Source organism: Platalea leucorodia, assembly GCF_965183815.1.
Source record: "Platalea leucorodia genome assembly, chromosome: 9".
Lineage (NCBI taxonomy): Eukaryota > Metazoa > Chordata > Aves > Pelecaniformes > Threskiornithidae > Platalea > Platalea leucorodia.
The window spans coordinates 38,195,611-38,267,377 of NC_138831.1; the positions used below are offsets into that span (position 1 = coordinate 38,195,611).

Consider the following 71,767-nt stretch of genomic DNA (forward strand, 5'->3'; position numbering starts at 1 on the left):
TTGTTCCCCTCTAAATTAGTTTCCATTCATTCTTACATACAGACCACTGCAATGTACATCTTAGGTATATTAGACCATTTATACATGGCTGGACTGTTACAAAACTTACATACTTTCCTGAAACTATAATTTGAAAGTTTAGCCTTCATCAATTTAACTCTTTTTAAAATACAGGAGGTTGCTACAGGATTAAATGTCTTTACTGTAGGTACTGCAAGAGTTTTATCTGCATCCTATGTTCTCCCACTAGGCTGATCTAAATGTAGTTAGTCCCAACATAAGAATGTGTCCCAGTCATTTTCAGAAGACTGATTTAAGAATCCAAATATATTTAGGCCAAAATGTGCAGTTCTATGAAACCCTGAGCTTTCTACATCAGCCTAAGGCTATGTTCAATAAAGCAGTGGTGTAAGTTCCAAGAAGAAAAGAGGAACACCATCTACATCCCAAGGCAATTCACAGAACTGTTGGGAAGAATAACAGACAAACATTTTTAGTCAGTAAGCTAACACTCCACTATTTCTGTCCTTGTTATTTAAGCCTCTTGTTTCATCATCAGACATGAATGCTTCTCAAAATGACAGTAAGTATTTTGCATTTTTTTCTAAAGGAAGAATATTCTCATATCCTCTCCTAATCTCCAGAAAAACCTGTACTGAGAGAAACAACACGGAAAATTCAATCCAAAAGACAAATTACTGATCTGACATATAGTGTAGCAAGGTGGGTACGGAAAAGGGGTAATAACTCAAGTTGTGTTAATGTTAATATAAAATGAGGTATCCTCTGAGAAAAATGCAAAATACCTATCTTTACTTAAAGGATACCTTTCAGAATCTAAATTAACAGCTTCCCTTAAACCAACACAGATTAGCTTGCTTACAAGAAAGGAGAAACCCCCTAACATTATCAGGTGTGAATTTGGAAATGCGCTAGCTGCCCAGGGTCAATTTTAAATTGCACAACTGTGATTTTGGCATTTGAGCTTTTTCCAGTTACTTTTGAGAGGGAAAAACAAGAAAAGAAAAAAAAAACCAAACAAAGCATGTTTTAGCCACAACACTTTGGCTTGATCCTTCCTTATCTTCTCTCTCCCTTCGCAAACATAGCATAGTCCAAGTAGCAGTTTATTTTAAGCTGAAAGCTAAGACTAGGAGATAGCAAGCTCACGCAGTTTAGAGACAGTTACCTTATTCTATACTAGTAAGCAAACCTCAAAGCCGCAGGCAGTAAATACGATCAGAACCAACACTGGACCAAGAGCTATAGCAGGATTCTAGAGCTCAAAATTACACACACACACACACCCCCCCCGAAGCACATGAACACTAAATACCAGTGTACTGAACACCTGAAGGGAAGGGCTGGTACTGCTGTTACCAAAACCCTAATATTTATTCCCTTTACATATTGACAATGAGAGTGCTCCTTCAGTATCCAAACATGGATTTATCATAAGATCAATAATGAGTCCTACTGTAAGAGCCTGTCCTGTACAGAATGTTTACCATACATCTTTACACTCAATGAAGAAAAATCTCAGAAAACTGCTAAATTACCAGGCTAAGATTAGCACCTCACTTCCACAGTAATATTCTGAAATGAGGAATCTTGCAAAGAACAGGAAAAGCATGAAATAATGCAAAACAAGATATAATCTGATTCAGTGATAGGATATAAAGAAGAGGGTATGTTAGTTAACACTTCCACTGTTTTATAAAATTTTATTTATCTTTAATTTACAATAAATAAATAATACAACATGGATACGATTCCATGACTAACAATAACTGCATGAATGCTACTGCTTCCCAGAAAATTTCAACATAACCCAGAGACATGAAGTTACGTTTGTTGGTAAACTGGATCTACCACCTCCCATTTCTTCAAGACTAAGCCTTAATGAAAAAAAAAAAAAAAACCAACCCAGACCAAAACAAAAACCACTTTCTGAAGTTAAGCTTCCACTTGAACAACTGATTTCTTCCAAATATCAGCCCAGTAAACTAAGATTCATTGGCTTTTGAGGCATAAAAATACCCTTTAAAAACAGCCACCAAAAACTTCAAGAAACCAAAAGTCTTGTCAAAGGATATTTCTCCTTTTTTTTTTTTTAAATAAAAAGGCTTCATGTCAGAGAATCATTTCAGCATAGGTTTGCTTAATTTTATGTTATTTTCTCAACTACTTAGCTTATATAATTCCTCAGAATGCCCAGGAGTTCTAAAGCAATTAAAGATACAAGCTAGTAATCAATACAGTTTGCAGCTTTTCTGCAAGTCTTTCATGTCCAGACAAGTATTAAGAAAACCCAGCTCAAGTCCAAGGGCATCGCTAGGCAACAGTTGGTGTTAGTCACATTGCTCTCCAAGAAGCACTTCCAAGTCAAGCCACAGGCAAGTTCCTGAGCGTTAGAATAGCCTACCTAAGTTTCTCAAGTGTAAGACATTATACCTCTTATAGCAAAAATTAGAACATTTATCAGAAACAAATCATCTTCTCAATCATTCCCATGTAACAATCTCTATACATTCACCAACACCCAGACCACCTGGTTAGCAGTCTCATGCTGCTAAACAAAAGCACTCTACTCGAATGAGCTGACACCAAGGACCCCCGTGCCTACTGGCTGAGAAATAAATACCCGTGACTTCATAGGAAAGTCACCATCTCATGTTTAACACGTTCCTCAGGCTGCAGCTTCCTATCAGAGCTGAGCTGAAACTTGCTGCCATATACAGGATCTGTTCTGCTCCACCTCTGCTTCCCCTTGCAGCACCTCAAGGCACAGCTGACTTTTCCATGTGCCACTTTGGGCAGCTACACCAGTAGAAAACTATTCACTTCTTTCTGTGTGGTCCGGGTAAGTGTTCAAAAGCAAGCCAAGTCAATGTTTACCTCTGCCAAAGAGATCCCCCTTCCCTGATGTCCCCCAGGTCATGGCCACACCAACTTATTGAGCTGGCTCTGATGCTCCCATGGCCAATAAGGCAGCTCTCCAGGCACGCCTGGCAGAAAACACAAGAACTCAGCAGAAAAGAAATTTCCTGACCGTTTAGCAAGCTGACTCACTGAGCTGGGCTAGTTTAGCAAACCTGCTGCTAGGAAGAGCAAAGGACTGCATGAGCAGCTGCTTCTTTCAACGGGCACTCCTTGATCCATCAGGTGTGCTGCAACATGACATCCAGGCCAAGCTGCATGGCTAGGAGGGAGAAAAATGGCTGGTGGAAAATGCTACCAGGGACTAGAAAGAAAACTCCAGATCAGCAACTGGAAACCAGAATACAGTTGAAAGATATACTTGAAACAACAAAACTATATAGCCAAGGACAGCTTTCAGTGACTGTTTGAAGAGAATTTATCCTACATTCTGCCACTAGCCAGAAAATCTAGTACTCACACAGCTTAATATCAGCTCTTCAAAGAAATTTTTCTTTGTTGGAAGTTGTTCAAATCATGCCCTTTCTGGAAGAAGTACTCTGAGCAATCAGTACAAGAGTAAACACGGTTCAATCTACATTCTCTTTCCTTTGGCTTAATAGTTTTAATTTGGGTAAAAAGAAACAATTGCAAGTAATTCGCACATACTTGGAGGCTGGGAAAAGGGATAGCAAAAACTGGCTTTGAGTTAAATAAAACTATACATTCGACTCACAACTAAAAAAATATTGTGGATAAGGCTAAGTTCATTCAAGTGACTTTAATTACAAGATGATCGTTAAACCAATTTAAGCTGAGAAAACACTTTCTAAAATGCCACATTTAAATAAGACTTTAAAAGAGCAATTTACAAAGTAAGACAGTGTAAAAAATTACTTCTTTTCATCTTTGTAATCCACAAAAAGCCTCATTTTTGGAAGCTAAAATGGACCACTTAGTAAAGGCTTAAGTCAGCATCAAACCTATGAAAGTGATTAAAACATTTTCACTCTTAGGAGTGTAGTAAAAATAAAAATAGCCAACACTTTAATTAAACTGACATAAAGGCAAACACATCACCAGTGAAATGCTGGTGTGTTTCCATATGCTAGATTTGTTGTTTAAGAGGTAATCTGGCAGGCTTTGACATGAAAGTAGAGCACGTTACATCCACACAGAATGAGTCCCTTCCTATACAGCTGGCTTCTTCCTGAGGTTACAAATGGAAGCCAGGTAACCTCATGTAAGGAACCAGTCTCCCAGCAGAGGGCTAAACTAAGAGGATTACAGGGTCAAAATTCCAGCCGATGGAGAAAGGTTTTATCTGCACATTAAAGAGGCACAGGAACTCTTAGATAACAATTTAATTATAGAAAAACAGAACAGTTTCTCAGGCACTCAGACTTCCGAGTTGAAATTTTTCACTTTGTTTTCATACTTGCAAATGTCCACACTGCAGTCAGCTGCTCAGCAGAATATATTAACACACGCAGAGCTCCGTGCTACTGCAGCTAGAACGCTTCCCGTACCTTCCAGGCAGGAGAAATGGAGGTAGCGTATTTTGACAAACTACCAGCCTAATTAAAGATGACAAAAGCAGGATGTCCAGGTTGAAAGCTGTATCTCAAAGAACAAGGGAATGTCACGAGAGCAAAATGCTCACTACGAGGCACTTGCACCCTTCTACTGTTTCATAAAAAAGCAGAATTCAGCTGGGCAGGAGAGAGATGGGTAACAGGCCTTCTTACATAACTATCAGCTACTTTATTTCATCTCACGTAACACAAATCCACATAATAAACTTCTCACAGCATCAGTCAATGGTTTTGTTTAAAGAAGCATTAAGCTAGTTCTGTTTTCTTTCTATTACCTTTTTCAAGTCGCATCTGAACTCTGTAGGACCGTATGAAAAGTCAGTTAAAAAAGCAACACAGAAAACATCTGAACGCTTTCTCACCACCGAGAGAAACTACATATGGGATATTTCATCTTGGAAAGAAAGTGTGGAAAAGTTCAGATATGTCTTCTAGCCTTTCCCCACTTTACAACTGGTGTTGCATCATCAAATAAGGTGTTCAGAAATAGTGTAAAAGCAGCAATGATTCTGTCCAGAACATTCTCCTCCAGCGACTTCCCAGCTAAACAAACCTATTTATAAAACCAACGAGGAACAATAGGAAATAGCACCATAAGGATTATATGAGATTATGAGACACTATTGTTAGGATATATTTTTACATTGTGGTTCATTTCACCTTTTAAAGGAAACTTTCATCTCTGCTGGCAGAAATGTCTTACTTTTGTTTCAATAAGTGCTTTTACTCTGACATTTACATCACTAGCATGTGCCAATTATTAGTATCACTGTTGTTATTATTATTAACGTTCACGCAAGATGCAGATTTTCATTCTGGGCTTCAGTGCATGAAAAATAAATGTCTTATGTGATCAGTTAACTATTCTAACTGCAGGAACTTCACAGTTTACTCAAACATGATAAGAAATATTTTCAGTCATCAAAATATACCAGCATAGTAATTTACTGTCAACAGGAAATAAGTAATATCTAGGAAAAAAAACAGAATTGTACTGTACCACTCGTATGTTCTTCCAGCCCTTCCACACAAACGGTAAGCTATGTCACCATACCTTTGTCAGGAAAACTTATCATTTAAGTATTCTATAAAGATTAGAATGGTTTCTCCTAATGAACTCAGTAAAAATCACTGATTAATTCACTTGGATAACCAGTTACTACAATTCTCAAAACTGAAATGTACTGTGCAAGATAAAAACTGGCACTGTGATGATCCCTGGTGCAACAGTTGCTGCAATAATCTTAAAAATAATCTTAAAAAATAAAAGGAAGTCAAAAAACTTTATTCACACCAGAAACACAGACTTCAATGGAATTTTCCTTTATCAAAATAACCCCATTATGGTTACTTACATCTTTGCTGTAAGAGAACTGTACAATGTATATATAAATATATATATATAAAAAAAAAATCAACTTTTGTGCTTCCTTAATATTAATCGTCATCTTCTTCCTCTTCATCGCTGATCACATATTTTTTATGCTTCTTACTTGCTTTGTCATCATCCTCTGCTTTTCTCTTTCCAGAGGGTTCACCTTCCTAAAGGCAAAAAAGGACAAAACCAAATCAAAACATACTTCAAGCTAAAATAAAAAACTCGGAAGAACAACAAAAAGACCTTGAAGTATTTCTCGTAAGAAAAGCAAAATTATTAATTCTAGTTTTTCCACTTTGTGCTACTGTGATGCAGGACTTCTTATGTATCAGTACTTTAAATTCAGTCAACATTGCTACCAGTCTCAAGCCCCAACCTGAGAGGGTCCGTAATGCCGCTGCAACTCCGTTCTCCTCAGTGGACATGCAACTGTATCTGCTTCAAACTGAACTATGGCATGAAGGTAATTTATGTCATAATCTGGATTTATGGCATGTACAATATCATTCTCGGCAAGTCTTACGAGCATGGTTAATTCTTAGAATTTGCAGTGAATTTTTCAACATGCAGAAGCTTTCCCTTCAGACAACCTGTGTAGCTTTGCTAAGTCTTCAGACTATTGACATTTGTACGCCCTAAATTAGAGCTACTGAAGCAAAGAAGAAATTCAGTAAGTGGGTAGGCGTTTTGTCTGTTAATTTAAAAAAAAAATTTAAATTGCTGTCTGCCATAAAGGAAAAAGACTGATGAGAAACCGCTACTACTGAGAATCAACACCACAGTTTACAGTCCAAGAAATGTAATAGTTTAGGAGGCTTCAAAGAGCTGGTCAAAGGAACTCAAATCATTGAGTTAATTACCTGTTTGCAAGCAATACCATAATGACTTTTATAGGCTGGATGCCAAATTTTTAGCACCTAAATATAGAGTCAACAGGTTGATTTTTATTCCATGTGCATTTACGCCATTTCAGTTTAAATCATCCTTCTAAACAACATTTTAAATCAGAATGCTATGAAAATGTTTAATCAAACTACAAGCCACTAGCTGTTAATGCAAAACTCATCAATTTTGACATGAAAAACAAGTGGTAACTCAATTATTGTTTAAAAAGATGAGTATCTTTAAAAATACCCTCAGGTCTAAGTACCTCATCCCTTTTTCTTTTTTTTTTTGTTTTTGTTTTTTGGGGGTGCTTTTTTTTTTAAAGCAACACATATTACTTGGATTTTAAGCAGCAGCAAAGCTTGAGTTTCAGAACTTTAACGAATCATTAGAGTTTCAAAACTAATGATAATTTTTTATTCAAAGCATTTTATCCTATATTAACATATTAAGTTAGTACAGTAAGAATCTCAGTTAGGAAGGCATTTTAAGCATGGAAAACAGAAGTTAGTAGGGGTGGGAATCTCAATGATAGCTTCTTGCTCAGAACAAGTATTCTCTTGTAATCTAGCTAGGCTATTGTTAAATGATTCATGCTCCTGTTTAGCAGAATATCATCACTAACTACAGTAACAGTAAAACTACTTGCCATGTGGTGATAAAGTGTATTAATAGTAGATTGACGTTTTCAGTAATGGTAACAAATTGTTATCAGGACAAAGATTTGCGCTGTGTTGTTGCATGACAACACATAAAAGCAAGTCTGTGTACAAGGAAGTCCGTGCTTCACGTATGCGGATACATACTACAGATACCATACTTCCTATATGGTGACTGAAAGTAAGTAGTTATGCATCACTGTTTTTTTGTTGTGGTTTTTTTTTTTTTTTTTTTTTGTAATACTGTAGCACCCCTCCGTGGCCCTGATGGGAATATTACCTTTAAGTCATGTAATTTTAAAATGGAGGCTATCGTTCCTCAAGCAGCAGAGAAATGCTGCTGACTAGATGTTTTCTTCTGAGAGACTGGAATTGCAAAGTCCTGACATTGCTATATCATAAACTAACAACTAGTAGTGTCTTATAAATGATTCAATTTCTACTAACAAATACTAACAGAGCTCCCAAAATTACAGTTTTGTCTACATGCCTCACTGCGGCTGTCTCCAGGATTACTGTCATACTTTCTGAAATATTAAATTTTCCTCAGTGTATGATAAAAAGCCAGAATCTATGTCTGGAAAAGAAAAACTAATTTTTACTTCTGCTTCATAGTACAATGCCTATTTGTGCAAATACTCAGCTGACAGTATAAGAGGAGTAGTGTCACAGCAGCAAGAACATGCATTCAGACTGTGGCAAACATCCAACGGGCTGGGAAATAAGACATGCCTCCTGAGAAGTTTACAGGAAGCACAGTATAGAAATGCAAATGAGAGCAAACTTACTCCTTCAAAAATTAAGATTTCTGACATTATAGAGGTATGTGCAATACTGAAAACTATGTCATATATCCATCATTTAAACACAAGTTTGGAATTTCAGCAGCTGTGATTACGGAAGTCTGGCATGCATTCATTCACTAGGAGGACACATAGCAAGCTACGCTGCAAAATTACTCTTTTCAGAAGAAAAGGGTGTTTTATTATGGAAGCCTGTAAAACTCAAGAATAAGGTTCTAGCCACTTCTGCAGCTATTAGAGTAGCACACTAGATATGACTGTAGGAAAGCAACTGAAAGAAATCTTAGGGTAATAGTTAAAATAATTTAAACATTGAAATTAATCTCTTAAAGGAAATAGCAATATAAAGCATTAAAAAAATATTCCATAAGCTTACACTGACCTACTCAAACTTCCTTTTTTTAAATTTCTGCATGATATTCTATGCTTAAACATTTAAATAAAATGTAATTTACAGTAAAACAGGAAAGGAACATTAATCAAACTAGCATGCCACTGTAAAAACATCTCTCATAACCTACAAGGTAGTAATAAGAGCCTAAGTTAGTTTATATTTATTATTCTGCCACGTAAGTGGAGGTGACTATCAGCAGAGCTCAGGTGTGTCCGAACTACCACTCCTAAGTCATGCTTGGCTTGAGAGAAATGCAAGCACAGCTGCAACTCAGGGCTGTACTATATTGATCAACAGCGAGAGTACAGTAATACAGAACTGGTGGTGTCTATAGGAAAGCAAACTAAAGGGCTACTAAAACCAAGTAGGCCAAACACCTGACTCAGCGCAATTCCCTCTTCAACAGGGCAGTGGGAAGCCAGGGAGCCAGCATCAATTGCCCTTTGTCAGGAATTCCAAAATTCCCTCTTCTTTCAGCTTCCCAAGGTACACAGTAAATGTCCTACGGCTCTTTGCCACAGAAGCATTTTACAATGAGGAGTAAGGGTCAGGAAAACAGACTACACAGGTATAGCTGATATAGGACGGCATCCATATACTTCCTGGTTCCACTTCTACCACTGGCTGAAAATAGTTAAGTTTTAATCTCAGAAATGGTATCTGTCAATTTTGAAAAGTGTTACACTGCAGTGCTGTATCAGAAGCAGTGACATTACTTGAAATGAATTAAACCTGAAGATGTGATATACACAAAGATTCATTTGCTTATACCCAGCAGTGATAAATTACAAACCAATAAAAATTTTAGAAGAGGAAACAGCACTACTGCTGTAGCTACCAGTTAACTTGATCATGGCCCAATGTTTAGGATGATACTTGGGTAATGGATAACATCTGTTTAGCAACGGACTTTAACTCTTTTTAACTCATTTTTTTAACTCTTCTACTTAAAAAGAGCAGAAATACTATTGTGAAAATGCTTCAGCTACTTCCATAATAAACAGGAGAGGACCATGTAGCTTAGGAGACAACACTACACTAAGATTCCAATATCAAGTCTTCTTACTCCTTGCATAATTTCGGTAAAGTCATTTTACATAACTCCGCATAAATTTTTCCATCTTTAAATCAGCAATAACAATAGTGACCTCCTTTGGGAATCACTCAGGTCTATGAACTAATGCAGTGTATAAGAAATTGATGATTAATTACCATGGAAAGCATACCAAGTCAAATAACAAATTCATCACAGCATGAATGAAACTACAAAAGTTTCTGCTTTAAAAATTAGATTTAGTGCAAGAAATGTTCCTGACTGAAAAGGAGTAGCTTAAGAACAAAATCCTTTTCTTACCTCATCACTAGTAAGTTTCTTTGCCTTGAGTAGCCTTTGTGTTTTATCTTCATCTGAGCCTTCATCACTGTCAGAAGAGTAGATTCTAGCACGTTCCTCTATAGAGAAAAATGAAAAGACAAATATTTATCTTCACCTGAAATCAGTGAAGAAGAGAGAATATTAAAAATAATTCTCTTACATTTAGTTCCACAAAAAGCTGGCAGAATCTAACCCCAGAGTACACAAAATAAGCTTATACGAGCTGAATTCTTATCTCCTCACGTATCAAATGAACTGGCAAAATACAATCTTACCAGGACTCTCCTGTGAAATTAATCCATGTAAATCACACAGGCCCTACTTACATGCTGGTAAGGTTTATTATTACCTCTGATGCCACCTTTGTATCTGTTTTTGATAGCTGCCAGACTGATTGCATCATCTCCCTCATCCTCTTCATCATAGCGATCAGGTTCTAAATAATTGGCACTCAGACCACGCTGATGCTGCTTCTCTCGCATTCTTCGCTGCTGAGATTCTCTACGAATGGAAGCTCTTAATCTCTCCTCTTCTTTCTGTCCAAAGAAAGAAGCAATATATAAAGACTGAGGGAAAAAAAAAAAATACTGAAGAGCAGCTTGTATTCTACTGTAGCTTTTGAAATAATTTCACAGCAGTGTAAAGATTGTACATATTCTGACTTTTTTGTAATCTGCAAGGTTAAGCAGACTGCACTCATGGCTAACAACTCGTCTGTAATTCCAAAATACACTCGGCTTTTCATAAAGTCATAAAATGTTCAGAAATGTTCAGCTCTGTTACAGTTGTGATTTTTTTTAGATTAAATCATCAGGTAAGAGAGTTCCATGCCACAATACCTTAATCATTTCTGTGCGCTGAGACTCTGGATCGCGACCTGCCATTGGCAAAATACGGATTTTCTGAGTCTTTGAACATCTGTCTGCCAGAGACAGAGTCATCTTCCTGTGAGTGGCACTGTCCGTAGAATGTGGCCTGTTAAAAAATGGCTATGGGTTAAATACTTCTTAAAGGAATGTATCCATCTTTAAAGGACAACGGTAAGGCCAGCATACTTAAGATTTCAAAGATTCATCTGCACAAAAGTAAAAACATCATCCTTTTTTTTTTTTATTTATTTATGTGCATCGTAACAGCTACTGGAGATGTCAATTCCTCTCTCAGCAAACCATCTGTATCTATTACCAGTCTAAATAATCATCCTCACGTTTCACGTCAATATCCCTAGACATAATCATCATCTTGGTAGCAACTGTGCATCAGAAGAAAGGTTCATTTCAGGGAATATTAATATTCTTTCTGATTCAGATGACAACTTGCACTTAAAAAAGCAAATAAAAAAAATATATACATATATAAAAACCCACATGTAGCCTACATATTGCAGTGAATAGCATATTAACCTTTCAAACTGGGACACCTAATTTAGGAAAAATCTTATTGAAACACTGACTTTGGAAAATAGCACGTTCTTATTAAACAGTTAAGCTCTGAAGGTTTACAAACTGGTATCTCTAATTTTTATATACTAGTTACAACGCTTAATTGCAAAAGTAGTATCAATGTTTGATATAGAACAGCAAGTTTACCTGAAGGTTAACTTGGTCTTGAAAACAGCCTGTCCTTGTAGACCTGTCCCTTGTCTGATAAACAAATGGTTGTGATCTCCCTGTAGTGGCGCCTTGTACACATCAAAGACCTCATTGCCCAAGTGGAGAGACATGCTTAAAAGAGATTCATGTATCAGTTACTTGACAAAGCCTCTACGGTCTATTTTTTGCCTCTTCTATAAAAAATGAGAAAGGCTTCATGTTTCCTTTTTATAGATAGCCAATAATTATATTTCAATCCAAACTACACAGAGCATAAAATTTTCAAAGCACTGAGACTAAAATAATTACTGCTGTGCAGAACTGACATCAAAGTTTGCTGACCTTCCAACTTTGCATGCCATGGCATTTTGCTGTACGAGTAACCGTATTCCTTCAACAGCAAAAAGTCCAAACTAACCTTCCATCTGACCATTTGACTATCCGTGCATTACTTTCTCTGATCTCATTCCCTTCCTCATCTCGTCGCATCCGCCATCGTATTGTGTTTTCTACCTGTGGGGAAAAAACAAAACGCTTTTTCTAACTCATAGTAAGGAATACTGTGGTAAAATATACTCTATATAGGTCAAGAATTACAGTTAGAAAGGTTAGATAATTTGCTGCATGATGCAAAGAAATGAAAATGAAAGGTATCACTTTTATAGGCGAAATGTAGCTGTCAAGCTTTTTTTTTAATTTATTACTAAAATGGATCAACTTTTCTCAGTGCTGAACTGCTCCACGCTTTCATAATCTGAACCATAACTCAAAACACCACTCTGAAATACCTGAAACAGACTTGGAAAAAGTGTGGCTAGATGAGTGTAAAAAAGAAAAGGAAAATTAACATTATACCTTGAGTTTTAACCTAGTTCTACCCTCTTCATCAAGCATCTCCTCATCTTCAAATTCATCTTCATAATACTGAGGATCAAAAGGTCTGCAATAAATTATATAATACAGTCTTTATTCTTCTAAAAATTAATCCAGATTATTCTACAGTTGTGCAAAATAACAGGTGCTTGAAAGGTTTAAATTATACACTGCACACAACAGTAGGTACCGCAGCTGTGAGACAGCCATTTCTGCAGTAATGTAATTTACCGCATTGATTCTACACCACAGGAGGCCTACCCAAGTGTCCTCACTACCATCAATTACAGCCACTTTAACATTCAGACCTTCTAAATGGCTCTAGCTAAAGAAAGCAAATCTGCCTCAGAAAATACTGTTTCCTTAGTATCAGGATGATGAGGTCAGGGTTAAGTCTGGAACAAAATATATACAATATTATACAGAGAAAATAAAAAGAAAAAATATCATCTTATAAACGTGGTGAATTAGGGATTTTATAAGAGCACAATCTTTGTCATTTTTCTATTTAAATCTCAAAACCAACCAAAGGGAAGGGAAGATGAGATTGTTTTTCCTCTCTTCCATCAAAAAACCTCATGACTGGGGTGGGAGTGAGTGGGGGAAGGCATTTCCCTAGCCACCTTCCTAATAGTTTCCAGGCTGCTGCAAGGGAAAGAAGTGATAAACAGTGTCTGCCACTGTACAATTACATTTTCAGTCCTGTCTGACCCCAAAGATCCTCAGAACTTCTCTTGCTGATTACAGCCACTAACCGGATTCTTAACAGTTCTCTCCCGAAACAGTCTATAGCATGAAAGCCAGCAAGAATGATTTAGCTGATGTATAACAGAAACAATGCTACACTGCCACCTAACAAGACACTTATTAAAACAATGCAATAAAGTTGCTTAACAAAACACTTGAAAAGACAGATTTAACAGCAATTTACTACAAGTACTGAAGGTGGGCTTTAGGGCCAAACCTAGGATCACAAACAACTCTAATAATTTATTTTGTTTCTCCTTATGAATTCCAGAAAATTTCTTCAGCTTAAGTTAGGTAAATATGAAAATGAGTAATCAGCCTCTCCATAGTTAAACAGTACATTTAGCATACATAAATAAAAAAGGGCTTATTCTAAAACCAAAATGATGTTTTTATCACTCCAAAGTGCATAAAGATCCTGTACATTTGGCTTTCACATCTCTGAGAGCCTGAACCTGTGTTTAACATTCCAGTGATAGCATGTGCTTTCAATTAGATAATATTTGCATTTTTTAAAGACAAAAAGTTATTCAATCAAGCTGAAACCCCAGCTCCTAAGAAAATCACTCAGCACTTGATTAGATAACAACAATAGATATTACCATTGACTGATCACAACTAAAAGTGTGCAACTTAATGTCAACCATTTTAAGTATGGCCAACATATTTAATTGTATTACTAAAACAAAAGCAATACAGGGAAACACTGAAAAGCCTTATCAATCATGTATTTAATGTGCAATTACCTGGGCTCCACGCTAAGGAAGTTGGGCAGCTTCACAAAATACAAATCGTTACCCAAGTCTGTGTTTACTTTTGGTATTTCTACCTCTATTCTAGTCTCTGGAATGGGCTCTTCTTCCTGCTGTTCTTGACTCAGTCCGTTCTCATCCTAATGACAAAAAGGCGAATAGGAGCATAAGTGAAAAAAAGTCTATCTGGCTACTGTTGCTCTAATAAGCTCTTACCTTTTGCTTGAAGAAAAGTCATCCATATGCACAGAGCGAGATCAGGAAGCTTTCGGTAAAAGAGCTTGCACATTTTCAGTGAAAGCAATCCAATTCAGAATTTTCATATACCACTTAAAGTCATTTCAAATACCAGTGCAAACTCAAGAGACCAAAGACAGTAAGGAAATAGCAAAGGAGCTGACATACAGTTTTCAGCTAAGCACTGGAGAGTAAATGGGGGACAATTTTTCCCATATAAAAAAATATTTTTACGTAATTATCATCAAGACCCCAAATGAAATATTTGTCAAATAGCTGTACTAAGGTACCAAAGACAGCTATGACTTTGTATTTTACTTGATGACAATTAAAACTACTCTGTATATTTCTTCCAAGTGCAAAAAGTGGAGCAGGGATGGGGGAAGGGAGATAAATGAATCTGTCGGATATTGCTATGTAAAAAAACTTTAATAATTCTTTTAGCTAGGGTAAAATTATCTGTAATGCTTACTTAATGCCGTTAGTCTTTTTTTTCCACTAAAATATTATCAAACTCAATCAGTGTTCCACATTTCAGAGTGGAATGACACGTTAACTATTTCAAAAGTCAAGTCTACTCACAATGGGCTGTCCTGGTGTTGGTGGCTTGTCTTCTCCATCACTCCCTGAGGAAATGTCATCTGCACCTCCAAAGAGATCCATGACATCTGCATGCTCTTGAGCATAAAAAATACTATTTTAAAATACATATTACATATTACATGCACACACACCCCTACATGCAAGCACACACACAGAAAAAAAAAAGATTAACACATCCTTCACTGTTATTACCACTTGAAATCACCTACAAAGGTTAAAAACTGCCAATGTTTATGAAGCACACATTATTCTCTTAACCTGAAAAACAGTTTTCCCTTGTATTTTTAAGCTAAGGATTCAAGGTATGTTTTCCTGGAAAGGCTCTATCAAATAAGAGAATCTAGTTGAAAAATGGCAACAGAAGAATCAAGAGTATAAGATCATCCCTCACTCAAGTAAACAACTTAAATATATGTAAACAGCAACTTCATTATGCATTTTGGAGGTTTTACTTCTCTGAAGAATCAACACCTCTTTCTCAGCCTGCTGAACATCACAAAAACCAGTATAGCTTTTCTGGGCTGCTCTGATTAGAGGCACCATTTCTTAACATCTTTCAGTAAAAATGTGCGAACCAACATTCGCAAAAGAAAAGCACTGTCTCTCATGGAAGAAACTGGAAAACCGATACAGCTAACTAGGGATAATCAGCAGAAATACAGCGTGTACTTCCCCACACAGAATTCTTGCTGTGCTGTTTTATTTCCATGGCACTACAGGTACACCATACAGCAAGCGCTATCAATTTTATCAACTTCTGCAGGAGACGAACGGCGCACTTAAGATGAGGATTAAATGAACCAAAACCCCAGAAAACAACGCCACCGTTTACCTTTCTGTCCTTCTGTATCACTGTCCACTTCTGAATCTGATGCAATTGGTTTCTTTCGCTTCATTCGCAGAACTTCATCTTCGCTATCGCTTCCCCTTGCAGACTCTACTACGGAGCATAATTATTCTCAGCAAATTAAAAATTTTGTTCTGCATATTTTAAAATTCCTTTGTATTAATAAGTTGATTCAGATGAAAAGGAATTTAAAAGTGCTGCATAAAAAAACATTACAAAGATAACTATAGTTGAAAGCTATGTGATTAATGACTTTACACTGAAGTCTGAATCTTTTCAGGCCAATATAAATGAAACAATAAAGAGAGATCAAACCAGAAGCAAATCATTACCACTGTATTCAGTCCTACCAGATTTATGCTCTTGGTCCTCCTCATCGGAGTGCTGGGCTCTTTCGTCATCGTCAGAGTTCTGCATCTTCTCCTCGTCAGAATGCTGGGCCCTTTCATCATCATCCGAGTTCTGCATCTTCTCCTCATCTGAGACCTGCGGCCTTTCCTCATCATCGGAGTTCTGCATTTTCTCCTCATCTGAGTTCTGGAGTCTTTCCTCATCATCTGACATCTGTGGCCTTTCATCTTCATCAGAATTCTGCACTTTCTCCTCATCGTCAGAGTTCTGCTGTCTCTCCTCATCATCAGAGTTCTGCTGCCTCTCCTCATCGTCTGACTGATCGCTTTTGTCCTCCTTGCCCCACTTCTCATCCTCTGAATGTGCTTTTTCAGAACCATCTCCCTCTGAATGATGACTGCCTTCATCTGACCCATGCCCGCGATCATCCTCCTCATCATCATGAGCAGCTTCTGAAACACTGTGCTGGTCCACGTCCGACTGATCATTATCTTCATGCTCAGAATGTCCTGAAGCCTCAGAGCGATTGTAGGATCGTTCAGAGTGGTTGTCACTCCCTGTGTGATGGGATGCCCCTTCATCCTCACTATCATCTCCAAATAACTCCTTATTACTAGGTTTTACTGCCTCCCTGTCATCATCCTGGTCACTGTCACTTCCAGAAGCATTACTACCAGAACCAGCGTTCTCCTGATCAGAATCAGATTCAGATCCAGAATCGGAATCTGCAAAACAAACATCACCCTTTCAAGAGTTCAAATGTCCCTACAAAGATGCACATAAGATGATGGACATTGTTTAAAAAAAAAAAAAAAAAAAAAAAAACCACACAAAAAACCCCCAAAACTCAGAGAGACAACTTGCACAGCCAATGAAAGACACAATGAAAAATAATGGATGCCACACAAAGTTTCAAACCACAAGCTATTGTCTAGGATTCTAAAGTTGTAGAAACAATAACCAATTATACGAAAGTAAAGAAAATAAAATTTGAAACAGTGAGGGCTTAAAATAAGTAAATACTTACATATGGCTTATGCAATCCTACAAATCTAAAACTGTCATCATTTCCTTAACCCAAGTTAGCTGTCTTATGCACCCTGACATGTTTGTTACAATGGAGCTACTCTTGAATGCTGAGGTTGTTGAAGGCAGTTTCAAGCAGGAAAAAAAAGGAACATCTGCTTTGAAAAATAATTTACAGAAATCGAGACAAGCATTTTAAAAATAGACAAATTACTTAAACCAGGACGTGTTCCAACATTTTTCTTTAGGTGCTTACAACAGCTAAAACTTTTCCAGATAACAAGGGGCAAATGGGAAACACACCTTGTTTCCACTGTGTCAAATCCAAACAGCTCTAAGCAAGCACACGATTAAGCGTTACCAAATTCAGAAGTGCGCTTTGCTTTTGTTTCCGACCACGAGTTTTCCACGGCTGCCCTGATGGAAAACGGCCACTACAAACCGCTTTCGCACGCGGCCCCAGCCGCGAGACCGGGGCCCTTCCGTCAGGGCAGGCGGAGGGGCACGCACGGGCCCCTGCCGCGCCGGGCCCGCCTCGCGGCAGCGAGGCTCTCCGAGGCAGAGCACAGCCACGCGAAGGCGGCCGCCTTTGCCTTCTGGCCAGAGAAGCGGGTGTGCAAAGGAGGCCCGGGGCAACGCCCGCCGCCTGAGCGATGCCGCCGGGAGGAGGCAGGCTAACGCCGGAGCCTCGGGGCCAGCACCACCCGCCCGCTGGCTCCATCCCCCGCAGGCCTGCGCCCTCCTCCCCGCGGCTGAGGGCTGCGGGAGGGGACGAGGCCCGGGAGGGCGGCGCGGCCGGCGCCAGGCCCGCCTGCGGGGCGGGAAGGGGGAGCGCGGCGCCCCGCACCTTTCTGCTCGGCCTCCGAGTCGGCGTCGCTGCCGAAGAGGTCCTCCATGTCGGCCATGGCGACGGCCGCGCGCCCACGGCCACACCGCCGGCGCCGCTCAGTGACGTCACTACGGAGCGCCGCACGCCGCCGGCTAAGCCCGGGCGGGAGGAGGGGGAGGAGGAGGGGGAAGAGGCTGCTCTTAAAGGGGCCGCGCCCCACGGCGGTAGCCGAGGCCAGCGGGCTCCGCTGCCGGCGGTGGCAGCCAGCCGGGCGGTGGCTGCGACACGCCCCCCCCCCCCGAGGAACCGGGCACGGTTTATCACCGCAGAGAGCGGCGTTGTGAGAAATAAGTGACGGAGTCCCGGGTGCGGGGTCTGTCAGGGCCCGGGGCGGGCTGGAGCGGGGCCGGCGGCGCGCGGCCTGCAGGCGCTGGCCCCCCCGCTGGCCGGCCACCCGCGGCACCGCGCCGTGCGTCGCTCCCGTTCAGCTCCTCTGCTAGCGCTTGCGGAGCACAGGTCGGCCCGCTCCGCTGGCGTCTCGTTCAAATCCAAGTTCTCCATCGGTTCCGTGCTCACAGACCGCGCTGTTATTAGGCCGGGCTCCTGCCTCTTCGCCACCCACGCTGACGGGGGGATGAGCTCGGCCCACCCGCGTTTCTGCAGGTGAGACACGGCAGGCTCAGCGGAGGCAGGCAGGAGACTCCTCTCCACCGAGTCCAAGAAAGGGATCGTAACGTGTTTGTCTTTACCTCTGCACCTTCCCATGTGGCTGAAATAATGCTGCACAAAGCAGCCCGGCCTCCCACCCGCCCCTGCTTTACGTGCTGGGGCGGATTGAACAGGCGTGGCAATACGCGCCCTCTGCTTTCATGGGCTCTTACACATCCTTCTGCTGCCTGCTGTGTGAAAGTCGAGTTCCACAGCAGCAGCCCTTTACTTCCAGAAGTGCCGTTTGGTCACTCACCGTCCTACTGGAAGAGTAATGGTTTCCCATAAACGCATGGCTCAACTTCAGGCAAGTCAGCATACTATTTAAAAAAACAAACAAGCCAACCAAACGAACCAACCCACGCCCAAAACCACAACAGGAATACAGTACTTTAATCATCAAAAACTTTTACTGGTTTACAACCTGACAGCATATAGTGCTGATACGCTAAAACACTCAATTCATGTTTCCTCAATGGAAATTTAAATTGAACACTTGCTCGTTTGTCGCATACAAACAGTATTACTCAGGCTGTAGAGAGAATGAGGCTATTTCTTTAAAATACAACAGTAAATAGATAATTGCTTTGGAATATAGGCTATGTTTCCATGCTTAGCTTGGAACCAACAGAATCAACATATGCGGTCATTTGACTTCTGCATTAAGCCTGAAAAATAATCAAGAAGAAAAAAGTATCACCTTTTTTGGAGAAAAGACCTTGTGTTTACGGTAGCTGGCTATCAAAGTAATACCACTTTTGCACTCAAAAATAATGAAGTCATACACAAGATCTCACTACACTTGATAGCATTACATCAGAGTGTTCACTTTGCTTGTTGAGACTGTTTATGATTCCTGGCTACAGACTGAATTCCTTCATTTATTCCAAGAACGATACACATTGTAGGCACAAAAGTGATTGCTGTAACTGTTCCATGCACCACTCCAAATCTCTTGCAACAGTTTGGAGGGCCAAACCCTTTTGGTTGAAAAAAAAAAACACAAACCCTAGTTTTCTATGCCCAGCCTGTCAGATACCTGTCCTGACAGTGCCAACAAGCAGTCAAGTCCTTAGCTGCTGTCTACAGAGCTAAACCAATTAGTAAGGTCCACTACTACCATCTGTGACAGGACACCTGAGAGTTGCAACTTAAGAGGCCCTGCCTTTGATTGGAATATAAATCATTAAGCAGCTAAACTTGATTTAATAAAGTAAGGAAGGGATTTGGGCTATTATTTCCATAATCCACCCTTTCATTTTTCTCCTTCATCTTCAAGTAGGAGATAACTGCCTAATCTTGTTAGATAATGATAAAACAAATCATCATAGAATCACAATACGTGAACAGATTCCATGAACATGCAGCCCTTCAACAAATGAAGGAAGACATTACAGCCTGTTTTTTTGACACAAAATTATTACGGTGCCTAGCAAATAAAAAGTAAAGTACAGCTTTAGGCAACTCAGCACATGACATGCTTTGGCCATGTTTATACAGCATTGTCCATAAAAAGACACTTAACTCATGACTATGCATACTATGTAAGAACTTCAATTTCAAAACCTAAAAAGTTCTTGAAAATTTACAAAAGCCAAAACCAAAAGAAGCCCTTTTTATTACTAGTCAGATCGCTTGTAGTTGTTTCGAAGTTACAGTATGTATAGTCTTTGGTTTTAACAGAATTAATTCCATCTTGCTTTTCAGAGCACACATTTATTTGTAATTATAATAAAAGGCTGATTTTGAAATAGGAAAAAAATGTTCTTCCACAAGTATAAACCAGTTATATACATCCTCATTGAAGGCACTATAGTTTAAAATTCTCTGTACAGTTGCAGTAAAATTCAAAGTCACCTCCGGAATAAAGTCTGTCTTTAAAGATCCAAAACAAGATTTGCAGCAAATTACAACATGGGCAGAGTGTCAGAGAGTTGCTCTGTTAAATTTTTATAGTATATACAACCTGATGCAAAAATCTCAGTCCAATATGTTTTCTATACCTAAAATGCTCACCATATTATGATCCTTTGATGAAAACAGTTGTCAGTTGAATTCTCTGTTGCTATAAATATAGCTGAGCAGTCCTTTAGAACATTTTTCTGAGTTTATGATCTCATGACAACATTGAGCAAACTAGTACAGTACAGTCCAAACAGACCTACACCAAAAAGCCTCTGGATTTTCATATTATTTTAAAGAAGTCTACTGTGATTATGTACAGAAGTTGAAGTGATTCTTGTTGCCTTATTAGTTTGCTTATAGAACTTTAAATACTTTAATGATCATTATACCATACAGATTTGACACTGCATATTGGTTAATTTCTGCATGTCTTATGTAGTGTTTCAACACCAAGACATAAGTAGAATAGAAAAATCCTTTCTTAAAAGTGTTACTTCATTGTTTTATTAAGAAGTGATAGATTTATATGAATTACTAATAGCTTAATACAACAGCTTGAAAAAAAGGATTTTTCCATTTGCCAACAACTTAGGACAGTGGTTCTACAGTTAAGGCTGCTTTTCCGGTACAGAATTATGCAGAATTTAACAAATGCATGTCCACTACTTCTAGAGAAATCAATACTTATGAATGTAAATAAGGATTTTTAAACAAAGAATATAAACTAAATAATGCTGATGAACACATGAAATTGATCTAAACACATATCCAGTTTAGATACAGAGCAAGATACAGTTACGGGACCTTTTGAAAAAGACTTCAAGGATTTAGGTGCAATAGAAAAAACGTCATTTTGCAAAGCTCATACTTTTTTTTTTTTTTTTGCAAGGCTTCCACTTTCTTATTAGTCCCTCAAATCTCTTGGGAGAAGTCCTTAGCCAATTTATTTGTGTTTGATTTAATGGGATGTCTTTAAACTTAATCACAGTATCAAGAACTAATAAAAAAATAAAAAAGTAGAATTACAAATAAGATAGCTGTGAAAGATTTCTCTTCAGTGCATATGAACAAGGCTGAACAGCTCTACACAATGAGTCCAACTGTTGTGTGAAGAATCCTTTATCACTAACACATTGTTTTCAAGAATATACGCACCCCTCCACGTAAATAAGCACCCCCACATTTTCTAACAAACATTTCAATTGGGTCATTATCTGCCCCATGATCTTGAATGTCCCATTCTTTGACTACAGACAATTATACCATTGATTTGCAATTACATTTGTAGTAGAAAGCACAGCCAAAGTCTTGAAATACAAAAAGATTCTTAAAAAAAAAAAATCAAAAACTATGATACAGAGACTGGTGCAGTTACTGTGTCTCAATCTGAAAAACATGATGCATACCAGCAGATTATTAATATAGCTTTGCTTTAAAAGGAATAGGGTTTCCAGTCTTTTCCCTTCTAACCCAGGTAAATGTAGTCCAAGATTGCCAAAGCCCACGGTGATGCATGTGCCTTGACGACCCTTGAAATTGCCGCACAGTTTTCACAAGATCTGCTAGTTGTCTCCTTCAACCCTTCTCTTGCGCACTGTAACAAGAAAGAAAGAAAGAAAGAAAAGTTTTTACTATTTTATCGTTGTAGCTACTTTTCGTATTTCTACAACATCAACGGTTACTTTGCCGCATAAAGTTTCACATAGTACAACTTAAGGTAACTAACACTTAGTATTATCCATCATTTTAAGCTTATGCTTTAGCAGTGCTTATTGCATTATTCATGAACAGCTTCAAATACTTGTGAGGAGAGACTTGTGGGAAACATTAATCATTTTATGTTTGGTAAGCAGATTTAGCCAGTACTCCTTTTTTACATTGCAGTTTTCTAGTGGTGGAGAATTAAGTTTACATGGCTTCAAAAGAAACAGTATGGAAGTTTCACAGTATATCTAATATGATTTATCCACTTTGCAAAAAAAGATGTGACATTCAATAGCCTAAAATATTCCACTTGTTAATAAAAAAAATATTCAGTTGTCAGAAAATGCAAGAGCAACAAAAATTTGTGAATAAAATCACTAAAAGCTCACATGCTGTTTAGACTTAGAATATGCAAGATTGACTGAGTGACTGGAGTTTTGCTCAATATTTGTAGTATTTTTAATTTATATTTTCTTTTTCCCCTATCAATTTGTGTTTTCCTTTTCTGTGCAGACATAACAAATGAGGCTAAGGGTCTTAGAAATTATGTAGGGCACCTCCATTTTGTTTAAAAAAGTGGAGCAAGCACATCTATATAAGGAGGAAGTGATTCTGTTCTCAAATCCACTCACTGGAAATTATGTAGTTTTGCAATTTGAGTTGATTTTCTTTACCTTCAGATCAAAATAACAAAGGGAAAGCTGTTTTGTTTCCTGTCCCTCTTCCCGTCTCAAGAAATGCTTTAGATACAGTCTAAAGAAAGAATCAGAATAGGATCACACTAGAATGTTACTCTTCACAAAGCCAATCTGTTGCTCAGTTTGAGAGTAACTCATAGACTTATCTCTGTTTGAATCCAAGCAGTTTTCATCAGGGACAGAAGTAATGCATACCTGCTTTCATCAAATTGCAAGAACAGATGGAAGTTTTCAACCTTAGACTTCTCCAAGCATGCAGTTAAAAGCAACATGTACACAGTTTCAGACAAAGAAAAGGGAAGTAGTACAACACAGTGTAAACAAGGGAGAAAGAAGATGTAGACTATTTTTTTAGAAGAAACGTACAAAGACAGAAATGAGAGACTTCGAACACCTCAGTTTTCAGTGCTCAATACCCAACTGGGTATTCAGAGTAACCTGTCTCTGTAGCTTCAGGGCTGGAGAGATGAAAAGGTATTTGCAGAAACTTTTACTCGCATACTCCAGACTAAGAAAGCAAAGAAAAAAAGGCAAGATATCAATAGAAACATAGATTTCCAACAGTCAAACACTAAAATGAGAACTGGTGAAAAGAGAAACCTTAAAAGAAAGTAAAGAGACACCTGAAGCATTATGACGAAAAAATAAGAATAACTGATTTAGAATCTATTTTGAGAAACAGTTATGCAGTGTCTGAGTGCCTTTCTTCTGTCTGTGCTCTATTCTGTTACTCCTCCTCCATCTCTTTCAGAGATGTTCTCCTCCACTTTAAACTTTACTCAGAGGGGAAGCAGATCTTTAAACCAAATTCCAATTCCCTATGTCATTCCCTCTAATGTATTCCTGAGCTACTACTACTAAACTGCCTCGCCTGTTTTCACAGTGATGAGATGTGTAATCCTTACCACAAAGCATCTAAAGCCGAGAAAGTTAATTAAATGGAGTTTTAAAATGTAGTTCTATTTAAATAGATGGACCACATTATCTTGTTGAGAGCTTCAAGTATTTGACATTATTATACAAACAATTTCCACTCACATGCTCATTATTAGCCAATTTTCTGCTGGTCCATTTAGTTAGGATTCTAACAGATGAGCTCCAACAAAACTTACTGCAGCAAAAAAAAGATGCCACTGCTACCACCTGCCTTTAAGAGAGGCAGGGAAGGTACCTGTGCATGAACAGAACCATAAGGGAAGAGATGACCCAGTCCCAGCCTCTGCACATGACAGCACGTTCGGTTTCCTTGCTCAAGCGACCCATATGAGACTGGGTGTACTGGCACTGAAGAAGGCATCCTGCACTATTAATTTCAAGTATTGCTTTTAAAGAAACGATTAATCTTATCCGAATAAAACTGATAAAAACTATTATTTTCCCTCCCTTTGCCACAAGTCATGCGGAATTTGCATGTTCTTGTTCTAGACTATGCTAAAAATCCTCAACTCATACACCAAAATAAAAGGAGAACATCAAGCAGCAATGGAAGAGTAGGAGTAAAGCACAGGCGAAATCTGAAACTGATCTACTCATATTTTGCTATCCTCATCATGTCAACAGAAAAGCAGAAAACACAGACACCTTTAAAACCTGTGCCACACACACACACATTCATTTAATAGTCACTCTCTACTGACAGGTCTTACCCAAATCATTATTTTTTGTGATAGCTGCTGCTGCCCTGGCTCGAGGTCCCTGTTGTGTGAAATGGTATCCAAATTTGAGGATCTTGGTGTTTTCTTCAAGCATCTTGGCAATTTCTACTTCTGCAACTGTGCCCAGCTGCTGCCTCTGTTAAAATAAAAGGTACACAAAGACAACAGAGCTTATGCGTATTCACCCTAAAAGAGATCAGAATACTTTCATCATATTAGTCAATAACACTTAGCTTCATTTTCATTAATCTAAAAGGCGGGAGGTCATAAAATACGTTTGTACACTTTAAAGCACAAGCAAGCACAGAAGTGACTAGGAATCAGCTTCAACTGGATGCTTCTGAGACTCTTAAGGACAATCATTCAAGGGGTTAATATTTAAAAGTAAAATATTTTGGAAAGTTTATCACAAGCTACCTTCTAAAAATACTCAGTCAACTAGGATAGATTGATTTTAATTATGATATCACCACCACCTCACTTACCTGATTATCAATTTTGATCTCTGTCAATGTTTCATTGTCTTTCAGTGCATCGACCAGTGCCAAAATTCCAACTCCAGTGATGAAGTTTGATTCTATGTTTAAACTTCTTAATTTTGTGTTTACTCTCAGCATATCTGCAAGAGCCTTTGAATGCAAGAAAGCATCATTAAAGTTTTAAATTTTGCTGCAGTACATCATAGGACACAGCGATAACCATTTCCACTAACTAGTTCAGTAGGAGCAACAAGTTCACAGATGCATGGTGTAACTTTGCAAGTTTTCACTTACTATTTGAGACTGAAGTGAGTCTTCAACGAGGCATTATCTACATTCCCTTTTTTAATAGTATTTAGTCAAGAAAGGGCCTGTCTTTCTCTTGTTACAAACTAAAAAGCTACACGGAATATAAATTGTCTGAAATTAGCATATTGGACCAATTCCATTTTGTAAGCCCTCACAGCATACGAGTAATGCAAGCTACTAAGTAAAGGCCAAAGAAAGGGCATTAGTCAACTGAAAGGAGAATTAGATATGGTTAATTTGTAAACAAGGGATCTGACTTTCAAAATGCTTGTGTCTACAGATTTGGTAGGAAGAGGTAAAATTCAAAGCTCTAAGCACAGTACCAGCATGTAGCTAAAAGCACTCTTACGGAAATGGCATATACCTGATCTTATTTCTGAGAAGAGAAGAAAACAAGAATAGGTAACTGCTGGGGTTTACTGTCATAAAAATCATAACCTTTACTTTTTTTGTTTCAAGTCACAATGCAAAAAAACCCAACAAAACCACACCTGAGAAAACAAGCCTTTATAGATTTTTTTTATTACAAATGTTTCAGTTCTGCTGAAAAGGAACTTGTTAATTGACCCAAAACAAAGCTTTCAAATGTTCATTTGTTCATTAATGGAGTTTTTCAAACTATTTTTCTTTCTAATTTGAAATTAAAACAAATGCAAAGGATTGCCTGCCAAAACAGTTATTGCTGTTTTCTAACCTCTTTATTTGCAAATAAATAAGATACTGCTTTTGATTCAACATAGGAAAAACAGGACCGGATGATAAATACTTCAGTATCAGTTGTGTCAAACTAGATACCTTGACTAATATTATGCTTTATATGCCAATGCTTTAAGCTAAGCTTTGGTAGCAGGGAGATCAGAGAAACAGGTATTTTACAACTTTCTTCAACTAAAACTCTAGTTAGTTGAAAAAGATTATGAGCTTTTTCAGTCCTCAGATGTGCTTCTTTTAAAGTTAATTTTGAATATACTATTGGCTTGTGGAATGAATATCAGGAACTAAAGAATTTGGAAAGAAAGAAAAATAGGAAGGAGGTTAGGAAAATGAAAAATTGGGGGAAGGGATTGGAAAAAAAGAATTCTTACTCATCTCATACATCTGATGCATTGCTGCATATTAGTCAACTAGTAATCATTTACCAACTTCAATACAACAAAGGTTTGTTAAAGAAAACATACTTCACAGTGTAACAGAATTTAATCATTTTCATTCTTAAATATTTAAACAGGATTCAGTTCAATCCCTTACCATTGCCTTTCCATCCTAACTTCCCTTGTACCCCACTTCAGCACATTAGCAAGAGTACTTACAACAGCAACGGGATCATTGCTTCGGGTGGCTGCAAGGCTAAAATTCTTCACATGCGTGTTGGTTTCTAAGGCTTTTGCAAATTCTTTCAGCGTTGGAATTGGTATGTTCTTGAATTAAAAATAGCATTTCACTCTCTTGAGATACACAAGTTTATCCCCTCCCCCCCAACTTCTTCCATTATCTTATTCTCTTTACAGCAAAATGTACTATAATATTAACTATCACTGGTCTCCAGCAGTCTGAAAGTAAAGGCCTACATGTGTAGCAAAGCAATATGTAAGATGCAATGGCTATTAGAGTCACCAATTCTATAAAGCAAAGTCATCTTTACTACATTGATGCCACTGCCACAATAGAAGTGTTAAAAAATATTTAGCTGACTTGGAACTGTTACTGAGCAAAATTTACATGAACTGAACATTCTGCTAACTATCAGCATCAAATTAATCTCTCACAAATATAAAAAGATTTAGAGCTTTAAACTGGTGAGACCATTAGCATTTCATTCTCTGTGTTCTATTAAGAATAGAATTTGCCAATTTATAGTTTGACAATTTTTACCATGTAGTAGCAGCAAAGCTTAAAAGGAATAATTTTAGGTAATTAATTAGGGTAGCAAATTTCTTAGTCTATTATACCAGAAATTTTGTTCTGTTGCCTTTTTAGGCATTTATTTTGGCTAGCATTTCTCTATCGTACAATATTCTTATACCATGTATTTTATTTTCTTCCTTTAGTAAGGGCAACAAATAGCCTAGGCTGCTAGCAAGGCTGTAGCTAGCAGCCTGTCACTGCTGTCTGCACTGTAAGTCAGAAGTGCTATAGTTCCGTTTTCTTTCATGCAAATATACAAAAGTTTTAATCATGTTTAAAAACACAACTGTTGCACTTATGAGCAGAAGCTGCCCTAATTGCCGACAGCTCTTCTCTACAAGACTCAGAAGGATGTCAGGTACAAATATCACTTTGTTTGCAATAGCAGTAAGTGAGAGCACACTGCTTCATCAAGGACAAAGGATTCAAAGCAGGAGTTAACTCCATGATGGGGATCTGCTGGAACTGCCACCAACTTGGCAGCAACAGAAATCTGGCCTGGCAGTAAGAAAATCTAAGACTTTTTAAATACACATTTGGCAAAAGAAAACAAGATGGCTTATTGGTTTAGCTCCAGGTTTCTGAGATTACACACACTGCAACATTTAGCAGAAAGGCTGCTGTACTTAAAATAAGCCTATCGTGCTCTCTTGTAGAGTTTTACAACTTAAAGTGTCTTCTACTGAGAAAAAGCAGCATATTTACTGCAGACGTCAGGTAATTACCTTAATGTTATTTAGATTAACTTCAACAAGACGGGAATCATTATCTTTAATCCTTTGCAGTGTCTCCTCCACATTTGTGGGATTTGGCGGTTCATCAAAAACAGGCAACATTTTTTCACCTTTCACTATATCTGAAAAGGCATTTAATTGTAATCAAACAGGTCACACACATTCACTGGGAATAAGTGATACACAAACTAAATATTTACTGTATTTAAAGATCATTTCGTCCGTCTTTACGTCTCTCCCCCATCCAAAAAGCACACCATCCTCTCCTGACCATATTTTCATAAATTTCAATTCTTTTCCAAAGGTCCTCAGCCTTTCTGCTTTTCTTGCACACCAGCTTTTTTCAGAAAGCACATAGGAGTTGCATTACAAACACAAACATGAAACCTAAAAACCAACACACAAATGCATGTTTATGCCTACTTGTACCCCCCCAAGTGAATTAACTGCAGAATAGATTTTAGTGTACATAGATATATTTTAATTCCACTCTTGCCAGAACTCAATTAGTAATGTTCTAGACATGCACATTTCCAATTCAAGACTGAATAGTCTATAAAGAATGCTAGTGCAACAGAAAATAGTTAATGCTATAGTAACTGTGTGCAGTACAAAGAACTCATTTATCTAGCACTCGCGTATACACTTACTTGAGAAGCTGTCTTTGTCAATCCCATTACTGCCTCCTACTACATCACAGAACTGATTGTTTGTTATCAAGTTGGACATTCCCAGTATAGCTGTAAAAGAAGAAAAAGCAAAAAAAAGAATTCTACTATTCTGGAATAATTCAGCTCAGATGCAGAGTTCCTTTAAATGAAAAGAACTGATGTTTGTAAAACAACCAGTTATCAGTACAATAAGCCATCCTATCTCTTAATAATTTAAAGAAAAGTAGAAAAAAATTTAATTATAGACTTTTTAGTTGGCTTTCACATCTTAGAAAGCTTTGACCTCACCAGGTTCAAGCATCAAAGTTAAAAGTGCAGTTCAGTCACAAAATTCTTGACTGAATCTTTAAGAATACAGGCACATAGCAACACATTCTTATATGCAAGCAAAAGCAGTAGTGTACGCAACAAAAAACAGCCAGTCTGAGGAATGAACTTAAAGGTTTTGAGTTTGAAAATCAGCTATCTTATGCAGGCCAAAATAATCTACCTTCCTATAAATTATCACAAATTAACAAAGATGCTACACTACAACCAAACTGGCATATAAGATATCCTAGTTTCTATCATGACTACAACTTCATATAGTCACACTTCAGGTAACAAACACACTACCACATTAATTATAGATCTTTCTTGTCTAAATATGCACCAGCCCATTCATACTTCAAAAAAACTAACCTGCAAGGTCACCTAATTCTGTGTCTGTGGCACTGGTCAAGGCTTCCTCCAGTTCTGGATCCAGAGAGAATTTTTCTTCTGTATAAGACTGTACAGGCTTTTGCTTGGGGATAAATATTTTCCCTGGAGTAAAGAAAATGAAAAGTCTGATGTTACTTTGTATTATATAGCTACTTATATTTAAACTTTTCTGTACTTAAGGAATACATATTACATTTAGTAAACCCTGAGAAGAGCACCAAGGACAACATAAAGGAATGGCGTTTCTTCTGTTTGTTTTTGAAAGTCAGAGATGATGAAAGAGCATAAGCAGGAATATAACATTACTTATTCCCAATTTTCAGGAGTCTGTATCATGACTCCAATCTTATTTGTTTCTCCTAAGTATTAGAAAGTAAATTATAAGCCTCCATTATACATTTTAAACAGCCTAGAAAAAGTGCCTGTAAGGAAAATTTAGTATCGCTAGAGAACGATGACTGATATCCTCTCAAGGGAGAAAGGTCACAGGCAGAACTGTAATCTGAATGTCAGAGAAATAGAATATCAAAGAATCATCTGAAATCACAGACCTGAGTATTCACTGCAGTTTTACAGCATACACGACATTTCTGATTTCAGACGTTAACTCAATTTTGAAGTAAAAAAAGGAGATGCCCGAGCTGCTTGACAAAACCATGGTTTGTGAACAGCACAAACCAAGATAATAGATTTCTCTGCCAATGACACTATTTTCTAAAATGATGCTTAGAAAGGTCACAGAAGAATCAATAGGAAAAGGAGCAGTAGTAATATCACATTCTGCACCAACTTTTTAGTCATTACAGATGGGTAATGGGAAAAGTTATTTTAGGAGACATGCATTATAAATAGCCTGTGTGGTTAGCATAATTCCTGCATCTATCTTCAGCTGAAAAGTTAGGGTAAGAAATCAGAGTATGAGAAAGCTATTCTAACAGTTACTCTGAAAACAGTTCAGATTTTAATGATTTAGAATTGGCCTTTCAGAACAAAGAAGTCTACCACTAGGTAAGAACCCATGAGAGGTAAGGGGTGCTTAGGTTCAGGACAAATTATCATGGTAAATACTGATGCATTTGACAGAAGTAATTCACAACTAGAAAACTGTGAATCTAATGTTAACAGTTATTCAAAGTTTTTCAAACTTCCCAAGCTGCCTGAGCTACCAGCAGACAGAGCTGTGGGACAGGGGTCCCAGCTTCCTTTCGTTATTTCCTCGCGTAGGCAGTGGTGTCGATAACCTTCCTATGAAGACGCAGTGCTAATTCAGGAACCTACCCTCTTCCATATTCATAGCTAAAAAACATTTACACAAATCATACTAGCTCATCCCAATTACACGATGACAATCCACCATGCACCAAAATCAGACCAGCTGGGCAGAAGCCTAAGATTTTTTTCTTCCTCATACTGCATACAAATGTATCTTGTTACATGTTTGGACTAAGACTAAGTTTAGCATTTTTAAATATCTCCCAGTGACAAGAGGCTTTATAGGGATGTGTCAGTTTTACTTCTGGGAAATTCCAACACAGAGGGATTTTGCTTTCACCACTTGTGGGAGGCAATGCCTGAAGTCAGCTCCTGTGTCCCACAGCAGGCACAGGCATAACAAAATCCATCCACCTTTTCTCTCTCTCCAAATTCCCATCCTAGATTACAATAGCTTGTGGTTCATTTTCTTTTTAAAGGAACTTAATGCATTACCACTAGCACAGATTGCAAAGCGTACCAGGTTTTTCTCTGACAACACAGTCTGATGATCAAGATCTGTTGCTAGCAACACAGTATTTTTGTTCCTGGGTTGCTATCTCTTTGGAAAGTTGTATAAATGGTCATTATCCATATTTAGAAGCAGAAAATAAATCTCCTTACATAACTGTACTGACTACGAACAGTAGCTGAAAGCAGCTGACATGCATTACCACCCATACCTCGGGTTTGATGGACAGTGCAGCAGAAACTATGTTTGTGGTGATTCAGGATTAAAAGAAAACCTTCGTAAATTGAAGGCTTAGGCAGTAAATGTTTAAGATTATTTTGATATAATTGATACAGTACCTTTCTACCCCCATTTTATTTTACCGGTGTCACCTACTGGGGAGAGAGTAACTTTCAACTTAAATTGTAATTTTCAGAAGAGATACGAGAATGTTTGATGAGGTTTTCATTAACCCATGAAACACTCTGAAGAGCATACACATGATCTAAAGCCTTTCATTAGCTATGTTTGCATTGTTTTCCCTCAGTAATAGACTAGTAAAAAAAGTGAGGATTTCAGAATCCAAGGAAGCAGAAGAGAAGGAAAGTGCGATTTGAGCACCTGAGCCTTTGTTCACGTCATCCTATTTGCAGCATCCGTGCAGCAGGCAGCAAGTGGGAGAAGCAAGCTGATCTCAAAAGCAACTTTGTAAAAATGTGTTTCAGCCTAGATCAGCCTCCTGCCTGGTTCATCACACAGTACCCACAAAGAACAACTACTTTTCCTGATGTTACTTTAAGTAATTCTTAAATTCATAGGTTAGGAACTTCTGGTTCTAAACATTTGCTTCCTAAGAGTAAGACTAAATTTATCCATACATGCCTGACTCTTAAGATAACCTAAAAAAAAGTATATTCAGACTTTATTAAAGCAAAAATGTTAAAAGCTGCTCCCCTCCAGAAATGTTCAATGCAGTCAACTCCAGACATGAACTGGGTCAGGAGCAGTTTTTGTTATAAAACAGGTCACACCCTTGTGTATATAATCTCTCATTCATTGGCTTCATCTCATCCTCGCCCAGAGTTGAGAAGTTTATAATGCACGTACGAAAGCAGGTCCTTCCCTACTCCCCACTTCTAGTAACGAACTTACTTCAAAAAGGCTAAGACCCCTGTGTCTCTGGGGACAATGATCTAACTCAAGGCCTGCTGCCAAGTCAGTTTGGCAATTCCCTTCCCCCCTTACTAATGTAAGCTTTTTATTAAAAAAAAAAAAAAAAAAAAAAAAAAAAAACAAACCAAAAAACCCCCCCAAAACCCCAACAAAACCCAAACAAACTACACATCTGTGCAGCCCATGAGATGAATAGCTTTCTCGGCCCTCAAGTGGAACATTTCCAAATAGCAGGGATTTGATCACATGAAGGAACATGACATCCTCCTTTTCAGCCAACAAGGATACTGCAAAGATTAAGCAATACAACACGAAGAGGCAAATTTCAGAGATGTCCACGATTTCTGTAATAATTATACATTCAGGTCTTCTATGCTTTTAGCTAACATGTTAAATGATGCACGTCCCAGGATTAATTCACAAGCTTTCTTTGCTACAGAATGAACTTTCAGTTCCAAGTTCCACACAATTGCGTTGCTCAAAAGGCAAAACATTGGATGATGTCTGTTGAAGTGCCCTAGACGTTTCATACACAGACTCACAGTATCTAAGGTGGGACTGAAAATCTTGCAGAAATCAGGTGTGTCCAGCGTGGCCATGCACTGCATATTGCTGGTACTATTCTCACATATCCCGCCGCCCCACCCCCATGCTAGTGACAGCAAGCAGCCACAACTTGCAGATCAGAAGAAAGTCTAAAATCTACTTTGCAGTACTCTGCAGAAAAGGAATCAAGTGTCACCTGAGGACAACTGAATACAAGCTTGTCTCATCAGTGACTTCATGAAGAAGAACTAGCAACATCTGATGTATTCCTTACATCTTATGTTCCTTAAAGCTTCATCAATGCAGAAATGGATATAATCCGCAATTCAATCACCAGTTCTTACCATGTGACGAACTTAGGTTCATCAATTCACTTGTAAGCACAATTTGATACTGATTTTTTTAATTCAACCTACAAGTGGCTTCCTCAATGTCTTACTGTAGAAACAGTACTGTTACTCATTATTTGATTACAGAGCACATAGCAGCGAGTTAGAAAACTGTTTTACATTAAGGGTAGAATATCACATGTTATTTTGTTCTAGTGGTCTTATATGGAGAATGTCAATTCGACAAGTTTCTCCAAAGCTCCTACAGGATACTGCCTTCATTTTACAACATGTAACACTTCCTTTAAAGACCAGTGACTGAAAGGCAAACAGAGAACACAGCATCCCAAATCCTGCTGCAGCTGAAGCAAATGGTGATCTAGAGCAACAACTGAGCAGGGCAGCACCCAAAGAGCTCTAGCCAGGTGACTAGTTTCGGCCTAACAATATTTTCTGGGTGACAGAGCAGGGTTAAAAAAAAACCAAACAAACAAACCCATAACATTAAAGCAGAAGTTACATGAAATGCAAATCTACCTAGAACAAACATACCCCGGCAGGAATGCAGAGGGAGAGTTGGAAGAGAAAGCCATGATTAGGAGAGTGCAAAGGCTAGAAATGCAAAGCTTAGTTTACATAATAATTTGCTAATGCCTTGCACTGTACAGCACAAAATACAGTACTGATGTTAGATATATTTTTATCTCAGGTGCAATAATTCTCATCTTTTGCTGTTCCAAGAGCATTGGTCAGATGTGTGGAACACGCTCGAGGGCAACAGACTCCAGTGCTGAAGCCTTGCTTCGCTGTTTAGATGAGAGATCCTTCTCCTTGCAGTATGCCTTGTAAAATCTTTATGACGTACTTACGTACACAGATTGAGACAAAGCTAGTTTTGTTGAAATTATTACCACATTGCTCTCATGAATATCTTGAACAATGGTTTACTATATGGTTCAACATTTAATTAGAACAGAATGTGACTTAAGTCATTAAATCGTGTTTAAAAAGAAAGTATGTTTTTAAGGATGCTTTTAGAAACAAAATCAGGCATTGGAAAGACGCAATAGAATATAATTTAGAGATTGTTAAGCTTCACATTTCTTTAGCATTGTTCATCTCACTACATCAGGACACTACATGATTTCAGATCTTCCACATTTCGTAGCACACAACAAAAAAACGTTCCAAAGATTTGGCAAAATCACATCATCTATCAGTGAGAGAGATGCAATGTTGTTTTAATAACATGTTCCCCCAAAATGGGCTACTTAGGACAACTGGAAGAGAGGATTTTCCTTTACACTGTAGTAGGGAAACAAGGTTGCCAGAATCTGTAGCAAGCCAGGATGTTTAAAATTAATCCAAGGTAAACTTCTTTGATAAGCCTGCAGGCCAAATCACCATGCAGGACATCAGTTCTACTAAAATAGAAAAAGGAAAGAGAAAGAGAAGGATAGATTTTTCCCCTTCTTACTCCATGAAATGAATAATTAGACCACATTAGAGCAATGAGACCAGCTAGGCACACAGAGATATTTTAGCAAAGCCCGACCCACAAAAAAGGCACCAAGAAAACAGCTGCAACTCCAGTCTATCTCTCTCCCCGCAAAACCTCTAGATCTGACATTTACGATTGTCAATTTTCTTCTGAATTAACAGGATAATCAAGCAAGATTTTCACCTACCCCTATTCCACAATTTGTTAGCATTTCTCCATAACAAATTTATCTAGCCAAAGAGAAAAATTATAAGCCAGCTTAGTCATTTGAGTTTTTTTTTAATATTAAAGAAAAGCACATTAGGATCAGAACTCTCTCTAGATAAAAAACATCCTACAAAAGTATTAAGTTTTGCTCCACTCCCTTTCCAAGTTTTACATCTAGATAAAGATCATGATTTCTTGATTTAAAAGATTAAGTTACAGAGGTTTGCCATTTTTGTGCAAAATGGTCACAAACATGGCAGCAACTCAAAGCTGAACCATAACATTTTCATGAGGGGAAAAAAAAAGGTTATCCCTCACCTACTACAAAATGAGCTTAGCCTTCTTGCCTCCTCCCGCCCATTTAACAGAGCGTGAATTTCCATACTGAACATTTGTTTCTACATTTTTAGTTTTGATGAAAGTAAGCTACATTTCATTTTTCATATTATTTTCTCTTCTTCTTTGGTACTAAAATAAATGGTAGAAAAAGTTATTACATAGCAACTCTTTTTTTTTTTTTTTTTTAGAAGATACAGGAAATTTTACTAACTAAACTGGTATGACACATTGCAACATCCAGACAGACTGCTATTTAGTAATACTTTATTACATAAAGGAAATGACATTTGATCTTTCTTAACCAAGATCTGCATTACAGCTGGACCCTTCTGGTTTTCTACATGATTCTCACAGATTTTATCTACCCAAACAAATAGTTTTGCTGTGTGCACGTATACATAAGCTGACTTTAAAGAACCACCTATCTGAATGAAGTACTAGTACTCAGTAGAAAAAGAAGTACTAACTAGAGCAAATCCTCCGTGCCCAGCCACACTCACATCCTGAAGGCGTGGTGTACAAGCTAGCCGGGCTGCAAGGGATTCCCCAAACCAGCTACGAGGCCCAAATATACTTGAACTCAATCACGTTAAACCATTAGGCTGTCTCCAACACATACTAGCAAATACATCAGGCAACAAGCAGAACAGGGGAGGCAGCAGCAGCACATCAACACAGCCAAACACGGGATCAAGAGGTACTTCCCAGCAGCGGAGGTACCATAAGAGGACTGCTGCTATAGGTACCTTTGACTGCCTTCTACATTCAATACATGGCGTTATCCTTAACTCAGGTACTCTTACAGATTCAGTCAGCAAACTCCCATTCTCCTGTCAGCACAGGAGTGTCACAGTTATCATCTCTCAACAAAAGTGGTGTTAAACTACACAAATAAGGCAAAACACGGTATATTAAGGAAGTAGTACATCATATACAGTGTGGCACATTATAAAGTCACAACCTCTCTATTACTCCAAGGAAAAGAAAAAGAGAGACCAACATTGTCAAGTAACAGCTATCTGGTACAGGCAGAGAAAATGCAAATATCCCCAACGAAATTTTCACTGAATATACACCACAATCACATATACAAACTGAGCAGATGAATGAAGACTCAAGTCTGAAATAAGCAATGATTCACACCAGAGAATTAAGTAGAATTAAAAGGTTTCAAACCCTTAAGAAAAGAGGAGCCTGTTCATCTTGGGCAGCTGGAATACAACTTATAAAACAATTTACTGAAGTCTTACTGCAGCAGATCTGCCCTGCTGCTGGGGAAGGTTCAGACAAGCTAGGATTCACAAGTGTGCACAAACACCGAGGCAACAGCTAAAAGCCTCCTTCTATGCCTACGTGACCAGCACAGGATGGGGAGTTTTTGTCCCTACCAATAGTGCTTAGTAAGGCACAACAAATTTGGGAACACTTGTTGGGGGGGGGGGGGAATCTATTCTTACAACATTTAAGATGCACATTCTTTTTTAATTTTCTCCTGAAAAGGAAAATGCTTCCCAGCAAGTAAATGAGAAGACTAGATCCAAAACAAAAATTTAAAAACCCAGGCTTTAATAATGTGTCCACTCATTGGGTCAATGTTTCCATGGGTTTTAGACCACAAACCACCGCCAGATTTCAAAGCTTCTTGTGATGTTAACTATGTAATTATTTAATAATAATTATGCAATCTTATTAAATCTCTCAGTAAGGATACTAGAAAGACAACATGATTGCACACACAACTTGCCTGGCCTTGACAGCCTACAGAGTCTTTGAACATCAGTGAGCATCCACCATGATATCAACCTACTGCTATTTTTAAAATTCAATGTAGTATTATAAACATTACTGTCTGTACTCGGCACCACAGGGCATAAGCCCCAGGCACAACGACAGCATTTGTTATTTTTGACACAAATCAGGGGTAGCTCTTACTTTGAGGACACCATCCCCATCAGAACTTCGCAATCTTTGATAAAATCTTTGAGTCTTATTTCCTTCCTGTGCTACATGCAAACAGCACGCCAGCCCCAGCGCCACAAAATGCTTGAACAGGAAGCATCCTGCCTCTGCACAGTAGCACTCGTTTGGAAACGCTGCGAGTTAAAAAGCATTAAAGCTGCCAGTGCTTCAATAAACTTTGGTTCACAGTAGTTCTGGCTAGTCCACTTCAGAGATTTCATAACCACCTACACCGGAAAGGGTGGTGTTACCTTTCTTTTCTCTTGTAAAAGGCACATAGTCTTCCCTGTCTTTGTGCTCAAGAGCCTGCTTCTCCAAATATGCAAGGAGTCGTTCCCTGTCAAAAGGACCTGAAGCCTTTTTAGCAGTCTGGTCTTTCTGTCGGAAGCCTGCAGGCAGAAGTGCATTCTGCAAAACAAAATGGAGCAAACAGGTACAGCTTAGAAAGTCTGAGTGAACACTTGTTTAGTTTCATTTCCCTCTTCCTTCTCCCTCTCCCCAAGGTTCAAACCTAATACATCATCCTTTTTAGGCAATCTCTGATCCCTTGCCAAGTTCCTTATTTTGGGGGCAGGGAGGGATGCAAGGTAATCTATTCTTTAGATACCAAGAATATAATTAAAAATAGAGCACGCTGCACTCTGAATAGGACTGAAGCAATTCTTTAAGTACAATAGATCCCAGCACTACACTTGCTAGTTACTTTGCATTTCTTTTCTAGAACGAACACTGTTTAAATGAGTAGTAGTAAATAAAACTCAGCTATTTAGAGTTTAGACATTCGGCAAGAAGGCTGCTTCCTCCATCACTTACATCCATGTGTTTCTAAGTCTTTAAGAAAACTGCCTATACTATTGTCTGGCATTTAACACAGAGCATTTCTACTTTTGACCTCGCTCAAGGTGGGGTGCTTTTTTGCTATCATCAAGGTATTTCAGCTACAGAAAAGGAGAAAAAAAAAAAAAAAAAAAAGAGGATATTAGTATGGAAAGAACAGAATGTATAGAAACTCAGACTACCATAAAAGACAACCAATCACTTTTGCCAGTTCTCCTCTGTTAAAATGTCTATAAAGCCAAAGCCAACACAGGTCTTAGACTCTGACAATAGCTACAGTATCAGTAGAGGGCATAACTCAGCTCTTTATAACAGAAAGGTAAAATATTCCTTATTCAGTACCCCATGCTGACATAATCATTCAGGAGCTGAGTAATTATTTGCCTCCTCTTTGCAAAGTCAGCACAAGGACAGGAACAGACATAGGCTACCAGATACAGGACCAAGAATCTTTAGAAGAGGTTAGCACCCTCCCTCTCCCATCAAACTCCAACAGTAGAAGTAACAAAATAAAAATGGGTGCAAAAGGTCTGTTTACCAGACCACACTGGAAAACAAAAAAGTTAAACAAGCGTTTCTAAATAAACTTTCTTTTCAAGAACAGAATAAGAGCAATTTTTATTTATAAATAAATCCCAGAAAACTCCTCCTGACAATCCTTTCTTCTGTTTTCCTCTACTGCAGTTGCATTCATGTTGCAAACAGGAAATAAACAGTTGACACATTATATACACATATATATCTGTAAATAAGATCATTAGCAGACTAGGAAAAAGCTCTGCCCAGAAGTATATTGTTCAAGTGAAAAAAAGAGTGTCAATTTATTTCAGACTAGTTTCTGAACAAATGAAAGGAAAAAAAAAACTTCTCTTGGCTAATACCTACCTCAGGGTCAAGATCATCCAAAACAGTTTCCAGTTGTTTCAGTTCTTCTTCCGAAAGTTTGCCAAGAATTTCATCCTCATCGAGATCTTTGTACTTGTCCAAGTCCTTTCGAAATGGGAGCGTCATGACTTGGGCAGTAGCAAGTTGCTCAAACACTTCAAAACCCAAGCCTTATTCTTAACCAGATCTATAAAAAAAAAAAGTTTTAAAAAGAAAACAACCATAGGTAAGGTAAACATCCCAACTACAAAGCATCTTCAACCTCCCAATACAGCTCTGAAAGGAAAGCTTTTTCATGCAGTATTCATATCTATGTGTTACTCTATGACAGACAGAGCGCTTGGAAGGCGTCTACACCTTGCTTCTTCACTGACAGGAATCCTGTCCTGCCATGCTCTTTTCCATCAATAATACCCACAGAGCGGGGCAGGCAGTGGGGTGGGAGGGAGGAGATACCAATTATACCTAGTATTTATGAGTCCAGCTTAACGCCATTGGTTTTTACAGATACTGCAGTCAAAAAGAGTTAAGATGATTTACATTTATTGTTGTTGCTGCTGCTGCTATTGGAGATCAGTGAAGGAGAACTTCACTACAAACAAGTTAATTGGTTATTACTGACTCATATCCCTGTGTATTACCTACAGAGGGAACAAAGGAAGTTTGCCTCTGAGTTAATTATAGCACTACCATTGAAGTAACATCCTGTTCTGTCTGAGGAAAATTAAAATACCCTGATGAAAGGCTTAGGGAATACAGCTCCCAAGTAGCAGCACTCCAGTCAATCCTACTACCAAAAAAAAAAAAAAAAATACAGAACAGACTGCATACCTGCTCACTAAATATTAGACTTAGAGGAAATTGAGGTCCTTCAAAAGATGTACAGTCTATATAGTACTTCTCACGGACAAGGAGAGCACAGGGAACGTTTTTTCTAACAGTCACAATTTTTGAGCATTTGGCTTGGAAAAAACAAACAGTTAATCACTACATTGTTGAAGCAGACAAGTTGGTTTCGCTCATTTTTCTGTAAGAAGTTCTGGGATTCTCCTTTTGTTCACCCAGATTTGTGCTTCAAGTTGAGCACACACACAAAAAAGTTAACTTGAATGACTCTCTGTAAGTGAGCAAGAGTGTCCGTAATATATTTGGGGAGCAAAAGCTAGATCCCTACATTCAGGCTCATTAGCCTCCCTAACCCCTTTTGTGGCCCTATAGAAATATGCGACACAGAGATCAGACATACAGCAAACATTATTTGTTCTCTAATAGCCCACATTCCAGTTCAGATGCTCACATCACATATACTAACTGCAGTGCTTCAAACCTGCACTTATACTGTATTTTAAAAACAGATCAATTTAAAGTTATTGCCTTTTAAGTAAAAGAAGGGCCGTATATACATGCTATACCATGGAATCCTGCTTACGGAATCCCTTCACCTCAGTTGTTTACATCAAGAAAGGTCTCCCTGGCCGTCACAGTTACGTACGGTGATACTTTAATTCAGAGACACTGAACAGACAGACATGAGCACGTAAAGGTTCATCCATGCCATTCAGTCAAGTTTACCTCTAAAGTAAATCCGGTTTTAACAATTGCCTTTGCAGGAACAGTAAATTTTCAGTTCCTACCAACATCTACACCTGAATGAGGAATATATTTACAGCTATTTTCAGAATGTCTGCTTTTAAAAAAATATTACTGATATAAACACTAGAGCTTACTTGTAAACCATAGCTGACATCGATAGGACATAATTCCAAAGCTGAACTACCAACTTAGGTAAAGTTCTCTCGAACATAACAAAAACCAGGAGGAATTCTCAATTTCATGGTAAATTACATCAAAAGAATGGTGTCTGGCTTCCTCTGAACTCAAAACCAATCATGTTGGAAGAGCTTGGACCTTTTGCAAGAGGCCACAGAGTTGAGAACATCAGAGTTTAACGGCTGCAGAAAATGCAGAGGGTAGCACACCTATGTTTTTCACAGCCGTGTTCCCAAAGTAACCAAAGGCGTGTCTCTATGGTCTAGCGTGCCACCTCCGACAGCTTTCATGGTCTCGTGGGTTTTGTTTCTCCAGGTGCATAACAGCTGAAGGACAATTAGCTGATAGCTGCAGCAGGGGCCGCGCAATCTGCATGCAACCTTCTCATTCCTAGAGCCTTAATGTTTTTCCCCTTCCTTACAGTTTAAGCCATTACACGCTATCATAAGAGAAAAACATTTCCTGCAGCCAATTACACAGCATTGTCTGTGACCAGGCTGCACCTTCTGAATCCTACATCAACACGCTGCTATTTCCCACATTTCTGCATGCCCATTTGCATTCAAATATTAAAAGGTGTAGTTTTAAGGGGTAATTATAAGGAGCAGAATAGGCAGCCTACTGCAGACTTACTCTGACGGAGAAGTAGCACTGCATAACCACACATGACATTCGTGTAGGCTGTATTTCCTCTCCATGAATTGCTGTAAAATGCTGTCACCCAGAATTAATTACCTTTTATTTACTGCATTGGTATGTTTTACATTGGAAAACTACTCATCCTTTATAATACATTAATTAAAGTTCAGGTCATAGCTCTTAGCCTCACTTGTTTTTATAATATGATCAAAGTAGCCATTTCAAATCCTGAGGTACAGTGTTCACACACACATAAAAAGTGAAAAATAAAGCAGCAGAGCAAAAAGCCCACTATTTCTGTAACTGAGTCTTTACTTCAGCAAGAGGAAGAGAATCACATGTGGCCTGGCAAATTTAAATTTAAAGAGTTTTGGACACATTTTCTAATACCTATCAATCAAAAGTATTGTTTAAAATATGAAAGCATACTTAACTTGAGACACCTTTACAAAGTTATGATGGTAGCACTAATTAGCATGTCTGTACTACATACAGGCTGCTTGATAACAACTTTCAGAAACATTCCCTACAAAAGAAACCACAGCATATATGACACTTGTACTTAATGTGCTAAAAATGAGGTTTTAAAACACAGTGTCAGAAATTCTCATTGCCTAAAAAGGGCATAAAGGCCAGCTGAAGCCCTAATCTAATCTAAGAAGCCCCTTCACTGCCCATTAAATGCATTTGGTACTCTACTTGCTTTCCATCACTCACTGTAGCAGTGCAGGTTAAAGAAAGATACATGCGTAACAAGTTTTTAGAAGTCACAGTTATTTAGACTGTGAATATTTGTGGCACATCTCACTGCAAAACCATAGTCAAAACTGTAACCATCAATTTTGGCTTTGCAAATACTTTGCACTTTTTTGATGAGTGGAGGTAGTTTTCTTCTAAGTATCCTTCTTAGCTTTACCATGGAAACATTACGTACGCTAAAAGTCAAAAGGGCTTGTATTCTTTTTTCAGGTATATAACTATAAGGTGAACTAGGTTCTTCACTCTAGCAACTTCATAGTCGCATAAGGAACATTAGGGGAAATGGAAACAAAGCCATCACTTCCAATCAATCAAATTTAAATTCTCTGTTTATTAAGCAGAAAAGTTGAAAAATCAGAAATTAAGATATTCTGCTGGACATCACAAAGACAAAAATCTTGCCATTATTCCTTCACCTGAGAAATCAATGAAAAACCAAAGAAATTAGAAGATAGCAGTAACTCTACTTTATGCCATTTGTATAATTACCTGAATCACCCTCTGAAAGACTGTCAAGCAACTTTCACATGCCTCTTAACTAGAAGTTAAAATATTTTTGTTTTCTCCTATCTGAGAGTGTATTTTTACAAACCACAAGATTCTAAAAATAGCTAGCTTCCAATTTTTTTTCAAAAATTCACCCCCCAGAAATTTCTGTTATACTTCAGAACATAATTTCTTGGGACCCTAACAGGAGTAACTCTTTAGAAATATCTTGCCCACAGGAAACCACAGTCTTGTTAAAGTCCACTGTAAATGGGTTTGGTAACTTGGATTTTAAAATAGAAGTGACATCATGAAAAACAAACCAAGCTGGTTTTGGCCAGCACGTTCGCAGAGTTCACTTTAATCTCATTTGTTCCTTCGGAGCCTCCTTCCACCCAGCCTCTGGGTGAACCCGGTCTGGAGCAGGGGGGGTTCACAGGGCTGTCAGCGTTCCTGCACCAGTCAGGGCCCCAGACCATCCCAGCTGCTTGGAGGAGCCTAATCTGAGCCCTTCCCCAGGGAACCCCTACGACGGCAACAATTTTATTTTCCAGTGTGCAAGATTATACGGAACTGTTTATGAAGAATGTGCTGCACTTGAAAGAGCTATCTTTATTTACCAAAGCTAGGACAAAAATGAGTAAATACAATTATTACCATAATACTAGCAAGTTCCTTAGGATGGTTTTGTAACACCGTATGATACCTCTGCTGAACAGCCCAATCCTGCTTTTCTTAGCAGAAAGCTCTCAAGAGCCCACCTGAGCCTTCCAAATCTCCAGCCTGGGCTAGGGTACCCAAATCAGGTTCTCCTGCCCAGAAAACCAGCATTCCCTAGCCCAAAGCTTTACAGAGCCAGCAGGTGGCAGCTCATCTTTGCCTATGCTTTTTGTCAGGGTAAACTGTGTTTTCCAGGCAGTAAGGAATAGCTATTCTGGGCTAAAAACAAGCTCAAGGCTTCATTCTGTTCAAAGAAACAATTTACTGAGTTTTATAGATGGCAAGTGGAGCTTCCCCAACTTCACATTTGTCTATACAGCAACCCAGGGAGTGGAATGGGACAGACAGCTACTGCTGAGTAACTATATGGACATGAAGATTCTTCCGTGATGAAGGAAATAGGAAAACACCTGTATTTCCAGTTCCTGCCAGCTCTTCCTCTGTATATGAGGGCACCTGGAACCAGACAAAGCCCGCTTGCTCTTTTATAAGTCCTGTATACAACTGCACAGAACTAGGACACAGCTATCTTGCAAGCAGGCTGCTCTGAGTGATGGCTAAGCTGCCAAGTTGGCATTGCCCCATAAAAACTTACTCCTGTGTGCCTGTTCTTGAAAACCAGTCGTAAAAACCCATGCTGCAGGGCTGTATGGACTTACCCATCCAGCCCAGGCAATAGCAGAGGCGACAGAGGCAGGAGCCCCAAAGCGTGCATTCGGCAAGCTGCGTGGGGCACAGAAGCAGCAGCCTTGGCAGCACGGGAGGTGGCATTTCAGCACATCCATCTCCACGACACTTCCAGGCATGCTCATCAAACTAGCTGCAGGGCAGGTGTTATGATCACAAATAAATACAAGGCTGGGATAAACTAAAAATCCCAGTTACCACAGGTACTGCCTGCCCCGAGAAGCTCCTCCAGCAGAAATTGCACTGTAGCTGTCCATTCCCTCTCCCAACACACAGGGCAGCACCACTGCGTCGGGAGTTACTGACCGGCCAGGACGAGGGATGTTTTGACATCATATTTTTTTCAGACAATACCTGGATTTTCTTCAATAGAGATGTACCACCCATAGACACTGATACACAGTGTCTCCTCCCAGAGGAACTGCCTACAAGCCTTTCAGTCAAAAAGAAATATCAGATGCAATGTTTATAGAAACATTCAGGTATTTGTATCCATTACAGAACAGTGGTGAAACTTAGAAATCCTAGAATGGGACAGTAGAAGAAATTTCAAGCTCTGTGCACCTGACACAGTAGCAAAACATTCATCCTGAAGATACATTCGATATAAGATAGCGAATCTAAAGCATACAGCAGCCTCTCCGGAGGAGCGCTTATTTTCAATGCAACTTGCGCCTACCCGCGAAGAAACAGGCAGGCAGCTTTCCGAGGCTTATCCCGAGAGCTCCGGTGCAACACGCTGAGGAGGGCGGGGAAGGCGGGGTGCAGGGGAGCGCCGGGGCCTCGGCGGGGCCGTCCCGCACGGCGGGCGGGGGCCGGCTGCAGGGCAGGGAGCCTGCGCCGGCGGCGGGTGCAGCGGGAAGGCCGCCTTCGTGCTTTGCAAGCGGCAGGACACGCAGATAGCAAGCTGAAGGAGTTATGCTAGCCAGATCTACAGGCGAAGTTTTTAAAGTTACAGTTTTCGGGTTTTACAGCAAAGCTGGGTGCTGGCTAAAAAACTAACCAATACCCTGTCCCTGAGGGCCCCCCCGGAGACCCCACCCGCTCCTCTCAGCCCTGAGCCCACAGAACCCCTGTAACTGCCAGCGGCGGGGAAACCCCACGGCTGGGGAGCCCGTTTCCCACCGAAAACACGAACCCCCGCCGCGCCCTGCAGCCCCGCAGTAACGAAGCCCCAACCTTCCCGCTCCGGAAAACCGACCGAGGTCTCGGGGGGCCCCCGCTGAGCCGCTGCGGTCCGGGGCGGAGGGGCGCCCACCCAGCCCCTTCTTCTTCCTCCTCCCGCCGCCGCGGCCCCTCCCGCCGGGCTCCCGCCGCGCTGTGGCAGCGGGCGGAGGGCTGCGCCCGCCGCCGCCCACCCCGCCATGCCCTCCCCGGCACCCCGCGAGGGCTGCCCGGCACAGCCCGACCGGCCCCGGCCCCGGCCCCCGCTCCCCACTCACCCGGGCGGCGGCAGCGACCCAGCTCCCTCAGCCGCGACCAGCAGCCCCGCGCCCCGCCCGCGCGCGCGCGCGCGCCGCCCCCGAGCACGACGGGAGCTGTAGTCCGGCCGCGCCGGGGACCGCGCCTGCGCCGGGGACCGCGCCTGCGCCGGCCGGGCGGCGCCGCGGCGGGGCGGCCGCGGGAGGCGCGGCCTGCGTGCGGGGCGGCCCGGCTCCCGCCCTCTCGTAAGACACCGGGCGGCCTCGGGGCCTCAGGGGTCCAAACGCAGCCGCGGAGGGGGCGAGGCGTGTCCTCAGGCCGCGCTGTGCGCCTCTGCTTCCCGCCCGGCCCTGCTCCGCAGCCGCCCCGGCCACGGGCGGCCTTCGCGGTGCGGCGCCTCGAAGGCTGCCGGCCTTGCGGCTCCAGCCCCCCGAAGCTGTGTCTGGTTGAGGGAGAGCTGGCATTTACACGCGTTACCAGAGGGCCTCCTGGGAGCCGCGGCGGGTGTTGGGGCAGGGAGGCTGGCGGGTCCCGGCTGGAGGGCGGGTGGAGGCGGTACAAGAACACGGGTGTCCAGAGGCGGGGGTGCCTGTGCGCCTGCGCCTGCCGCGCGGGCGCGGCGTCCGTGCTGCCGGCGGGGTCAGCGGCCGGGCCCCACTCGCCCTGTGGACCAGGGGCGTCCCCAAAACTGCGTCCCTTTACGGCTCTCTGCGTCCTTGCAGATCTCTGGTGGCTTCTTTCTTCTCTCCTGTGGCCTCTCCAGGCTCCTCGCCGTCACCTCTGCCTACGTTTTGTTTTCTCTGTACTTAAAATGTGCAGCTTCCTCCTCCGGGCTGTCGGGCAGGGCGCCGGGGAGGTGAGTCCCCTGCGGCTGCGTTCAAGGCCCCGTCCCTCCCGGACCCAGCAAAAGGCACAGTTATGGGGAAATGGTGGCCTCTCCTGCAAAGTCCTGGGCCAAGAGCACCCTCAGCACCCGCTCCCGTTGGCATGAGGCAGGAGGAGCCCAAATGTGTCCTGTGAAGGGCTGGCATGTGCCTAATAAGCATGAATTTTTGCACGTTTCACCTACCAAACATCATGTGCTAGTAAACACCATGTGCCAGTAAACATTAGCTATGTACAGTTTTTTTAAAGCTTTATAATGTGAAAGCAAGCTGGACAAATTGTCTTGAAAACAGTAAGAAATGTTACCTGATTTAGTCTGTGCTCTATCAGATTTCAGTGTGCATGAAAGCTAGAGCTGCTCAAAGACAGCAGCCTTCAGAGGTTTGGTTTTTTACCATGGGTTTACTTCCTTCTTATCTCAATGTTGGAAACGGTTAGAGTTTCCAGACCTCAAAACAAAACAAAAAATTAAAATTAAGGTGTTGTCTGGCATGTGCCATTTAATTTGAATGGCTAAGTTTCAGCAACATAAAATAATGGAAAATATGGTTTTACAATAGAAACTCGTGCGTAACCTTCCTTGTTGACATTGCCATTCCTGCTTTGAGGATAAGGCGTTTGTAGCAGAAAAATAATAACCAGTAATCATTAGTACAGCTATAGCCGTTTGAACCTCAAAGCATCTTCCAGATATCAAGGGCCCTACAATACCACTGTGACCTAGAGAAAAATGATTCTGAGGCTTACGCAGTAGGTCATGCTGAGACGCTGATTTGTTTAGAGTCACTGGAAACTCTTGGTAGATTTGGGAAAAGAAATGGGGTGAAATGTTGGCCCCACTGGCGTCAGTGTAAGTTCTGCCATCTGCTTCAGTAGTGCCAAGATTTCATTTCCATAAGATATATAGAGTGTAAGGCAACATACACAATCCATCTTACTTAATATGGAGTTTATTTAAAATATGTAAAATTCTAGTAACTTATGACTAATACGTTAATTAAAGATATTTTGCAAAGTCCTGGCTGTGCTGAAGTAATTAGTGAGTGTCCTGGTTTCAGCTGGGATAGAGTTAATTTTCTTCTTGGTAGCCGGTATGGGGCTGTGTTTTGGGTTTAGGGTGAGAACAATGTCGATGATACACTGATGCTTTGGTTCTTGCTAAGTAGTGCTAAGCTGTCTCTAAATAGGTGCTAAGTGGCGCTCACAGCGGTCAAGGACTTTTCAGCTTCCCCTGCTCTGCCGGGGGCACAAGAAGCTGGGAGGGGGCACAGCCGGGGGGAGGGCTGGCCCAGACTGGCCCAAGGGCTATTCCATACCACGTGACGTCATGCTCAGTATATATAAGCTGGGGGAAGAAGAAGAAGGAAGGAGGGGGACATTGGGTATGATGGTGTTTGTCCTCCCAAGTAACCGTTACGCGTGATGGAGCCCTGCTTTCCTGAAGGTGGCTGAACACCTGCCTGCCGATGGGAAGTAGCGAATGAATTCCTTGTTTTGCTTTGTTTGCGTGCACGGTTTTTGCTTTGCCTGTTTAACTGTTCTAATTTATTTTACTTCAATTATTAAACTGTTCTTATCTCAACCCACGAGTTTCCTCCCTTTTACCCTTCCGATTCTCTCCCCATCCCACTGGGGGGGAGTGAGCGAGCGGCTGCGTGGTGCTTAGTTGCTGGCTGGGGTTAAACCACGACAGTGAGGCTCTTGTTAACTTTAATAGAGACAGAAATTCATCTGATAAATTATATAGAAATCAAAATTGTGCAAAGTTAAAATGGAACAGTGCAACGTGTTGGGCTGAACTGTCTAAGAGTGCTTTGCTTCAAAGAAGCTCCCAGTGCGTGCAGAGGAGGAGCGGTCAGCGGGTGATGGAGCTGGGCCTCTGACCGCTGGGAGGTTCTCCCTTGTTTGGCACTGGAGGCAGGAGCCCCACAAAGCCACGCTGAGCCCTTCTGGCACCGAGCCCGTCAATGAATGAAGAGACACGGTTATAACCACGAGAGCACTTCTGCAGACGCTCAGCAATAGATTCATAATCCTTCAGTCATTAGGAGGCTGGCATTTTCCAAGCTGACAGATCAATGCGTGTATCAGAGGGCAAACATAATGTTCTCAAAAGGATTAGTAGAGGGATTTCTTTTTCAAAGGCTGCGATATAATTTAAGACAATCATGCATGAGCGAGGGAAGTGTTGCAAATACGAAGCCTCAAAGGGCACAGAAGACCTGGACAGCAGTGGAACTTCCACTAGTGCTGAAACCACGCACATGCAAAGCAAGAGCAGATACAGCGTGAAGCATCCTCACTGCCGTTCACTGAGCTGAGCTGCGCACGGCAGAAAAGGAACATCCAAAGCCTCAGACATAATCCTAAACTGATTAAATCATAATATATTTACTTTCTACCATGCTGATGTGGTACAAATGAAGAACATGGGTTCAGTGTGTATGGCCTGAGACAGAAATATCTTCCTGGCTGGGGAATTCACACAGGATATGGACAGGAAGGCTATTGTCAGTAAACGAGATGATAATAGAAAGTGATGCCCAGACCCTCTATCCTACGTCATTTTTTAATGAGAGTGGCGAAACTCAGATTGAAAGAGATTATGAGTGAGGAAATCATATTCCTTCCAGCGGCAGCAAAGGAGGACACAGTTCAGTCCTGGTTCTCTTGAGACACAAGAGAACACAACCCTGATGCTTTGGGAATTTTACATTCTGATATGAAGGGTTAAGACGAGCACATTCCCGCGAGCAGGCTGGCTCGCACAGCCTTTGGTGGGCGGCCACAGGGGTAGCTACCCACACACGCTGTGGAATTTTTCCCTCTTCTTGCAGATGGCTGCCTTGCGGCCAGCGCCGGGCCAGCCTGCCGAGGCCTGCTGGAGACAAGCTCCAGCACTGACCGTCAGACTCGCGGCATTCCAAGCCCTGTCTGCAGGAGCCCGCACGCTGTCTCAGGCGCTCTCTGCCCAGCACCTGGGACCATGCTGCACAGGGCTTTGTTTCTTGAGTGCACTGTTAAGACAGCTTAGACATATCCAAAATGATCCAATTCACTGTGAACTGGCTGCATAAAAGAAACACGTGCTAAGAGAAACATCCCCGGTGCATATTGGTCAGCTGCAGAGGGCCTCTGTCTGACCCGGGGCCTCAGGCTCTTTAGGTAGAGAAGGAAATCCAACACTGCACAAGCTGTCCTGCAGATCCGTTCACGGAGAAAGGGGGAGCAGAAAGATCTTCACCATTAGCAGACCCTGTAAAGAGAGGAGGACAGTATCTACTAGCTCCTGCTCCCTTCTGAGGAGCAAACCACTTTAAACGGAACAGTTTAAAGGAGGTGGAGAGTTGGCCTGTACCTCCGAAGCCTCCTCCTCCTCATACCGGCACAGACAGCAGAGCTGGGGCGGGTGGAGGAGCAACCGTATCTCAGTGGATGGATATCTCAGTCGGGTCCCAGGGTCAGCAGTGGTCTTCTTATGTCCTCGGGCAATTCCTTCCATCTTTCGGCTTTCTGGAGTCCCAAAGCATGACACCCGTGTTCCTGTCCCCGGTGGCATGCCCACCAAGTGGGCCCCAAACTTAAAGTAACCATCTGTTCTGTGTCTCACATTCCACACCTGCAAAATGGAAATGGTGATTCAGCTTGAGAACTACTGCTGCAAATTAATTGGTACAGATGAGGTATTTATTATTACTGTTACTACCGTGGCAAGTGCAGTGTCCAAATCTAAATGCATTTCTTCAGGATTTAGTGTACTATGGATACAGAAGGGTTCACAGGAATCAAGTTTGGGTGAAATAGCAGCTGACTTGAAGTTAGTGTTCTTTAATGTATTACTGGGCTCTGCCTTATAAAACAGTCCAAGAAAATCCTATTATCTGCCAGACCAATGCAATTAAAAAACCTCAGCCTAAATGTAGTTGCTGTTTGACCGCTTGAGATGCTGCTGGCCAGCATTTTAAGGCCCGAGCCACCAGGCTCTTACGAACTGGGGCTGACTACGTACGTTGGTTCTCTTTCAAAGCCATTTCAGAAGTGTCACCACAACTCAGTAATTTTACATGTGAACAAGAGTCAACTTTTATTTCTACCCTAAGTCCAAGATTTGCTGATCAGGCATTGAACCAAGGGTTTTTATATACAGGTCACTGAATTTGATCAACAGCTGGTCTTTAAGGGAAGAGATCAAAACATGCACAACACAGTAATCGAGTCCAGATGTTTGTCTAAAAGACATACTCCAGCTCAAGCAGGAATTAATTAAGCAAAGTCTTACAAGCTGTGTTGTAAAGAAAACAGATGAAAAGATCACCACAGCCCCTCTGCTTTTTTATTAAAAAAAATATAACAAACAATTTGAAACAACTGACCACATTTTGGCTACAAATAGTTCAGTGAAATAAAACTTGCTTTTGGGTGCCCCAATTAAAGATAATGCAGTGGCTCTGACCCAGACTGTCACTGGTCAAAGGGAAGGCAGAGCCAGAAAAGATGTTGTTTTGGGGTCCACAGGACTGCTCACTCTTGAGGGTGCCCCCCCGAGGGGAGCAAAATTTTTTCTAGGGTAGTTGTTCCCATGCATGTTGTAGCCTTAGGGTGTCAACTCTGCCACTGTGCTTCTTTCAACAAGTCAAATACATAAATACATAAAAAGCCTAGATTGGCAAAATGTTACGCAGAGATTCCTACCAGGGAAAAAGGACTGGTTTGGAGCCTTACCCTGCACTTTTTGCTGTGCTTGCAGGGTGCTGGTCTGTGAAGTCCCACACGTGGGAAATACAGTCAGTCCAGGTCGTCTCCGTCATTTGATGGAAATCTATCGTGGCAGGTATAGCCCATACATGGGATATGGTGTAGCCCATACGTGGGAGGTAGCTCAGATTTGTCAATTGTATTGAATACTTTTGTCTTTTAATTTTGCGGTTTGGGAAGAATGAAAAATTATTCAGAACACACACTTTGTACACAAGACCAAAGTGCGATATGGTTTGCTTTGTATGCTGGGGCCTTAGGGAGAATGTTACTCTTATACATCTAAGTATACTGTTGTGTACATTTAATATGTTTACCATGTATATTTTGGTCTGTGTGTTTCATGAATGCAGGCAACCTATATCTTTTCTTGGACAACGACTGATCATGTTTCTGTTTTTTTGATTGCAAATTCTATGTATGAGGTAAAAGGAAGAAAGAAACACGAAAGCACAGCCAAAGAAGAGAAGAACCTTGACTCCAGCCAAACTCTGCGCTCCCTGCAGAGATCTTAGATTGTTACATTTCTAACAGAAACTGATATGAAATGAATTTGTCAGCAGATACAAGGCAACTGCAAATGGCAAAGTCAGCATGGGAGGGGTTATTCCCATTCACATCAACTGAGAAAGAGTTTCAACTTAACAAATATATTTTAAGGCGTGACAGGAAAATCTGAGTAAAAAACTGGCAGAAGTTTATCAAAAACTAAACATCCCAAAGTTAATTTTTGCTCTTTGTTGATAGTGTACATTTCCCTTTCTCAGTATTTGTATAATTATAATTTGAGTAACTCTCATTCAACCCCTGATCCTACAGACCAAGATTAAACCCCAAAAGAGGGTTTAATCCATGTTAAGAATTAAATCCACATTTCTCTGTCTCATGTCTGAATTCAGCCCTCTTTGCAGGGAAGCTTCAACCCCAACACCAAACCAACAGATGCATCTTCAGCCTGAGCCACCACGTTACAGCGCAGCAGAGTTCAGAGCAACTCAATTCGGCTTCCCCGCCAGGTCTGGTACTGCTCAGAGACAAGCAAAACCACGGATGCAAACCCTGTTTTCTCTAAACACTTCAAGGCAGAGAAAGAGAGGGGAAGATTGTGGAGTAAACAGATCTGTTTCTTTTCCATTTCTGTTGATCTGATAACATTTTGGATGTTTGGCAAAAGCTTTATTAACCTATGGCTGAAAATCCCATTTCATAAGAAGTTTGAGGCAAGGAGGCTCCAAGCAGATAATTGCAGTTTTGGAGCATCTTATTCTGCACATCATTGTGGATACAGGTGCTGAGCAGTGGAAGTGGCAGAATGCCCAAGGTAACCTTTTAGTCCCTGATATTAGTCTGAGTTTTCTGCTGTAAGTCTTGCTATAGACTATGCCTGAGGTGTTTGGCAGGGTATGGAGTGAAGCCGAAGGCATTGTATTTCCTAGTTGCACTTTTTTTCCATAGGAAAATTCATCTCTGGTGCAACATCTGCTTCTTAACAAGGCAATGTCTTGCTTTCCTGCCAGCATGTCATGAAACTTAAAGACATTTTAGTCACAGGAATAGCTTTTCTGCCGCTAGTGATTCATTACTTAGTGCTCAGAACCAAGGGCCTCGGTTCAGCTAAAACACAGTACTCAGTGAAGGCAATCTGATAAATTAAATTATGGACATACTTGATTACAGGGGGTACATTCAAATCGTATTACATATTATGTACAATTTCAACCACCGGTTAACTTTAGTATAGAATAAAAGCACAAATATAGATTGAATTGTCAAAACTAACTAAAAGAAGAGAGGAAAAGCATCAAAGTGGTCTCTTCCTATATCCTCTGTTAAGATCAACATGTTCTTCTGAGAGGTTTTGACCCCACCGTAACACCGTAACCTCACTGCACTGTGATACAGCCAGCAGTCTCCTCGAAAAGCTCCACCAAGCTTTTAGGAAGTGCCAGGGTAGTGACTTGTCCTTCTCGAATGGGGAGGGGCACCCTGAGATGCTCCTGTCCTTTTGGCCTCCAGATGAGACCGGTGGAGATCCCTCTGAATCCTTATGGAGATGGAGGACCAGTTATTAGAGTCCTCCTCCTCCAGCCCGTGTCCTGCGCCCTGGCTGCAGCCCAGGCAGGCTGGCGTTGGGCAGAGGCCAGCACCCTCCGCTCCAGAACTGCCTCCCTGGAGCAACACATCTTGGTGCAGGGTGAGGGCCAGCTGGCTTCTGCCGCAGGACCTGTTTGGCCGGTTCAGCTGCTGGGCCAGTTTGCAGAGGGTGTGTGAGGAGCAAGCCATGCTCTTTAGGGTCAGCTGCCTACGTGTGTGCCCAGAACTGTCCAGCACATCTACCAAGGCTGCACATCCACATGCAGTGAGTGCATGCTCAACTGCTTAGAGATGTGCACAGGGCAGGGGCGACGGCTGCAGCTGGCAGAGCATCCAAGCCATGGCATCGTCTATTTTCATGGTTTCCAAACAGAGGGGCCACACGGGGGGGGTAAGGCCGAGGCTACGTCATTCCAAGTCAAAGGCGAGGGGGAAGAAACATGGCCTGGATGTGGGTTAGGTGGGACTTCACCTGCAGGCTTGGGGCAGAAAGGAATGGAAAGGGGTGAAGGAGGACGGGGGGGCCGTGGGGGTGCCCTGCTCAGGTGAGGGTGGGAGGGATGCTGCTGGTGGCGCTGGTGCCGGTGCGGCTGGTGGTGCTTGCTGGTGGTGGGGGGTGCTGACTGGGGCTGGCAGTGCTGGTGCTGCTGCTGCCGCTGCCGGTGCCCGCGGACCCCGCGGCGGCTGCTGGCGGCTGCCGGACTACGAGTCCCAGCGTGCCCGGTAGGGCAGGGGCCGCGCTGCGCAGCCGCCGCGCCGGGCACCCACCTGCCGCCGCCGGCGCTGGGCTCGGGGCGCGGAGGGGCGCGCAGCCGGCGGGCGGCGCTGGGCTCGGGCGCGGAGGGGCGCGCAGGCGGCTGGCGGCGAGGGCCGGCCCCACGGCGGGGTAAGGCGGCGGGCCGGGGCCGGGCGGGCCGCCGGGGCATCGCCCAGGGGCCCCGGGCGGGCGGCGGCTCCGCGGGGCTCCGCGCACTGCGGAGCGGGGCGGGGCGGGGCGGGAGGCGCGGCGGGGCGGCGGCGGGGGAGCGGGGCGCGGGGCGCCGGCTGGCTCCCACCCCACCCCGGCCCGGCTCACCCCGGCCCGGCTCACCCCAGCCCGGCTCACCCCAGCCCGGCTCACCCCAGCCCAGCCCAGCCCAGCGCAGCGCAGGGGCAGGGGCGCCGCTGGAAATCATCCTCGGCGTGTGAAAACCGGCGGGGCGCGCCCGGGCCGCCCCGAAATGTCCGCGGCCCCCGCGGTGTGCGGAGTGCCCTTCCCCTTTCTGCCTTTTTTTGGTTTTAATAGCGGCTTTTACAAGGGAATGGTATGTATGTATTTCGATGTGCTCACATCCTTTATGCCAGGCGTTAAAGGACAAAAAAATAGGTGAAGCAATTTAAAAAAATGTGAAAAGACGGTATTTTTGTAAATGAAGATGGGCTGTCTCTCCTTAGAGCTCTCATGCCTTTTGTATGTCAGAAATACAGCAGGACTGATGGAGGGTGGTGATGCTCCGCTGCCATGGAGCAGGTCAGAATAAACGTACCACGGACAGGTTCAGGAACAGGAGGCAGATTTAGTAACATTTCCAAGCTGTCGATGAGCAAAACGTCTCCTCGGAACCTGCACATTGGTATTAGATGTCACATGTGCTCTATTCTGTCATCTTCTGATTACAAAATTATCAGGGTGGCTCTGCTAATGCAAGGGGTTTTGCTTTGATGGAAGCTTTGGGGGAAATTCTTTTGCCAGAGTAAAAATCCACAGCTGATCAATGAGGAACATATAGAGAAATCTGAGGACTATAACACCGAAAAATAAATGAAAACTGATTAGATTCATGTGACCACCCTGAGCTTAGGAGTAACATAAACTTACGAAAAAAAACCATTGTAACATCATTAATGATGAAACAAATTCAGAAATGTATCAATATTAAATATCAATTTAAAAATAGTTGGAAGAAATGATAATATTTTTATACCATGAATGATACACTGTGTAGATCTATGCTTTTGAAAACATTTAGTAGAGGACGTCTTCAGTAAGTGATTGAGTTGTGTATTTGTAGTAAATAGTGCAGTCTTTCAATTTCTTATCATATGAAAGCTTTTCTTTAACTGATTATTCTCTGAAATTGTCCTTGAACTTCCTCTGGTCTGCCCTCCACTTCTGGAGGCAGGAGCATGTGATGGGAAAGAAACACCTGGGACCAACTGGCCTAATACCGCAGGCATCGCGTCTTCTCGGTCCGTGCAGGGAATGCAGTTATTAGAAAAATGAACTCAAACTCAGGGATGTATGGAGGTGTCTCACCGAATTACACTAACGATACTACAATCTTTTCCGCACTATTCTGCACCCATTTGCTATCTAATAGACTGTCTGCTGCGGTGCTGGATGCTGTGCAGTTCTTAACTGGCTTCCACAATATTTATATATGTAAATTTTTATCACTATGTAGAAAATGAAGAATGTTATGTGAGTCATTTTAGTGGCTTTGTCAACCTAAATCCCATATGTATCTTTTCTCCCATTCATCTAGGTTGATTGGATTTATCTGAACTTAGCCAGTAGCCTCTCTCATCTTGACAATCTAAATAATTTTGTTCAAAATGGTGCGCTTTGCTCTCTCGTTGCATAACTTCTCTTCCTTCCCCAAATTATTATTATTTCCACTATATTACAACTTCTGGCAAGCAATGTTTGTGCATTTCTGCTGTTATTAATCTGCTCTAGGGTTTTTTGGTAGCATTCCTAAGTTATTGAATCTCATAGTTTGATGTCTCCCTGTGCCTGAGCATCCTTTTGACGGAGGCTGTGGTAGCTCTGCCGGGTTTTGCACTGAGAGGCGCCAGGTAGCACCCTGTAGCCACGTGTATTTGCACAGGGTAGGTTAATAGTGGGGTGAATGCATACGTTCCGTTTGCTGACTGTAACGCACAAGTGTAGCAGTGGCTTCTGTTTAACAGTGGAGTTTGGTCATCATTGTTTGGTGCCACAGAAACCTGTACGCTTATTTTTTAAACCCTTCTTTATTAGGATTATTTCAAGGAACAGCTGGGCCTGAAGGTCCAGCTGCTGTTCTACAATAGGGAAATCTGAGAAGAGCAGTGGCAAAAAGGGAGCGTGCCGTTTGCTATCTGTGGCAGCACAGGTGGAACAATGCTTTTGTTAATATTACCCAGTGTCCTTTTTTCCTGTTAATGTTTCCAACATGTGAAAAACAAACACTAGTGTTGTCTTTTCCAGGGCTGGTCTGATCTATTTTGTTGTAAAAATAAAAAGTCTATTTCCAGGTACAATTCCTTCTCCTATTTATTGTTTCAGCTATCAGGATGTGCACATCATGGATGGTTTCTGGCTTTGGTTTACAGCTAAACTGCAAAAAACGTGGGTAGTTACAATGTCTCTGTACATCACAAGGAGAAAAAACAGCTTAGGAAAGATGCAAAAAGAAGTTTTTTTACAAGTTACCTAACAGTGATCATTATTAATGACCATAGTTCTGTAATCAGTAGTATATGCTCCTAACCCAGCCTTTGGTTCTCTCTCTGCTGTGTTTTCACTTGGTGTATGTTGTTCATTTAAATGATCCACTTAAATGAATGAGACTCCATGGAAGAAGGGACCCATAGGCAGAGGAAAAGCTGTCCAATGCTTGATACTTGGAAGACAGTTCCTTGTCTTGCCACAGGCTTTCCATTTGACCTTGAACAAGGCGTTTCTTTCCTCTGACAGGACAGTGAAGTGGAGAGGCTCTCGTGTGGTTGATGGTGTTTAAGGCACCACAACAGCTGGTTCCATGTAAACGTGATCGATCAATGAGGATACCAGAGGCTGGCCTTTGGCTTCCTGAGGATGCCTTTTTACAAAGCTGCAGATAATTCATACCCCAATGTATGCTTTGCCTTGCATTCACGGTAAATGCACTGATTATAACAACTACAGTTCTTTACACAACACAAAATCTGGGAGACTGAACTGGATGAAGACACCATCTTGTAAACGTCACAGCTATTGCTGTAATGTGCATGATATAGGAATCGATTCATCCATGTTCATCTGGGGACCACAGAGCCATGGGCTGCTGCGTCACCAGACTGGGAGCATGTACGCTGCAGGGTGGTGCTCAGCAGGGGAGGTACAACCTCTTGTTCCAAGGTAAATCAGCACCTGTCTACTGCAGAATCAAACCCGCAGAGTCTGGTAGTTATTGAAAGAAGTTAAAATATCATTGGTGCCACACAGAAAATAACGAGGCTGTTTTCTTCCAGTTGCTATCAAATGAGCGCTTATACTGTTGCTTCTAACAGTGATCAGCATCATTGCTGACAGTCTCAGTCAATTGTGATATTAAGTCTTGTCCGAGGGACCATCAGTCAACCACCACTGGTACAGCTCAGCAGCAGGGTGTTTCTGTTCGTGTCAGAGCTGAAGCTTACAGATGATAAATTGTGGGTGGAGCTGCCATTTTGTAGTCCATTTTGTCTGTATAAAAAGACTCTGCTCTCCAGGATTTTCAGCCTAGCACTTCACGCCACCCTCATTTTCAGACAGTAACTATGTTATGTTTTTATTTTAGAAAAGCTAATTAACCTTGCATGGATTTTCAAATAATTGCTTAAGTTCTAAAGGTGAAAGAAACCTAGCTTCCAGTTCCACAAAGTTACAATGAGCAGAAATAGAAGATGGTTGCTTTGTTATTTTATAACTAAACTTTACCCCTCTAAAAGGAAGGGGGAGTCTCTCCCTGCAGGAGACACGACAGACAGACAGGTCTCTCTGGTCTTTTCCGTTTCCTATATCTGACACCTCACTGGAGTGTCAGGGCACCATACGCAATCCCACTAGTGGCTGTAATGCTTAGGTTTGTTCGTTCATCCTCTTCCTGTAGGTAGGAATTGAGTGGTTTAAAGGTTGCTTTGTTTAAGTAAGACTGGCTTAAATCATCATATGATCACTGTATAATTAGTGATAATTTTTGTATGGAAACAAGTCTAGTGGTTATGATCTAAAAATATGATGATACCCAGAAACAGGTTATAAATTCATCAGGCATTGTAAAGAAATCAACTTCCTTCCCAGGACTTAGTTTCATGCTTGGAATGGTTATGAATAATACCACTGATGTTATTTTAGAAACAATCAGAAATTAGTTATTACATAACTTTATTCTGCATCAGTGGGAAAAGCATTAATGTTTCATCTTTCTTTAATCGCCAGTGAAAAACCTTTCATGTTATCTGAATCAAAGGGAGTACATCCCTTTGTATCTCCTATAAATAACAGTACATTCATATGCAGAATTTTGCAATATGCATGATGGTTATTTTCTTATAAAGGCCACGATTGAACTCCCATTAAACTGAATTGATGTCTCGCATTTTATTTGCATAGGAGTTGTCAATCCCTCAGTAAAGAAGACAACTGTAATGTAAACTGCAGAGTGGCATAAGCATTACCAAGGTTCAGAAAGGCTCATCCCATTATTGAAGTGGAGTTTCTGATCACTGAATTATCATCCTAAAGGTTTGGGCCTAGTCTAATATTAGGACAACATAATTGTTAATTATTTACCAGTCTCTATATGGGACTAAAGCAGTTGCTAGGAACAGAACATGAAATAACACTACATTAGTCCTGGAGAAAAACAGCGTTATACAGGGATTTTTAGAGATTCTTTGCTACAGTATGACAGAAGATGGCAAACTGGGCTGGGAATAGAAGTTTGGCCACATCATTACTTGCCCAGAGCCAGCCCTGAGCTCAGTGCCATGTGCAGCCGAGAGCACTCCCCACCAGACCCAGAGACACCCTCTTGAAGCACTCAGTTCTATAAATCCTTAAACAGGTTATTCGCTTTGATCCACCAGGTGATCATGCCGTGTCCTGGATGGAAAGGGTTAGAAAGGTGACTGAAGCAGAGCAGTTCAGTGCTCCTTATGTTGTGAGTTCTTCAGAAGTTTTTTGGGGAAAACAGGCAGAAAAGTTGGGGGATTCTAGAAGACCAAATCCTTTTCTACAGATCTCTCTTCCATTTTCTACCTATGTGAGTTTCTTTCATGTGTCTACTGTCTCTGTCCACATCAGGACCTGTAGCTAATATCATTGTCATCGTACACACAAAAAAATCAGTTTCATAATGCTTCACTATATGTTCTTATCAAACTTCGGTGCTGTGCTGGCCCTAATGCATCCTTTCTAGCTTTTCTGACATTTCTGAACCACCTAGTTCAAAATCAAGGAGAAATTTTGTACTAGAAAACATGATCTCTGAGTATACATCTCCCATATGTTCATGGTAAGAAAGTACATATTGGTCTTGCTTCTAAGTATAAAAATAAAAAGAAACCTTATTTATATGTGAAATAATGGAGTATTTCTCAATATTTTTTTTTCTTTAAGTTTGAGCTTTCAACAGCCCAGCCTTATTTTTCATAGCAGGGAGGTCCCCTGTCTGGTATTGGATTAAGTGTATTGGTGGGAGCACTCCATTGCGGGGCCGGTGCGGGACAATCACCCTTCTTCTACTGAGCATCTGCTTGTGTTGCACAAACACGGTTCTTAATCACAATGGCCCCAATCCTATTTATTTCATCCAGTATCAGTTTAAATTGGGATTTATTCCACCTGTTTCTTATTTTCATGTTTAGCTACTTGAGCCTGTTTCCAGAAAGGGAATAATTTTTCCACATTTACAAACCAGTTTCACAGCTATTTTTCAAAACACAATTATCCACGACTGTGGATACAGAGGTAGATTAAAATAGATCGTGCATCAGGATTTCCTTTCTAAACATCAGTTGCCATGATTTGGAAAGGAAAAGTGAGAAGAATTTCTCAAATCTGATTATAAAAAAAGATCTTTTTTCTATAAAAAGGCAAAGAACTCTATTGGATTATTTGCCATTCAGCACATCTCTTTTTACATAATAAATGCACATTGCCATGCAGCTTCATTCTTAGCTTGTACACGCTGTCAAAAGCTAGAAACTCACATTGTCTGTATCACAGTATTGCCATCTCTACGGGATCCCAGGGACATGATGTTTTTCTAGGTGTTTAGCCTGCGTTTTAGACAGCACAAGTGATCTGATGTGCCTTTTTGGCTGCTGGTCCATAGAAGGTTCTATAGTTCAGGTTGTTCCAATGCGTCTCAAGGGATCCGAGCAAATGTGAGTGGGACCTCTCTGACATCTAACATTCATTCAGCAGAGGACTGATTCCGTCTCAGAAAGAAATATCTGTATCAGCAGTAGGAAATTACAACAGTATTATGGTATCAGCAGAAACTACAGCCTAGCTACTCTAGAAAACCCTTTCAGTAGTGTATAAGGATTATAACCAAAAAGTACTTACGGAACACAGCAAAGCATAGAGGAGTTATAGCACAGCAGGTGTTGACTACATAGAGCAATAGTGATTTTATGCAGGCTGACTAATGACACCCTTTTTGTCTTTGAAAATGTATTTTGAATCCTGATGTTGACAGGCATGGGTGAAAAAGCTGCCCCAAATAAAACAGAAGTATGTATTTCTTTCTTTAGAAGGAATCGAAGATAAAAATACAGCAATGGAGTCTTTGAAGCTCACTGCGAAACATCTGTGCTCCACGAAGATTTAAAAGTAGCACACAGTTAGCAGAAATGCTGCCTCTTACAGTTCTGCACTATCCTGAATCAGCATAGATCTCACCCGTTGGGCATCTAACAGCATGCTTTGCTGTTTAACAGCGGGTGTTTGAGCCCATGGTAAACTGTGATGCTCTATATTGAAACTAAGTGGAAACAAACAAATGGGATTTGTGCTCCTCCATTCCTTACTCTCCTTGTTCTCTCTTCCTAGTAAGTTTGAAGGGAAGCTCCATAGTCTTACCCATGGTCCCTCATTCTGCTTCCCGCAGCGTCCCTAGTGCAGCGTAACGCTCAACAGCGTATCGCCTCTGCAATTAGATTGAACATCTCCTTTCTACAGTGTGACACCTGATCTGCTTTTGTATGCTCAAAACAACAGTAGCTAGGAGCTGTTGGTTAGTTACGCTTGCTTTTTTAACTGATTAAAATTTGGAGTATGTTTGTTTCATACAGTACTCATAACAAAGGAAATCCAGTGGATATAATCTGTAAAAAGTAAACAGTATGTGCACACTCTGAAAAGTCAAACCACAATAAGAAGCAGCACAGACAGCATATGGCCCTGTCTACATACACAGAATTAACAATATGAAATCCAATTAGGAAGGTGGAGATCATAATCATCACATTAGACAGCAATTTCCAGAGTATGTGAACTCAAGACTTCAGCATTTCCTTCCCAGACTGAATGATGCTGAATTGTTAGATTTATCTCGTTCCCTTGGTTTCTGATAGTGTGATTGTGGTGAAAGGTCAATAGAGAGCATAAAGCTGGAACACGAACGATAGGCATTTCGGCGGAGCATTCACTACCTCGTACAGCAGGGTGCAAGCTCCAGAAAAGCTTTACTACTTACAGGGATTGTGGACAAAGAAATTCCCTAAGCAGTGTCTTTTGCTTTTGTTCAGCCACTGAAGAGTAAGATTCAGTTGTGAAAGGGAAAATATCAAGGGAGTTTCTGTTGCAAATGTATGCACGCAAGAAAAGCATGATTTCAAGCTCTTCCATGCACTGCTACTCTAACGAGGGTTGTCCAGCATAGCGCTTCATGCCATGAGAAAAGTTAGACTGATACATCTTTAATATCTGCGTTTATATTTCTCTTTGGGTATCCTTGCTGCACGTGGTCAAATATCTTATCTTCCTAATAATTAAAAGGAAACAGTTACAATATTGAAAACTGTCACGTGTTGAAAAGTGTGTCTTCCCTTTATGGCTAAGCTCTTAAGTAACTCACAAAGAAATAAAAAGCATCTGGTAGGCACAAGTCATACTCTGCAGTGATTACCCATTAGCACCTGGATTCAACTTTGCAAACCTTTTCACAAAAGCCATTACATACCTGGTCTTGCTGATATCAGTAAAACAATTCTTAGCTGTGGTCCCTGATGGCAATCCGTGCAACGCCGTGCACAGCCGAGGGAGAGGTCCTGGTACCAGGCACCCTGCACAACAGAGGGGCTCAGCCTCAGCCAGGGAAACTGTTACGTACTCTTACCAGTTACTTTTCCAATAATATTTAATTAACCTGACCTTGGGATTACATTTCTGCATTTTCCAGGGCTGCAATTAAACTCTTAATAAAATAACCATTTAAACTGTTAAATATTGAGTTTTAAAAAGCTCTAATCCCCTCAAAGAAATTTTTCAGCCCAGTTAATGACTGCTAGCTGAAATGTTACGTTTTTAATGCGTTTATCCAGAGAAACTTAGAGAAGGTGCCTGATGCTTTAGTACAGAAATGTTGTACTGCAGCTGAATTTGTTTTTACAGTTTAAACAAATATACTTATCACTTTTAAAGAAAATGCTTTCATTATTTAACAAGTAGTTTTGGTAACATTGTATCAATTAAACGTATGTGGAACTAGTGTTCTCTTTAAGCACCAAGTACACAAAAACATTAGCTCTTTTGGATGACTTTTGCCAAAATACCTCTCACACTCGTCACATATGATAGAATTTTGATAATATAAGATTTTTTTACAACTGCTGTAACTTTGTGAAACATCGGATGCTGGCTAACTTCCTAAAAGAAACTCGCAATTTAAAGAGCAGTTGAATTCTACCATGACATTTGGAATGGCTTGACAATGATGTCCTACTATGAAAACAGGGACAACAGATAGAGCAGTAATAAGGAAAAAAATGGGAGTGTTTAGGGGAAATAATGCTGCTTCTTGGAATAGGATGTTTAAGTGTTTCAGGTCAAGGCTTATCATGCCTTGCAGTATTCATAGAATTCCAGATTTTTCAAATTTGTAATTCTACTTATTATTCTCTTCCCTTTCTATAGGTTGCTGACTTCTAGTCTTTTCGATAAATAGAAAAATGAGATATGTTTTAATATTTAGTATTTTAATAGTGAAACTCTTAAGTAAATGCAACATTTTCATTTGGATTTTGAATAAAATTAAAATAAAGATCAGGCTTCCAGCTCATATGAAGAGTGACAGAACCTACATGGATTTTGTTAGCTTATGACAAGGACCTGGCCAAAAGAAATCAGAGTTTGGGTTGATACATAAGCCAGACGTAGGTGCCAGTTGGCTGGTTTCCAAATCAACCATAACTTTGAAATTTGTGAATGCAAAAACTCAGCTGTAAAACTGCACAGCTAGCTGTGTAATTCTGAGAGCTCTGGTGCTGGTGTGGGAAGCTGGGCAGACTTGGGAGGGCCTGGAGCACAACTGAAGAACCCAGCTAATGCTGGTTCTGATCGTACATTAATTCTCTTTCACTCCATCCATTTACAGGCAGATTCTGGCTCTAGCATTGTTTCTGGACAGGAAAAAAAGAGCGAGTAAAGACAGGGAGTCCTTCATCATATGACAAATTATATGAGAATGACTACTGGGGCCATGCACGTGACACTTTCTGGTTAGTGATCGGTTGGGGTCATCTAACAAGGAACCACATTCAAGTTTCAAAAGTTAGAGTTTGTGAAATACTAAGTCCATATTTTTTTCATGACTGTGTTTTGAATGCCTGCAGATGCCCCATGTAGCAGACTAATTTACAGATGATCTTTTGAGCTATAAGTAGCATATCCCCACTGCAAGAAGTATTTTGATGATAAGTGCTATCATTTGTAGCCAAAAATTTTGAAATAAGGCTACCAACCAGCATACTTTAAAGCTGCTTAGGTAACAAGAAGGTGCCAAAAAGCCAGCCAAGACGATGTGGGTAAGCTTTCAGCCATCAGCAAAGCTGGAATAAGATAGAATACCTCAAGGCATAACATTTTGTTTCTTGTTTGTCAGCACTGGACTGTTTTCTGTGACTCTACCACTTTCCTCTGCCTTTAGCCAAAAGCAGATACTGTTTCTGAGCAAATTAAATAAAACAGATTTATCTCTATGGAAAAGGATAAGTTCCCAATGTTTTTTCTTATCTATGTCTCAAAGCTTCTCTTTGCTGCTGCACCCCTGAGGTTCCCAAGCGTACCGTACCCTTCCTTGCTGTTCCTTGGCTACTGCTGCACAGACGGCCCCAGCGCTTCCCACATCCCCTCCGCTGAGCCAGGACATCTCGCCGCTTTGTTTTCAGTAATAAAGTGTAAATGTGACTCTCAGCATGCAGGCTCTTTAGGACTATATCAGCTAAATGGAGATACTCATAATGCTTTATCGTTAACAGTGAGTGAAGCCGCAAGCAGCTCAGTACTCCTGGATGGTTGAAATCTTGAAGAGCAGCATCAGTCAAGCAGCGCAGCAGAAGCCATGTCTCTGCCCTTCCGAAAAGAGTTGGAGAAATATAAGAATATCAATGAAGATGAAATACTCAGCAAACTCTCAGAGGATGAACTGAAACAGCTAGAGCATGTTCTTGATGACCTGGATCCTGAGGTTAGTAATGCGGACCAGGGTGGTCATAGTTCAGAAGCTGTCTATTATAAATGCCACATACGGCACCTTTTTTATTTGTATTCTGTTACAGTAGAGGCAGTCTACCCTAAAGGATGAGCAGCTCAGCCAGGGACATTTTGGTTTTATTTGTGCTGTGATGTGCTACTTGCTTTTGTACAAGTGTGCCCTTTCTCTATCCCTTGTCTATTTAGACACGAGCTTGTCTGCAACCTAAATCTTTAATCATGTTTGTACACTGCAGCACGATGAGAAGCTTTTTATGGCTGCTATTTCTCAGCACAGCAGTAAACAAACAAACATAATGTGTGTTTGTGAAGATCAGATCAGAACTTCTGAAATCTGTTGACTATGTCATTCAGCACAGATATTTTTAGCTGAAGAGAATATATTTAGGCGTGATTAAGAAAAATAAGATTCAGCTACACAACTGTCATTTTCTAGAGAGCAAGGATAATTTGGATATTTGAAGACACTCTCACAAAGAATTTAGACATCTCTGGCGTGGGAACCACTCAGTCCTCCAATAACGAGGTTACAGTCACAAGCGTGCTGGTTGGGGATTCTGCCTGTACCTACCCCAAAGCCTTCCACACTGATGCAGGAGTTTGAAAACTGGCAGGTAAACTGGCAGATAAAATCCATTCACTCTGGAGACAAAATAAATTTGAAAAAACACAAAAGATTTATAGCTTCTAGTTCTATAGCACAAATTTACCTGGAAATTAAGGGTGGGCTTTACTGTTCTCTCCCTCCATGTTGCCACTTCCCTCACTACTACCACTTCTACAGTGCATTTTCTCGTATTTTCAAGTACCTGGCATCTCAAATGGAGATTCAACAACAAGAACAAAAAGCCACAGTGCATTTGTAGTCAAGCTACCTATGTGCAGTAAATTTGTAGCACTCTGGGCACATTTCTGCATGCACAGATAAATGTCTAGTGATTTGAGTTCACTGAATGTGCTCAGGATTCTCTGGATATTTGCCACGGATCAGATTTACTGGGCGTGTTCTGGCCCACGATGAAATGTTTTTGCAGTACTTTGGGGCATCTTCAACCTGTTGGCTTTACTGCACATGCACTGCAAAGTCCGTGTGCCTGTATTCCTTTCTAGGACTTCCTGGACCGAAACGTGGGAGCCTTATGCATCTTCCTACATTACGGGATGCAGCTGCAATCACACGGTCACACAGCTACTTGTTTAAAGTGGGGCTTCATCTGCTTGCTTCCTGCGTACTCTAAAGAGCTGAAGTCCACATAATTCACCAATTAATTTCTGTGCGTGCCATTCATTTCTGAAGTCCAGGAGACATCTGCATTAGAATGAAAGGAATTTTTGAAAAAATGAAAAGAGAGAGAGAAAAATGGGGAGGAAAAAGAGTAAATGAAGAGAAGAAAAAGTATAGAAAACTTATCTTGGTCTATTTACCTGGACTGCAAACTGTTGTTATAATATGTGTAACACAAAGGGCTCTGATCTTGCTCAGTTCTTTGGTGCTGTGATTGTAAATACGGTTAATAAAAGCATTAATAGGTGGTACAATCAAGAAGCCTGGAAGATATACTGGTTTTAGTGGGTACATTTAGGTAATGCATGTTATTGCTGTCACCAGAGAGCATTATGTGAAGTAACATGCAAAGACTGGTTTCACCTAAAAAACAACATTGAAATGAAATTTGGAACACTATATGAAATTGCCTCATCTCTTTTACATGCCTCCCTGTCTTTCACAGAACGCCTTGCTTCCAGCAGGATTTCGGCAAAAGGATCAGACCACTAAACCTGCCACGGGCCCTTTCGACAGAGAGCGCCTGCTCTCGTACTTGGAGAAGCAAGCGCTTGAGCACAAAGACAGAGAAGACTTTGTACCGTTTACAGGGGAAAAGAAAGGTACTGTCCCTCTTCGTGTCGGCGTTGAGTAATGGACTGGCTGAGCACAGGCGCCCACCGCTGCCTGGCCTTTTTGTGGAATATCCTGGGACAAAGGAGGTGGAGGCTGTTACCGTGCAGGGTGAAGCTCAGCAGTCAGATCTAGCAGGAGATGAAGTGGTGGTTTTATCTGCCGCATAGTGGTCTGCCTTGCTACTCTGGAGTTATAATTGCATGTTTAATCAGGCCCGTTGGTGTGTATAGGAACACACGAATGCCAGTCCAGCAAAGGGCTCAATCAGCAGCTCCCAGATCAGCAAATGGCTCTATTTGCAGTCAAGGATGGACAAAGGTGGCCACACTAACCTCACTGGGACTATTCCCACGTTAAGCATTAGGCCCATGCAAGGGTATTGTAGTGGGGGAGGTGTTTAGGAGGAAACGTATTAAATGCCTTTCTAAGTAAGTATTGCCTATAATTGCTGTAAGTAATAGCTTAGGGAATACACTTACAAAAAAATAAGTATTTTTCCACTTGTTTACTAGCACATCTGGCAATGCTATTCGTGCAGACAGTTTCTCTACTTCCCTTTGTCCTACAGCTACAGGAAAAAAAGGGAAAAACAGGAAAACCTAATTCTAATCATTCAAACGTTGGTAGGATAACCTTAGGGCAGGAACAGTCATATTTGTAAGTGAGCAGTGTTCCTTTAGCACCATTATCTTCTCTTCCTCGTTTACATACAGTGGATAAAAATGCCTACCTTAGGCCACCTCTTCATTCAAGAACAAACTTATTACGTCTGGGTCCATTTTTGACCATCTGATGAATGTGCCATTATTTCAATGGGACCTGCTTAAGGGAAAGCAGATACTTCAAGAAAGTCAAGTGCAACATTTTTTACTTTAAGTGTCTTTATCAAAGACATAAAACATTATTTGCAGGCTAAGAGTTCTTACTGTCATTACATTGTGTTCTCATTCTTTGAAACAATGGTTTCAGACAAACAAAGACATTTTTCAGCTTGATCTGATTGATGTGTTATTTTATCATGCAGCATATTCTTTAACCTACTTTTTCCTCTGCCATATCTCGCAATCAGTGTTATTCACAGGGTTGACACCGAGCCCACTGAAATGCAGTGACACTGCAGTGATCCTGCCGGTAGCAGGAGTGATCAAGCACATACTGTACAGAAGAAAAACAGTTTATTGTATTATGGATTTATTATCAATTGTTTCCCTTTTCCAGTCTTCTGCACACCACAGTGTTACCAGTACAAGTTACCGCTTGCAGTATATATATTTATATTTTATATATATATATATATATATACACCCACACCTTCAGTCAGGTTTCACCTTACTGATATTTACTGACTTAGGGCTAAGACTTTGCCTTTTGCACTGTAGTCATGCCTGAGATCTCCAAACATGCCTGAAACATAAGTAGGCAAAAAAGCAGCAGTGCATGGAATTGCATATACCCATAGGAGCGGCACTTGATCTGTACAAAACTAATCCTGGTATTGTCCATAACAGTGTTATCGTATGCACTGGTCTGTTTATTCTCTCTCAGTTTTCTTTTGATGAGGCTAAAGCAGTATTATTCCTACATTTGCTTCCAGATGCCCCTAAAGTGCTTATTAGTGCTGCTTATTAATTCCTGGTGTCTCTGGTGTGGAAATACCACTACTTTACAAACACAAATAACCACACATGTCACTTTTCCCTCAGCACAGAGTGAATTCAGCCACGCTAGCATTTAAAGCTATTCTTATTTCGGTTTTTGATTCACTGTGATCATTTACTTCAAAATTACAATTTTAAGAATTATCACAATTACTAGGTTATGACAGCATTTCAGGCTAAGGGAATTATTCCCTTAATTTCTCCTGTTCCTTGTACACCACCAGTTCCTGACAAAATCTTCCGTATCAGCTTTAGCAGATAAAGTCAAATGAAAACAACCACATGTTCTGCGATTTCTGCAGTCATTTTACAGTTATAATCTAAACACAAAGAATTCTACTAAATTTTCTTTGAAGTCAAAGGCCAAATGCCATGAAAATACCCTTTGTTTCTTCGTTAATATTAGAAATAAGTGAATTAATCTGAGATCTGTACACCTGATGAGGTCCAGTACCTTGAGAACTGGATGAACAGCACAGTGTCATTTTCGTTCTGCTTTAAGGGACTGGCTTTGAGAAAGAATCTGTTTATTTTGAGCTTGATCCCATATTGGTACTTGCGCCTGTCTTCTGCCCCCGACTTGGCAGGAGGCGCCCTGCAGAAAGACGGCCAGACTTCAAGCACTGGGCTTCTCTGTCTCCTTTTCTTGTTCTCCTTCCCCCTTGCTCCGCACTGCAAGGACTTCATGCAGAATCTGAGCCTTATAAAACATATGATTGAGATCTCCACCTGCCAAATGTACTGAAATCTTCCTACGAATTGTATGATAATTCTGCTAATTGGGTGAATCTGGTGAAACATGATGAATGTCATGTAAAGGCCATGCGTGGCTGGCTCTGGAGCTTAGAATCCGTGCTTGGAACTGCAGCATTACTTATTTTGACAAACTCGATCGAAGAGACAGTAACAGAATGACTATTAAAATATTCATGACTTGATTTTAATTTATACTAAGATATTTTCTGTGCAAGGAAATAAAGCAACCCTGCAAAGACATTTCCAAGATATGATACTACGTGCTAGATTTAAAGTCACTTTAATTAGAGAATAATTAGTATTCTTCCAAAGTTTAGTAATTAGTTCAGGATAAATAATTTACATTTCTAAAATGTGTCCTCAGAAGAAACCAAAAAAAGAATATCTCTTGAGGAAAAGCTTATTCTTCACCTTCTGCATGTTGATGGTCTCTAAGGTGTATTTACAGATTGGTAAATATTTATATGATTATGTTATATAGATGCCCGTTAAATGATTTCTTTACATTATAGCAGCGCTATAATGTAGCCATACTGTAAATAGTCCCCAATTAATTTTACACTAATTCTGCTAGTGAAAAATGAAGTTCTGAGGCAGCTCCAAAATGCATCTGGTTGTGTATAATTAGAAATGGGAGGTGTTGATGTCGATGTGCCATTTGGCACTATTTACCTCCTGAGAATACTTGTATGTCAGTAGGATTAGAATATGTCAAGTGTTGTTTAAGCTTTTGTCACTGTTTTGTACTTTGATATTTTTCTGCCACTGGGAAAGCATTTATTTTTTCAAATTTAGGAAGTGTGAAGCTTCTACCAGATGTTAAGTGACATTTCTACCAGTTGCTATGTTTATCATGCAAAGCTGATAGTGACTTGAAAATTCAGTGATGAGCCAAAAAGAAGGTGGCATTTAAAATATCCTCCTTCCAGAATAGTCTATGATACATCATTATTGTTTATTTAGTGTCTCTGCCTCTCTTTTTTTGTGTTAATGTTTTATTGGAGAGTTCTTGACCAAAAAGCAATACCAAACAGCTGCTGAAGGACAAAATTCAGTTGCCTATGTTGGTCTCTATATGCTGAACACAACCATCAGGTTTTGATTGTGCTAGAAAACAAGCCAAAACAAATTCCAGAGCTGGCGGGGATCTTCAGAGTCGTTAAAACAAAGGAAGTGTTAAATATGAGCTCAAGGTGGGGGGCTGGTCATGCAGGGAATTGCCTTGTTTTTGATTGTAATCGTGGTTTTCAGAGGTTGGAAATGTTTGGCAAAAACAATCAAAAGTATGGCATGCATTAGGGTTTTGGCCCTCTGCCATATTTCAGCTTGTTAACGTACTACATTAATTGCTGTACAAAAAGAAGGTCATAAGCCTGCATGGGATAGCTCTCACATTTCAATGAAAACCCAAGTTTTGTGCTGAACCAGGGCCAGAACGGTCACAGCCTGACAGGCGCGCACCCAAACTGGCCACCGAGCAATTTTTTCAGACCGCTTTACCCACATCCTCCCTATCAGAAGTCAGGGGTGGGTGCTTCGCTTGGATGTCCCCATGGCGAGCGATCGCTCCCATTGTGGTACGCAAACGATCTGGTGGCTTGCAGGAGCTGTTGTGCAACACGGCTGCTAATCAGCCGTTCCCACAAACAGAGGGTTTGCTATTAATGAGCAATGGCGGTATAGGGAATTAGGGCTGATAACTGTAGCCATAGCGATTGGCAGTTTGTAAGTGTTTATTTTATGTATTTTTGGATTAGTTCCTACTTGGGATAGATATTGTAGAAATCCTTACATAGAACCTGATGAACTACAGAAGTTACTTAGACTGACCCACTGCATTTAACACATACAGCTGGAACAGCCCGTTATCGCACTTAGATCACTGTGAAGCCTTTTCTGTATCATTTTCAAGTTCATGAAAGGTCCAGGAATAAAAAGAAAAAGTGGAGAAAGTAAGGGGCAGTGCAGGCACACAATTTTAAAGAGCAATGTCAATGCTGCATGTTTTCTCTTACTGACTGCGGTATGTACATCTGATCTCAGTTAAGATCTGAGTACTACTGTAATACAAACATAGACTATTAACAACATTTCTGTTTCTGCCTTGTTGCAGTGGTTCTCTTAACTACATGATACTAATGAAACATAATTGAAAAAAGTTCTGTTGTTGTGAAATATCATTAGATAGGAAAAGTTGGCCATACCATTTTTAATTGCTATAAGGGTTGCTGTTTCAACGCTTCACCACTATCCCTGTTTTCTACAAGGTCTTCCGTTCCTTGCCAAACCATTTCATTTTGGATCCAATCCAGTTCTCATCAAAGTAATGGAAAAACTCCAGTGGATTGGGCTATTATTCTTTGTGGCTGGAAAGGGAAGGGGAACACGCTTGTATGTGATTAAATGCTAACATTTTTAGCCAACTGATAAAAGGGAAAAGGAAGAAAATAAGGATGATTAAACCAGAGAACTTTTGGCCAAACCCCCATTTTTAGTTGCTCTGGCAGAGACCATCTATCTTGCATGTTGTGCTGTGCCAAGCAGAGTATCAATACGCAGCACTAGTAATAACGACAGTCATTTTCAGAAGGTCAGAGTATGAGAGTAGATGCTAATGAGTTCCAATTCCAGTTTCTCTAACAGAGTCTATATAAAAAAAGTTAGGGTTTGGTTTAGAGAGACAGTATCTTTCTTGGATTGACAAAGGCAGTCTTTTCACCTCCACCATGGAAATGGTTTGTTTAAATTTTTGCTGCCTTCTTCCTGTTCTTCAAGGCTTAAATTTAGAACTGATTGTCTTTTAAAGCATTGAAAGTGCTTCAGTTGCTGATAGTAATGCCTCTAGCCAGTGCCTTTCACTGCTTGCTTTTGTAAGACCCTGTTTTAGTTGCTCATGACTTTGCCAAACTCACACAGTTCACACTGAAATTTC

At 40.8% G+C, this 71,767-nt stretch overlaps 3 protein-coding genes across 7 annotated transcripts in view; 1 reads left to right on the plus strand and 2 right to left on the minus strand.

The window, feature by feature from the left end:
• Nucleotides 1–3,928: 3,928 nt before the first annotated feature.
• On the minus strand, nt 3,929–17,973 carry LEO1 (LEO1 homolog, Paf1/RNA polymerase II complex component). Of its 2 annotated transcripts, none has more exons than XM_082322139.1 (12): nt 17,884–17,973; nt 16,010–16,735; nt 15,645–15,752; nt 14,792–14,886; nt 13,967–14,112; nt 12,456–12,540; nt 12,019–12,113; nt 11,598–11,732; nt 10,848–10,983; nt 10,358–10,544; nt 9,988–10,085; nt 3,929–6,056 (listed from the first exon to the last, which is right to left on the minus strand). In XM_082322139.1, exons 1-12 carry the CDS (start codon nt 17,939–17,941, stop codon nt 5,952–5,954), a joined length of 1,974 nt encoding a protein of 657 aa, XP_082178265.1. In that variant the 5' UTR covers nt 17,942–17,973; the 3' UTR covers nt 3,929–5,951. The 2 variants fall into 2 exon arrangements, with proteins under 2 accessions (XP_082178265.1, XP_082178266.1); XM_082322140.1 differs by having other exon boundaries at nt 3,930–6,056; nt 15,645–15,749.
• Nucleotides 17,974–18,991: 1,018 nt separating this feature from the next.
• LOC309595388 (tropomodulin-3-like) lies at nt 18,992–45,859 on the minus strand. 4 transcript variants are annotated; one of them, XM_082322263.1, is made up of 10 exons: nt 45,774–45,859; nt 38,814–39,000; nt 37,343–37,499; nt 29,315–29,437; nt 28,613–28,702; nt 27,954–28,084; nt 26,634–26,741; nt 25,021–25,164; nt 24,527–24,671; nt 18,992–22,072 (listed from the first exon to the last, which is right to left on the minus strand). In XM_082322263.1, exons 2-10 carry the CDS (start codon nt 38,937–38,939, stop codon nt 22,041–22,043), a joined length of 1,056 nt encoding a protein of 351 aa, XP_082178389.1. In that variant the 5' UTR covers nt 38,940–39,000; nt 45,774–45,859; the 3' UTR covers nt 18,992–22,040. The 4 variants fall into 4 exon arrangements, with proteins under 4 accessions (XP_082178389.1, XP_082178386.1, XP_082178387.1 ...); XM_082322260.1 differs by lacking the exon at nt 45,774–45,859 and adding an exon at nt 45,317–45,401; XM_082322261.1 differs by lacking the exon at nt 45,774–45,859 and adding an exon at nt 45,054–45,073.
• Nucleotides 45,860–64,369: 18,510 nt separating this feature from the next.
• The window catches only part of LOC309595117 (tropomodulin-2), a gene marked incomplete at both ends in the record, with an annotated part of 22,805 nt that continues 15,407 nt past the window's right edge, over nt 64,370–71,767 (plus strand). The window contains 2 exons of the mRNA XM_082321663.1: nt 64,370–64,495; nt 66,252–66,408. Of these exons, the coding sequence (XP_082177789.1) occupies nt 64,370–64,495; nt 66,252–66,408 (283 nt within the window). The remainder of the gene's footprint in view (nt 64,496–66,251; nt 66,409–71,767) is intronic.

Coding starts and splice junctions, on each gene's coding strand:
- LOC309595388 (XM_082322263.1), bottom strand. CDS start 38,939: ATGACGCTCCCATTTCGAAAGGACTTGGACAAGTACAAAGATCTCGAT. Junction 26,742..27,953: donor TTAATCTAAATAACATTAAG/GTAATTACCTGA, acceptor TTTTAATTCAAG/AACATACCAATTCCAACGCT. Junction 22,073..24,526: donor CACAAAAAATAATGATTTGG/GTAAGACCTGTC, acceptor TTCTTGTTACAG/TGCGCAAGAGAAGGGTTGAA.
- LEO1 (XM_082322139.1), bottom strand. CDS start 17,941: ATGGCCGACATGGAGGACCTCTTCGGCAGCGACGCCGACTCGGAGGCC. Junction 12,541..13,966: donor TTCCTTAGCGTGGAGCCCAG/GTAATTGCACAT, acceptor AATTTATTGCAG/ACCTTTTGATCCTCAGTATT. Junction 10,545..10,847: donor AGCGCACAGAAATGATTAAG/GTATTGTGGCAT, acceptor TTCTTTGGACAG/AAAGAAGAGGAGAGATTAAG.